Source organism: Heterodontus francisci, unplaced genomic scaffold (genome assembly GCF_036365525.1).
Source record: "Heterodontus francisci isolate sHetFra1 unplaced genomic scaffold, sHetFra1.hap1 HAP1_SCAFFOLD_64, whole genome shotgun sequence".
In the NCBI taxonomy this organism is placed as follows: Eukaryota; Metazoa; Chordata; class Chondrichthyes; order Heterodontiformes; family Heterodontidae; genus Heterodontus; species Heterodontus francisci.
In genome coordinates this window covers 8,522,290-8,594,378 of record NW_027140221.1, presented here as the reverse complement: position 1 = coordinate 8,594,378, position 72,089 = coordinate 8,522,290, and positions in this window count along the sequence as shown.

Sequence of the window (72,089 nt, the reverse complement as noted above, 5' to 3'; positions counted from 1 at the left end):
GACACCCAGTAACAAAAACATACACTGACACCCAGTAACAAAGGCATACAATGACACCAAGTCACAAAGACATTCACTGATCCCCAGTAACACAGACACACACTTACACCAAGTAACAGAGACATACACTGACACCAAGTAACAAAGGCATACATTTGCACCAAGTGACAAAGACACACACTGACACCAAGTAACAAAGACATCAACTGACACAAATTAACAAAGACATACACTGAAACCCAGTAACAAAGACACACACTTACACCAAGTAACAAAGAAATACACTGACACCAAGTAACAAAGACATCCACTGATACCCAGTAACACAGACACACACTTACACGAAGTAACAAAGACATACACTGATACCCGGTAACACAGACACACACTTACACCAGGTATCACAGACCTACACAGACACCAACTAACAAAGACATACACTGATCCCCAGTAACACAGACAAACACTTACACAAGTAACAAAGACATACAACGACACCAAGTAACACATGCATACACTTACACCAAGCTACACAGACATACACTGACGCCAAGTTACAAAGACATGCACTTAACCCAAGGAAGAAAGACACACACTTACACCAAGTAACAAAGACATACACTGACACCAAGTAACAAAGACAGACACTGATACCCAGTAACAAAGACATGCATTGACACCCAGTAACAAAGACACACACTGACACCAAGTAACAAAGGCATACACTTACACCAAGTAACAAAGACATACACTGACACCCAGTAACAAAGACATGCACTGACACCCAGTAACAAAGACACACACTGACACCAAGTAACAAAGACGTACACTGACACCCAGTAACAAAGACATGCACTGACACCCAGTAACAAAGACACACACTTACACCAAGTAACAAAGACTTACACTGACACCCATTAACAAAGACATACACTGATACCAAGTGACGCAGACACACACTTGCACCAAGTAACAAAGACATGCACTGACACCAAGTAACAAAGACACACACTTACACGAAGTAACAATGACAGACACTGATACCCAGTAACACGGACACACACTGACACCAAGTATACAAAGACATGCACAGACACCAAGTAACAAAGACATCCACTGATACACAGTAACACAGACACACACTTACACCAAGTAACAAAGACATACAATGATACCCAGCCGCACAGACACACACTTACTCCAAGTATCACAGACATACACAGACACCAAGTAACAATGACATACACTGATTCCCAGTAACGCAGACACACACTTACACCATGTAACAAAGACATACACTGACACCAAGTAACAAAGACATACACTTACACCCAGTAACACAGACACACACTTACACCAAGTAACAAAGACATACACTGACACCATGTAACAAAGACATTCACTGATACCCAGTAACACAGGCACACACTTACAACAAGTAACAAAGACATACACTGACACCAAGTAACACAGACATACATTGACACCAAGTAACAAAGGCATATACTTACACCAAATGCACAGAAATACACTGACAGCATGTAACAAAGACATACACTGATACCCAGTAACACAGACATACACTTGCACCAAGTAACAAAGACATGCACTGACACCAAGTAACAAAGACACACACTTACACGAAGTAACAATGACAGACACTGATACCCAGTAACACAGACACACACTGACACCAAGTATACAAAGACATGCACAGACACCAAGTAACAAAGACATCCACTGATACACAGTAACACAGACACACACTTACACCAAGTAACAAAGACATACAATGATACCCAGCCGCACAGACACACACTTACTCCAAGTATCACAGACATACACAGACACCAAGTAACAATGACATACACTGACACCAAGTAACAAAGACATTCACTGATACCCAGTAACAAAGACATACACTGACACCCAGTAACAAAGACACACACTTACACCAAGTAACAAAGACATACACTGACACCAAGTAACAAAGACATTCACTGATACCCAGTAACACAGGCACACACTTACAACAAGTAACTAAGACATACACTGACACCAAGTAACACAGACATACATTGACACCAAGTAACAGAGGCATATACGTACACCAAATACACAGACATACACTGACAGCACGTAACAAAGACATACACTGATACCCAGTAACACAGACATACACTTGCACCAAGTAACAAAGACATGCACTGACACCAAGTAACAAAGACACACACTTACACTAAGTAACAATGACAGACACTGATACCCAGTAACACAGACACACACTGACACCAAGTATACAAAGACATGCACAGACACCAAGTAACAAAGACATCCACTGATACACAGTAACACAGACACACACTTACACCAAGTAACAAAGACATACAATGATACCCAGCCGCACAGACACACACTTACTCCAAGTATCACAGACATACACAGACACCAAGTAACAATGACATACACTGATTCCCAGTAACACAGACACACACTTACACCATGTAACAAAGACATACACTGACACCAAGTAACAAAGACATACACTTACACCAAGTAACACAGACATACACTGATACCCAGTAACACAGATACACACTTACACCAAGTAACAATAACAGACGCTGATACCCAGTAACACAGACACACACTTACAACAAGTAACAAAGACATACACTGACACCCAGTAACAAAGACATACACTGACACCCAGTAACAAAGATACACAATGACACCAAGTAACAAAGGCACACACTGACACCAAGTAACAAAGACATTCACTGATACCCAGTAACACAGGCACACACTTACAACAAGTAACAAAGACATACACTGACACCCAGTAACAAAGACATACACTGACACCCAGTTACAAAGATACACAATGACACCAAGTAACAAAGGCACACACTGACACCAAGTAACAAAGACATACACTGATACCCAGTAACACAGACACACACTTACACCAAGTAACAAAGACATACACTGACACCAAGTAACAAAGACATTCACTGATACCCAGTAACACAGGCACACACTTACAACAAGTAACAAAGACATACACTGACACCAAGTAACACAGACATACATTGACACCAAGTAACTAAGGCATATACTTACACCAAATACACAGACATACACTGACAGCACGTAACAAAGACATACACTGATACCCAGTAACACAGACATACACTTGCACCAAGTAACAAAGACATGCACTGACACCAAGTAACAAAGACACACACTTACACGAAGTAACAATGACAGACACTGATACCCAGTAACACAGACACACACTGACACCAAGTATACAAAGACATGCACAGACACCAAGTAACAAAGACATCCACTGATACACAGTAACACAGACACACACTTACACCAAGTAACAAAGACATACAATGATACCCAGCCGCACAGACACACACTTACTCCAAGTATCACAGACATACACAGACACCAAGTAACAATGACATACACTGACACCAAGTAACAAAGACATTCACTGATACCCAGTAACACAGGCACACACTTACAACAAGTAACAAAGACATACACTGACACCCAGTAACAAAGATACACAATGACACCAAGTAACAAAGGCACACACTGACACCAAGTAACAAAGACATACACTGATACCCAGTAACACAGACACACACTTACACCAAGTAACAAAGACATACACTGACACCAAGTAACAAAGACATTCACTGATACCCAGTAACACAGGCACACACTTACAACAAGTAACAAAGACATACACTGACACCAAGTAACAAAGACATTCACTGATACCCAGTAACACAGGCACACACTTACACCAAGTAACAAAGACATACACTGACACCAAGTAACAAAGACATTCACTGATACCCAGTAACACAGGCACACACTTACAACAAGTAACAAAGACATACACTGACACCCAGTAACAAAGACATACACTGACACCCAGTAACAAAGATACACAATGACACCAAGTAACAAAGGCACACACTGACACCAAGTAACAAAGACATACACTGATACCCAGTAACACAGACACACACTTGCACCAAGTAACAAAGACATACACTGACACCAAGTAACAAAGACATTCACTGATACCCAGTAACACAGGCACACACTTACAACAAGTAACAAAGACATACACTGACACCAAGTAACACAGACATACATTGACACCAAGTAACAAAGGCATATACTTACACCAAATACACAGACATACACTGACAGCACGTAACAAAGACATACACTGATACCCAGTAACACAGACATACACTTGCACCAAGTAACAAAGACATGCACTGACACCAAGTAACAAAGACACACACTTACACGAAGTAACAATGACAGACACTGATACCCAGTAACACAGACACACACTGACACCAAGTATACAAAGACATGCACAGACACCAAGTAACAAAGACATCCACTGATACACAGTAACACAGACACACACTTACACCAAGTAACAAAGACATACAATGATACCCAGCCGCACAGACACACACTTACTCCAAGTATCACAGACATACACAGACACCAAGTAACAATGACATACACTGATTCCCAGTAACACAGACACACACTTACACCATGTAACAAAGACATACAATGACACCAAGTAACAAAGACATACACTTACACCAAGTAACACAGACATACACTGATACCCAGTAACACAGATACACACTTACAACAAGTAACAATAACAGACGCTGATACCCAGTAACACAGACACACACTTACACCAAGTCACAAAGACATACACTGACACCCAGTAACAATGACATACACTGATACCCAGTAACACAGACACACACATACACCAAGTAACAAAGACATACACTGACACCCAGTAACAAAGACATACACTGACACCCAGTAACACAGACACACACGGACACCAAGTAACAAAGACATACACTGACACCCAGTAACAAAAACATACACTGACACCCAGTAACAAAGACATACACTGACACCAAGTAACAAAGACATTCACTGATCCCCAGTAACACAGACACACACTTACACCAAGTATCACAGACATACACAGACACCAAGTAACAAAGACATACACCGATACCCAGTAACACAGACACACACTTACACCAAGTAACAAAGACATACACTGATACCCAGTAGCACAGACACACACTTACACCAAGTATCACAGACATACACAGACACCAATTAACAAAGACATACACTGATACCCAGTAACACTGACACACACTTACACCAAGTAACAAAGACATACACTGCCACCAAGTAACAAAGACATACACTTACAGCAACTAACAAAGACACACTCTTACACCAAGTAACATAGACATACACTGACACCAAGTAACAAAGACATACACTGATACCCAGGAACACAGACACACACTTACACCAAGTAACAAAGACAGACAATGACACCAAGTAACAAAGACATACACTTATACCCAGTAACACAGACACACACTTACACCAAGTAACAGAGACATACACTGACACCAAGTAACAAAGGCATACACTTACACCAAGTAACAAAGACATGCACTGACACCAAGTAACAAAGACATACACTTACACCAAGTAACACAGACAAACACTGACACCAAGTAACAAAGACGCACACTTACACCAAGTAACAAAGACATACACTGATACCAAGTAACAAAGACATACACTGACACCCAGTAACAAAGACAAACACTGACACCCAGAAACAAAGAAACACACTGACACCAAGTAACAAAGAGAGACACTGACACCAAGTAACAAAGACATACACTTACACCAAGTAACACAGACATACATTGACACCAAGTAACAAAGACACACACTTGCACCAAGTAACACAGACATACACTGACACCAAGTAACAAAGACATACACTGATACCCAGTAACACAGACACACACTTACACCAAGTAACAAAGACATACACTGGCACCAAGTAACAAAGACATTCACTGATACCCAGTAACACAGACACACACTTACACCAAGTAACAAAGACATACACTGACACCAAGTAACAAAGACATACACTGACACCAAGTAACAAAGGCATACACTGATACCCAGTAACAAAGACATACACTGACACCCAGTAACACAGACACACACGGGCACCAACTAACAAAGACATACACTGACACCCAGTAACAAAAACATACACTGACACCCAGTAACAAAGGCATACACTGAAACCAAGTCACAAAGACATTCACTGACACCAAGTAACAAAGACACACAATGACACCAAGTAACAAAGACATACACAGACACCAAGTAACGAAGACATACACTGATACCCAGTAACGCAGACACACACTTACACCAAGTAACAAAGACAGACACTGACACCCAGTAACACAGACACACACTTACACCAAGTATCACAGACATACACAGACACCAAGTAACAAAGACATACACTGATACCCAGTAACACTGACACACACTTACACCAAGTAACAAAGACATACACTGACACCAAGTAACAGAGACATACACTTACAGCAAGTAACACGGACATACACTGACACCAAGTAACAAAGACATACACTTACACCAACTAACAAAGACACACTCTTACACCAAGTAACACAGACATACACTGACACCAAGTAACAAAGACATACACTGACACCAAGTATCAAATACATACACTGGCACCAAGTAACAAAGACACAAACTTACACCAAGTAACACAGACATGCACTGTCACCAAGTATCAAAGACATACACTGACACCAAGTAACAAAGAAATACACTTACACCAAGTAACAAAGACATACACTGATACCCAGTAACACAGACACACACTTACACCAAGTAACACAGACATGCACTGTCACCAAGTATCAAAGACATACACTGACACCAAGTAACAAAGAGATACACTTACACCAAGTAACAAAGACATACACTGATACCCAGTAACACAGACACACACTTACACCAAGTAACAAAGACAGACACTGACACCCAGAAACAAAGACATACACTTACACCAAGTAAAAAAGACATACACTGACACCAAGTAACAAAGACAGACACGGATACCCAGTAACACAGACACACACTTGCACCAAGTAACAAAGACATACACTGACACCAATAAACAAAGACATACACTGATACCCAGTAACAAAGACACATACTTACACCAAGTAACAAAGACATACACTGACACCAAGTAACAAAGACACACACTTACACCAAGTAAAAAAGACATACACTGACACCAAGTAACAAAGACATACACTGATACCCAGTAACACAGACACACACTTACACCAAGTAACAAAGACATACACTGATACCCAGTAACACAGACATACACTTACACCATGTATCAAACACATACACTGACACCAAGTAGCAAAGACATACACTTACACCAAGTAACAGAGACATACACTGCCACCAAGTAACAAAGACATCCACTTACACCAAGTAACAATGACATGCACTGACACCAAGTAACAAATACATACACTTACACCTAGTAACACAGACATACACTGACACCAAGTAACAAAGACATACACTTACACCAAGTAACTAAGACATACACTGACACCAAGTAACAAAGACATACACTGATACCCAGTAACACAGACACACACTTACACCAAGTAACAAAGACATACACTGACACCAAGTAACAAAGACATACACTGATACCCAGTAACACAGACACACACTTACACCAAGTAACAGAGACATACACTGACACCAAGTAACAAAGGCATACACTTAAACCAAGTAACAAAGACATGGACTGATGCCAAGTAACAAAGACGTACACTTACACCAAGTAACAAAGACATACACTGATACCCAGTAACACAGACACATACTTAAACCAGGTAACAAACACATACACTGATACCCAGTTACACAGACACACACTTACACCAAGTAACACAGACACACACAGACACCAAGTAACAAAGACATACACTGATACCCAGTAACACAGACACACACTTACACCAAGTAACAAAGACATACACTGACACCAATTAACAAAGACATACACTTACACCAAGTAAAAAAGACATACACTGACACCAAGTAACAAAGACATACACTGATACCCAGTAACACAGACACACACTTACACCAAGTAACAAAGAAAGACACTGATACCCAGTAACACAGTCATACACATACACCAAGTAACAAAGACATACACTTACACCAAGTCACAAAGACATACACTTACACCAAGTCACAAAGACATAAACTTACACCAAGTCACAAAGACATAAACTTACACCAAGTCACAAAGACATAAACTTACACCAAGTATCGAAGACATACACTGAAACCAAGTAACGAAGACATACACTGATACCCAGTAACACAGACACACACTTACACCAAGTAACACAGACATACACTGACACCAAGTAACAAAGGCATACACTTACACCAAGTAACACTGACACACACTTACACCAAGTAACAAAGACATACACTGATACCCAGTTACACAGACGCACAATTACACCAAGTAACACAGACACACACAGACACCAAGTAACAAAGACATACACTGATACCCAGTAACACAGACACATACTTACACCAAGTAACAAAGACATACACTGACACCAAGGAACAAAGACATACACTTACACCAAGTAAAAAAGACATACACTGACACCAAGTAACAAAGACATACACTGATACCCAGTAACACAGACACACACTTACACCAAGTAACAAAGACATACACTGATACCCAGTAACACAGACATACACTTACACCATGTATCAAACACATACACTGACACCAAGTCGCAAAGACATACACTTACACCAAGTAACAAAGACATACACTGCCACCAAGTAACAAAGACATACACTTACACCAAGTAACAAAGACATGCACTGACACCAAGTAACAAAGACATACACTGATACCCAGTAACACAGTCACACACTTACACCAAGTAACAAAGACATACACTGACACCAAGTAACAAAGACATACACTGATACCCAGTAACACAGACACACACTTACACCAAGTTACAGAGACATACACTGACACCAAGTAACAAAGACATGCACTGATGCCAAGTAACAAAGACGTACAATTGCACCAAGTAGCAAAGACAGACACTGACACCAAGTAATAAAGACATACACTTACACCAAGTAAAAAAGACATACACTGACACCAAGTAACAAAGACATACACTGATACCCAGTAACACACACACACACTTAAACCAAGTAACAAACACATACACTGATACCCATTTACACAGACACACACTTACACCAAGAAACACAGACACACACAGACACCAAGTAACAAAGACATACACTTATGCCAAGTAACACAGACACACACTTACACCAAGTAACAAAGACATACACTGACACCAATTAACAAAGACATACACTTCCACCAAGTAAAAAAGACACACACTGACACCAAGTAAAAAAGACATACACTGATACCCAGTAAAACAGACACACACTTACACCAAGTAACAAAGAAAGACACCGATACCCAGTAACACAGACATACACTTACACCAAGTCACAAAGACATACACTGACACCAAGTAACTAAGACATACACTTTCACCAAGTCACAAAGGCATACACTTACACAAAGTAACAAAGACATGCACTGACACCAAGTAACAAAGACATACACTGACACCAAGTAACAAAGACATACACCAACACCAAGTAAAAAAGACATACACTGACACCAAGTGACAAAGACATACACTGATACCCAGTAACACAGACACACACTAACACCAAGTCACAAAGACATACACTGACACCCAGTAACAAAGACAAACACTGACACCAAGTAAAAAAGAAACACACTGACACCAAGTATACAAAGACATACAAAGACACCAAGTAACAAAGACATACAATGATACCCAGTAACACAGACACACACTTACACCAAGTAACAAAGACACACACTGATACCCAGCCAAACAGACACACACTTACACCAAGTATCACAGACATACACAGAAACCACGTAACAAAGACATACACTGATACCCAGTAACACAGACACACACTTACACCAAGTAACACAGACATATACTGACACCAAGTAACAAAGGCATACACTTACACCAAGTAACAAAGACATGCACTGACACCAAGTAACAAAGACGTACACTTACACCAAGTATCAAAGACATACACTGACACCAAGTAACAAAGACATACACTAACACCAAGTAACACAGACATACATTGACACCAAGTAACAAAGGCATATACTTACACCAAATACACAGACATACACTGACAGCACGTAACAAAGACATACACTGATACCCAGTAACACAGACATACACTGACACCCAGTATCACAGACACACACTAACACCAAGTCATAAAGACACACACTGACACCCAGTAACAAAGACAAACACTGACACCAAGTAAAAAAAAACACACTGACACCAAGTAACAAAGACATACAAAGACACCAAGTAACAAAGACATGCAATGATACCCAGTAACATAGACACACACTTACACCAAGTAACAAAGACATACACTGATACCCAGCCAAACAGACACACACTTACACCAAGTATCACAGACATACACAGAAACCACGTAACAAAGATATACACTGATACCCAGTAACACAGACACGCACTTGCACCATGTAACAAAGACATACACTGACACCAAGTAACAAAGACATACACTGACACCATGTAACCAGGACATACACTTACACCAAGTAACACAGACATACACTGACACCAAGTAACAAAGACACACACTTACACCAAGTAACACAGACATACACTGACACCAAGTAACAAAGACATACACTGTTGCCCAGTAACACAGACACACACGTGCACCAAGTAACAATGACAGACACTGAAACCCAGTAACACAGACACACACTTACACCAAGTAACAAAGACATACACTGACACCAAGTAACAAAGACATTCACTGATACCCAGTAACACAGGCACACACTTACAACAAGTAACAAAGACATACACTGACACCCAGTAACAAAGACATACACTGACACCCAGTAACAAAGATACACAATGACACCAAGTAACAAAGGCACACACTGACACCAAGTAACAAAGACATACACTGATACCCAGTAACACAGACACACACTTACACCAAGTAACAAAGACATACACTGACACCAAGTCACAAAGACATTCACTGATACCCAGTAACACAGGCACACACTTACAACAAGTAACAAAGACATACACTGACACCAAGTAACAAAGACATGCACTGATACCCAGTAACACAGACACACACTTACACCAAGTAACAAAGACATACACTGATACTCAGTTACACAGACACACACTTACACCAAGTAACAAAGGCATACACTGACACCCAGTAACAAAGACATACACTGACACCCAGTAACACAGACACACACGGACACCAAGTAACAAAGACATACACTGACACCCAGTAACAAAAACATACACTGACACCAGGTAACAAAGACATACACTGACACCAAGTAACAAAGACATTCACTGATCCCCAGTAACACAGACACACTCTTTCACCAAGTAACAAAGGCATACACTGATACCAAGTAACAAAGACATACACTGCTACCCAGTCACATAGACACACACTTACACCAAGTAACAGAGACATACACTGACACCAAGTAACAAAGACATATACTTACACCAAGTAACAAAGACATGCACTGACACCAAGCAACTAAGACGTACACTTACACCAAGTAACAAAGACATACACTGATACCCAGTAACACAGACACACACTTACACCAAGTAACAGAGACATACACTGACACCAAGTAACAAAGGCATATACTTACACCAAGTAACAAAGAAATGCACTGACACCCAGGAACACAGACACACACTTACACCAAGTAACAAAGACAGACACTGATACCCAGTTACACAGACACACACTTACACCAAGTAACACAGACACACACAGACACCAAGTAACAAAGACATACACTGATACCCAGTAACACAGACAGACACTTACACCAAGTAACAAAGATCTACACTGATACCCAGCCACATTGACACACACTTACACAAAGTATCACAGACATACACAGACACCAACTAACAAAGACATACACTGATACCCAGTAACACAGACACACAAATACTCCATGTAACAAAGACATACACTGACACCAAGTAACAAAGACATGCACTTACACCAAGTAACACAGACATACACTGACACCAAGTAACAAAGACACACACTTACACCAAGTAACACAGACAGACACTGACACCAAGTAACAAAGACATACACTGATGCCCAGTAACACAGACACACACTTACACCAAGTAACAATGACAGACACTGATACACAGTAACACAGACACACACTTACACCAAGTCACAAAGACATACACTGACACCCAGTAACAAAGACATACACTGACACCCAGTAACAAAGACACACAATGACACCAAGTAACAAAGGCACACACTGACACCAAGTAACAAAGACATACACTGATTCCCAGTAACACAGACACACACTTACACCAAGTAACAAAGACATACACTGACACCAAGTAACAAAGACATTCACTGATACCCAGTAACACAGACACACACTTACACCAAGTAACAAAGACTTACACTGACACCAAGTAACAAAGACATGCACTGATACTCAGTAACACAGACACACACTTACACCAATTAACAAAGACATACACTGATACTCAGTTACACAGACACACACTTACACCAAGTAACAAAGGCATACACTGACACCCAGTAACAAAAACATAAACTGACACCAAGTAACAAAGACATTCACTGATCCCCAGTAACACAGACACACACTTACACCGAGTAACAAAGACATACACTGACACCAAGTAACAAAGACATACACTGATACCCAGTAACACAGACACACACTTGCACCACGTATCAAAGACAGACAATGAAACCAACTATCAAAGACAGAAACTGATAACCAGTAACACAGACACACACTTACACCAAGTAACAGAGACATACACTGACACCAAGTAACAAAGGCATACACTTACACCAAGTAACAAAGATATGCACTGACACCAAGTAACAAAGACGTACACTTACACCAAGTAACAAAGACATACACTGATACCCAGTAACACAGACACACACTGACACCAAGTAACAAAGACATCCACTGACACCAAGTAACAAAGACATACACATACACCAAGTAAAAAAGACATACACTGACACCAAGTAACAAAGACATACACTGATACCCAGTAACACAGACACACACATACACCAGGTAACAAAGACATACACTGATACCCAGTTACACAGACACACACTTACACCAAGTAACACAGACACACACAGACACCAAGTAACAAAGACATACACTGATACCTAGTAACACAGACACACACTGACACCAAGTAACAAAGTCATACACCGACACCAATTAACAAAGACATACACTGATACCCAGTAACACAGACACACACTTACACCAGGTAACAAAAGACAAATACAGACACCAAGTAACAAAGACATACACTTATACCAAGTAAAAAAGACATACACTGATACCCAGTAACACAGACATACACTGATACCCAGTAACACAGACACACACTTACACCAAGTAACAAAGACATACACAGAAACACAGTTACACAGACACACACTTACACCAAGTAACACAGACACACACAGACACCAAGTAACAAAGACATACACTGATACCCAGTAACACAGACAGACACTTACACCAAGTAACAAACACATACACTGATACCCAGCCACACAGACACACACTTACACCAAGTATCACAGACATCCACAGACACCAAGTAACAAAGACAGACACTGATACCCAGTAACACAGACACACACTTACACCATGTAACAAAGACATACACTGACACCAAGTAACAAAGACATACACTTACACCAAGTAAAAAAGACACACACTTACACCAAGTAACAATGACAGACACTGATACCCAGTAACACAGACACACACTTACACCAGGTAACAATGACAGACACTGATACCCAGTAACACAGACACACACTTACACCAAGTAACAAAGACATACACTGACACCAAGTAACAAAGACATTCACTGATACCCAGTAACACAGGCACACACTTACAACAAGTAACAAAGACATACACTGACACCCAGTAACAAAGATACACAATGACACCAAGTAACAAAGGCACACACTGACACCAAGTAACAAAGACATACACTGATACCAAGTAACAAAGACATACACTGACACCAAGTAACAAAGACATTCACTGATACCCAGTAACACAGGCACACACTTACAACAAGTAACAAAGACATACACTGACACCAAGTAACAAAAACATAAACTGACACCAAGTAACAAAGACATTCACTGATCCCCAGTAACACAGACACACACTTACACCGAGTAACAAAGACATACACTGACACCAAGTAACAAAGACATACACTGATACCCAGTAACACAGACACACACTTACACCACGTATCAAAGACAGACAATGAAACCAACTATCAAAGACATAAACCGATAACCAGTAACACAGACACACAATTACACCAAGTAACAGAGACATACACTGACACCAAGTAACAAAGGCATACACTTACACCAAGTAACAAAGACATGCACTGACACCAAGTAACAAAGACGTACACTTACACCAAGTAACAAAGACATACACTGATACCCAGTAACACAGACACACACTGACACCAAGTAACAAAGACATCCACTGACACCAAGTAACAAAGACATACACATACACCAAGTAAAAAAGACATACACTGACACCAAGTAACAAAGACATACACTGATACCCAGTAACACAGACACACACATACACCAAGTAACAAAGACATACATTGATACCCTGTTACACAGACACACACATACACCAAGTAACACAGACACACACAGACACCAAGTAACAAAGACAAACACTGATACCCAGTAACACAGACACACACTGACACCAAGTAACAAAGTCATACACTGACACCAATTAACAAAGACATACACTGATACCCAGTAACACAGACACACACATACACCAAGTAACAAAGACATACATTGATACCCAGTTACACAGACACACACATACACCAAGTAACACAGACACACACAGACACCAATTAACAAAGACATATACAGACACCAAGTAACAAAGACATACACTTATACCAAGTAAAAAAGACATACACTGACACCAAGTAACAAAGACATACACTGATACCCAGTAACACAGACACACACTTACACCAAGTAACAAAGACATACACTGATACCCAGTAACACAGACAGAAACTTACACCAAGTAACAAAGACATACACTGATACCCAGCCACACAGACACACACTTACACCAAGTATCACAGACATCCACAGACACCAAGTAACAAAGACAGACACTGATACCCAGTAACACAGACGCACACTTACACCAAGTAACAAAGACATACACTTACACCAAGTAAAAAAGACACACACTTACACCAAGTAACAATGACAGACACTGATATCCAGTAACACAGACACACACTTACACCAGGTATCAATGACAGACACTGATACCCAGTAACACAGACACACACTGACACCAAGTAACAAAGTCATACACTGACACCAATTAACAAAGACATACACTGATACCCAGTAACACAGACACACACTTACACCAGGTAACAAAGACATATACAGACACCAAGTAACAAAGACATACACTTATACCAAGTAAAAAAGACATACACTGACACCAAGTAACAAAGACATACACTGATACCCAGTAACACAGACACACACTTACACCAAGTAACAAAGACATACACTGAAACACAGTTACACAGACACACACTTACACCAAGTAACACAGACACACACAGACACCAAGTAACAAAGACATACACTGATACCCAGTAACACAGACAGACACTTACACCAAGTAACAAAGACATACACTGATACCCAGCCACACAGACACACACTTACACCAAGTATCACAGACATCCACAGACACCAAGTAACAAAGACAGACACTGATACCCAGTAACACAGACGCACACTTACACCAATTAACAAAGACATACACTGATACTCAGTTACACAGACACACACTTACACCAAGTAACAAAGGCATACACTGACACCCAGTAACAAAAACATAAACTGACACCAAGTAACAAAGACATTCACTGATCCCCAGTAACACAGACACACACTTACACCGAGTAACAAAGACATACACTGACACCAAGTAACAAAGACATACACTGATACCCAGTAACACAGACACACACTTGCACCACGTATCAAAGACAGACAATGAAACCAACTATCAAAGACAGAAACTGATAACCAGTAACACAGACACACACTTACACCAAGTAACAGAGACATACACTGACACCAAGTAACAAAGGCATACACTTACACCAAGTAACAAAGATATGCACTGACACCAAGTAACAAAGACGTACACTTACACCAAGTAACAAAGACATACACTGATACCCAGTAACACAGACACACACTGACACCAAGTAACAAAGACATCCACTGACACCAAGTAACAAAGACATACACATACACCAAGTAAAAAAGACATACACTGACACCAAGTAACAAAGACATACACTGATACCCAGTAACACAGACACACACATACACCAGGTAACAAAGACATACACTGATACCCAGTTACACAGACACACACTTACACCAAGTAACACAGACACACACAGACACCAAGTAACAAAGACATACACTGATACCCAGTAACACAGACACACACTGACACCAAGTAACAAAGTCATACACCGACACCAATTAACAAAGACATACACTGATCCCCAGTAACACAGACACACACTTACACCAGGTAACAAAAGACAAATACAGACACCAAGTAACAAAGACATACACTTATACCAAGTAAAAAAGACATACACTGATACCCAGTAACACAGACATACACTGATACCCAGTAACACAGACACACACTTACACCAAGTAACAAAGACATACACTGAAACACAGTTACACAGACACACACTTACACCAAGTAACACAGACACACACAGACACCAAGTAACAAAGACATACACTGATACCCAGTAACACAGACAGACACTTACACCAAGTAACAAACACATACACTGATACCCAGCCACACAGACACACACTTACACCAAGTATCACAGACATCCACAGACACCAAGTAACAAAGACAGACACTGATACCCAGTAACACAGACACACACTTACACCATGTAACAAAGACATACACTGACACCAAGTAACAAAGACATACACTTACACCAAGTAAAAAAGACACACACTTACACCAAGTAACAATGACAGACACTGATACCCAGTAACACAGACACACACTTACACCAGGTAACAATGACAGACACTGATACCCAGTAACACAGACACACACTTACACCAAGTAACAAAGACATACACTGACACCAAGTAACAAAGACATTCACTGATACCCAGTAACACAGGCACACACTTACAACAAGTAACAAAGACATACACTGACACCCAGTAACAAAGATACACAATGACACCAAGTAACAAAGGCACACACTGACACCAAGTAACAAAGACATACACTGATACCAAGTAACAAAGACATACACTGACACCAAGTAACAAAGACATTCACTGATACCCAGTAACACAGGCACACACTTACAACAAGTAACAAAGACATACACTGACACCAAGTAACAAAAACATAAACTGACACCAAGTAACAAAGACATACACTGACACCAAGTAACAAAGACATACACTGATACCCAGTAACACAGACACACACTTACACCACGTATCAAAGACAGACAATGAAACCAACTATCAAAGACATAAACTGATAACCAGTAACACAGACACACACTTACACCAAGTAACAGAGACATACACTGACACCAAGTAACAAAGGCATACACTTACACCAAGTAACAAAGACATGCACTGACACCAAGTAACAAAGACGTACACTTACACCAAGTAACAAAGACATACACTGATACCCAGTAACACAGACACACACTGACACCAAGTAACAAAGACATCCACTGACACCAAGTAACAAAGACATACACATACACCAAGTAAAAAAGACATACACTGACACCAAGTAACAAAGACATACACTGATACCCAGTAACACAGACACACACATACACCAAGTAACAAAGACATACATTGATACCCTGTTACACAGACACACACATACACCAAGTAACACAGACACACACAGACACCAAGTAACAAAGACAAACACTGATACCCAGTAACACAGACACACACTGACACCAAGTAACAAAGTCATACACTGACACCAATTAACAAAGACATACACTGATACCCAGTAACACAGACACACACATACACCAAGTAACAAATACATACATTGATACCCAGTTACACAGACACACACATACACCAAGTAACACAGACACACACAGACACCAATTAACAAAGACATATACAGACACCAAGTAACAAAGACATACACTTATACCAAGTATAAAAGACATACACTGACACCAAGTAACAAAGACATACACTGATACCCAGTAACACAGACACACACTTACACCAAGTAACAAAGACATACACTGAAACACAGTTACACAGACACACACTTACACCAAGTAACACAGACACACACAGACACCAAGTAACAAAGACATACACTGATACCCAGTAACACAGACAGAAACTTACACCAAGTAACAAAGACATACACTGATACCCAGCCACACAGACACACACTTACACCAAGTATCACAGACATCCACAGACACCAAGTAACAAAGACAGACACTGATACCCAGTAACACAGACGCACACTTACACCAAGTAACAAAGACATACACTTACACCAAGTAAAAAAGACACACACTTACACCAAGTAACAATGACAGACACTGATATCCAGTAACACAGACACACACTTACACCAGGTATCAATGACAGACACTGATACCCAGTAACACAGACACACACTGACACCAAGTAACAAAGTCATACACTGACACCAATTAACAAAGACATACACTGATACCCAGTAACACAGACACACACTTACACCAGGTAACAAAGACATATACAGACACCAAGTAACAAAGACATACACTTATACCAAGTAAAAAAGACATACACTGACACCAAGTAACTAAGACATACACTGATACCCAGTAACACAGACACACACTTACACCAAGTAACAAAGACATACACTGAAACACAGTTACACAGACACACACTTACACCAAGTAACACAGACACACACAGACACCAAGTAACAAAGACATACACTGATACCCAGTAACACAGACAGACACTTACACCAAGTAACAAAGACATACACTGATACCCAGCCACACAGACACACACTTACACCAAGTATCACAGACATCCACAGACACCAAGCAACAAAGACAGACACTGATACCCAGTAACACAGACGCACACTTAGACCAAGTAACAAAGACATACACTTACACCAAGTAACAAAGACACACACTTACACCAAGTAACAATGACAGACACTGATATCCAGTAACACAGACACACACTTACACCAGGTAACAATGACAGACACTGATACCCAGTAACATAGACGCACACTTACACCAAGTAACAAAGACATACACTGACACCAAGTAACAAAGACATTCACTGATACCCAGTAACACAGGCACACACTTACAACAAGTAACAAAGACATACACTGACACCCAGTAACAAAGATACACAATGACACCAAGTAACAAAGGCACACACTGACACCAAGTAACAAAGACATTCACTGATACCCAGTAACACAGGCACACACTTTCATCAAGTTACAAAGACATACACTGACACCAAGTAACAAAGACATGCACTGATACCCAGTAACACAGACACACACTTACACCAAGGAACAAAGGCATACACTGACACCCAGTAACAAAGACATACACTGACACCCAGTAACACAGACACACACGGACACCAAGTAACAAAGACATACACTGACACCCAGTAACAAAAACATACACTGACACCAGGTAACAAAGGCATACACTGACACCAAGTAACAAAGACATTCACTGATCCCCAGTAACACAGACACACACTTACACCAAGTAACAAAGACATACACTGCTACCCAGTCACATAGACACACACTTACACCAAGTATCAAAGACAGACAATGACACCAACAAACAAAGACATACACTGATACCCAGTAACACAGACACACACTTACACCAAGTAACAGAGACATACACTGACACCAAGTAACAAAGGCATATATTTACATCAAGTAACAAAGACATGCACTGACACCAAGCAACAAAGACGTACACTTACACCAAGTAACAAAGACATACACTTATACCCAGCAACACAGACACACACTGACACCAAGTAACAAAGACATACACTGACACCAATTAACAAAGACATACACTGATACCCAGTAACACAGACAAACACTTACACCAAGTAACAAAGACATACACTGACACCAATTAACAAAGACATACACTTACACCAGGTAAAAAAGACATAAACTGACACCAAGTAACAAAGACATACACTGATACCCAGGAACACAGACACACACTTACACCAAGTGACAAAGACAGACACTGATACCCAGTTACACAGACATACACTGATACCCAGTATCACAGACACACACTAACACCAAGTCATAAAGACACACACTGACACCCAGTAACAAAGACAAACACTGACACCAAGTAAAAAAAATCACACTGACACCAAGTAACAAAGACATACAAAGACACCAAGTAACAAAGACATGCAATGATACCCAGTAACATAGACACACACTTTCACCAAGTAACAAAGACATACACTGATACCCAGCCAAACAGACACACACTTACACCAAGTATCACAGACATACACAGAAACCACGTAACAAAGACATACGCTGATACCCAGTAACACAGACACACACTTACACCAAGTAACAAAGACATACACTGACACCAAGTAACAAAGACATACACTGATACCCAGTAACACAGACACACACTTACATCAAGTAACACAGACATACACTGACACCAAGTAACAAAGACATACACTTACACCAAGTAACAAAGACATACACTGACACCAAGTAACAAAGACATACACTGATACCCAGTAACACAGACACACACTTACACCAAGTAACACAGACATATACTGACACCAAGTAACAAATGCATACACTTACACCAAGTAACAAAGACATGCACTGACACCAAGTAACAAAGACGTACACTTACACCAAGTATCAAAGACATACACTGACACCAAGTAACAAAGACATACACTAACACCAAGTAACACAGACATACATTGACACCAAGTAACAAAGGCATATACTTACACCAAATACACAGACATACACTGACAGCACGAAACAAAGACATACACTGATACCCAGTAACACAGACATACACTGATACCCAGTATCACAGACACACACTAACACCAAGTCATAAAGACACACACTGACACCCAGTAACAAAGACAAACACTGACACCAAGTAAAAAAAAACACACTGACACCAAGTAACAAAGACATACAAAGACACCAAGTAACAAAGACATGCAATGATACCCAGTAACATAGACACACACTTACACCAAGTAACAAAGACATACACTGATACCCAGCCAAACAGACACACACTTACACCAAGTATCACAGACATACACAGAAACCACGTAACAAAGACATACACTGATACCCAGTAACACAGACACGCAGTTGCACCATGTAACAAAGACATACACTGACACCAAGTAACAAAGACATACACTGACACCATGTAACCAGGACATACACTTACACCAAGTAACACAGACATACACTGACACCAAGTAACAAAGACACACACTTACACCAAGTAACACAGACATACACTGACACCAAGTAACAAAGACATAGACTGTTGCCCAGTAACACAGACACACACGTGCACCAAGTAACAATGACAGACACTGAAACCCAGTAACACAGACACACACTTACACCAAGTAACAAAGACATACACTGACACCAAGTAACAAAGACATTCACTGATACCCAGTAACACAGGCACACACTTACAACAAGTCACAAAGACATACACTGACACCCAGTAACAAAGACATACACTGACACCCAGTAACAAAGATACACAATGACACCAAGTAACAAAGGCACACACTGACACCAAGTAACAAAGACATACACTGATGCCCAGTAACACAGACACACACTTACACCAAGTAACAAAGACATACACTGACACCAAGTAACAAAGACATTCACTGATGCCCAGTAACACAGGCACACACTTACAACAAGTAACAAAGACATACACTGACACCAAGTAACAAAGACATGCACTGATACCCAGTAACACAGACACACACTTACACCAAGTAACAAAGACATACACTGATACTCAGTTACACAGACACACACTTACACCAAGTAACAAAGGCATACACTGACACGCAGTAACAAAGACATACACTGACACCCAGTAACACAGACACACACGGACACCAAGTAACAAAGACATACACTGACACCCAGTAACAAAAACATACACTGACACCAGGTAACAAAGACATACACTGACACCAAGTAACAAAGACATTCACTGATCCCCAGTAACACAGACACACACTTTCACCAAGTAACAAAGGCATACACTGACACCAAGTAACAAAGACATACACTGCTACCCAGTCACATAGACACACACTTACACCAAGTAACAGAGACATACACTGACACCAAGTAACAAAGACATATACTTACACCAAGTAACAAAGACATGCACTGACACCAAGCAACAAAGACGTACACTTACACCAAGTAACAAAGACATACACTGATACCCAGTAACACAGACACACACTTACACCAAGTAACAGAGACATACACTGACACCAAGTAACAAAGGCATATACTTACACCAAGTAACAAAGACATGCACTGACACCAAGCAACAAAGACGTACACTTACACCAAGTAACAAAGACATACATTGATACCCAGGAACACAGACACACACTTACACCAAGTAACGAAGACAGACACTGATACCCAGTTACACAGACACTCACTTACACCAAGTAACACAGACACACAGACACCAAGTAACAAAGACATACACTGATACCCAGTAACACAGACAGACACTTACAACAAGTAACAAAGACCTACACTGATACCCAGCCACATTGACACACACTTACACAAAGTATCACAGACATACACAGACACCAACTAACAAAGACATACACTGATACCCAGTAACACAGACACACAAATACTCCATGTAACAAAGACATACACTGACACCAAGTAACAAAGACATGCACTTACACCAAGTAACACAGACATACACTGACACCAAGTAACAAAGACACACACTTACACCAAGTAACACAGACAGACACTGACACCAAGTAACAAAGACATACACTGATGCCCAGTAACACAGACACACACTTACACCAAGTAACAATGACAGACACTGATACACAGTAAAACAGACACACACTTACACAAAGTCACAAAGACATCCACTGACACCCAGTAACAAAGACATACACTGACACCCAGTAACAAAGACACACAATGACACCAAGTAACAAAGGCACACACTGACACCAAGTAACAAAGACATACACTGATTCCCAGTAACACAGACACACACTTACACCAAGTAACAAAGACATACACTGATACCCAGTAACAAAGACACACACTTACACCAATTAACAAAGACATACACTGATACTCAGTTACACAGACACACACTTACACCAAGTAACAAAGGCATACGCTGACACCCAGTAACAAAAACATAAACTGACACCAAGTAACAAAGACATTCACTGATCCCCAGTAACACAGACACACACTTACACCGAGGAACAAAGACATACACTGACACCAAGTAACAAAGACATTCACTGATCCCCAGTAACACAGACACACACTTACACCGAGTAACAAAGACATACACTGACACCAAGTAACAAAGACATAAACTGATAACCAGTAACACAGACACACACTTACACCAAGTAACAAAGACATGCACTGACACCAAGTAACAAAGACGTACACTTACACCAAGTAACAAAGACTTACACTGATACCCAGTAACACCGACACACACTGACACCAAGTAACAAAGACATCCACTGACACCAAGTAACAAAGACATACACATACACCAAGTAAAAAAGACATACACTGATACCCAGTTACACAGACACACACTTACACCAAGTAACACAGACACACACAGACACCAAGTAACAAAGACATACACTGATACCCATAACACAGACACACACTGACACCAAGTAACAAAGTCATACACCGACACCAATTAACAAAGACATACACTGATACCCAGTAACACAGACACACACTTACACCAGGTAACAAAATACATATACAGACACCAAGTAACAAAGACATACACTTATACCAAGTAAAAAAGACATACACTGACACCAAGTAACAAAGACATACACTGATACCCAGTAACACAGACACACACTTACACCAAGTAACAAAGACATACACTGAAACACAGTTACACAGACACACACTTACACCAAGTAACACAGTCACACACAGACACCAAGTAACAAAGACATACACTGATACCCAGTAACACAGACAGACACTTACACCAAGTAACAAAGACATACACTGATACCCAGCCACACAGACACACACTTACACCAAGTATCACAGACATCCACAGACACCAAGTAACAAAGACAGACACTGATACCCAGTAACACAGACACACACTTACACCATGTAACAAAGACATACACTGACACCAAGTAACAAAGACATACACTTACACCAAGTAAAAAAGACACACACTTACACCAAGTAACAATGACAGACACTGATACCCAGTAACACAGACACACACTTACACCAGGTAACAATGACAGACACTGATACCCAGTAACAAAGACATACACTGACACCAAGTAACAAAGACATACACTGATACCCAGTAACACAGACACACACTTATACCACGTATCAAAGACAGACAATGAAACCAACTATCAAAGACATAAACTGATAACCAGTAACACAGACACACACTTACACCAAGTAACAGAGACATACACTGACACCAAGTAACAAAGGCATACACTTACACCAAGTAACAAAGACATGCACTGACACCAAGTAACAAAGACGTACACTTACACCAAGTAACAAAGACATACACTGATACCCAGTAACACAGACACACACTGACACCAAGTAACAAAGACATCCACTGACACCAAGTAACAAAGACATACACATACACCAAGTAAAAAAGACATACACTGACACCAAGTAACAAAGACATACACTGATACCCAGTAACACAGACACACACATACACCAAGTAACAAAGACATACACTGATACCCAGTTACACAGACACACACATACACCAAGTAACACAGACATACACTTACACCAAGTAACAATGACAGACACTGATATCCAGTAACACAGACACACACTTACACCAGGTAACAATGACAGACACTGATACCCAGTAACACAGACACACACTGACACCAAGTAACAAAGTCATACACTTACACCAATTAACAAAGACATACACTGATACCCAGTAACACAGACACACACTTACACCAGGTAACAAAGACATATACAGACACCAAGTAACAAAGACATACACTTATACCAAGTAAAAAAGACATACACTGACAAGAAGTAACAAAGACATACACTGATACCCAGTAACACAGACACACACTTACACCAAGTAACAAAGACATACACTGAAACACAGTTACACAGACACACACTTACACCAAGTAACACAGACACACACAGACACCAAGTAACAAAGACATACACTGATACCCAGTAACACAGACAGACACTTACACCAAGTAACAAAGACATACAATGATACCCAGCCACACAGACACACACTTACACCAAGTATCACAGACATCCACAGACACCAAGTAACAAAGACAGACACTGATACCCAGTAACACAGACGCACACTTACACCAAGTAACAAAGACATACACTTACACCAAGTAAAAAAGACACACACTTACACCAAGTAACAATGAAAGACACTGATATCCAGTAACACAGACACACACTTACACCAGGTAACAATGACAGACACTGATACCCAGTAACACAGAAGCACACTTACACCAAGTAACAAAGACATACACTGACACCAAGTAACAAAGACATTCACTGATACCCAGTAACACAGGCACACACTTACACCAAGTCACAAAGACATACACTGACACCAAGTAACAAAGACATTCACTGATACCCAGTAACACAGGCACACACTTTCAACAAGTAACAAAGACATACACTGACACCAAGTAACAAAGACATGCACTGATACCCAGTAACACAGACACACACTTAAACCAAGTAACAAAGACATACACTGATACTCAGTTACACAGGCACACACTTACACCAAGGAACAAAGGCATACACTGACACCCAGTAACAAAGACATACACTGACACCCAGTAACACAGACACACACGGACACCAAGTAACAAAGACATACACTGACACCCAGTAACAAAAACATACACTGACACCAGGTAACAAAGGCATACACTGACACCAAGTAACAAAGACATTCACTGATCCCCAGTAACACAGACACACACTTACACCAAGTAACAAAGACATCCACTGCTACCCAGTCACATCGACACACACTTACACCAAGTATCAAAGACAGACAATGACACCAACAAACAAAGACATACACTGATACCCAGTAACACAGACACACACTTACACCAAGTAACAGAGACATACACTGACACCAAGTAACAAAGGCATATATTTACATCAAGTAACAAAGACATGCACTGACACCAAGCAACAAAGACGTACACTTACACTAAGTAACAAAGACATACACTTATACCCAGCAACACAGACACACACTGACACCAAGTAACAAAGACATACACTGACACCAATTAACAAAGACATACACTGATACCCAGTAACACAGACCAACACTTACACCAAGTAACAAAGACATACACTGACACCAATTAACAAAGACATACACTTACACCAGGTAAAAAAGACATAAACTGACACCAAGTAACAAAGACATACACTGATACCCAGGAACACAGACACACACTTACACCAAGTAACAAAGACAGACACTGATACCCAGTTACACAGACACACACTTACACCAAGTAACACAGACACACACAGACACCAAGTAACAAAGACATACACTGATACCCAGTAACACAGACAGACACTTACACCAAGTAACAAAGACTTACACTGATACCCAGCCACATTGACACACACTTACACCAAGTATCATAGACATACACAGACACCAAGTAACAAAGACATACACTGATACCCAGTAACACAGACACACAAATACACCATGTAACAAAGACATACACTGACAACAAGTAACAAAGACATGCACTTACACCAAGTAACACAGACATACACTGACGCCAAGTAACAAAGACACACACTTACACCAAGTAACACAGACATACACTGACACCAAGTAACAAAGACATACACTGATGCCCAGTAACACAGACACACACTTACACCAAGTAACAATGACAGACACTGATACCCAGTAACACAGACACACACTTAGACCAAGTCACAAAGACATACACTGTCACCCAGTAACAAAGACATACACTGACACCCAGTAACAAAGACACACAATGACACCCAGTAACAAAGGCACACACTGACACCAAGTAACAAAGACATACACTGATACCCAGTAACACAGACACACACTTACACCAAGTAACAAAGACTTACACTGACACCAAGTAACAAAGACATGCACTGATACTCAGTAACACAGACACACACTTACACCAATTAACAAAGACATACACTGATACTCAGTTACACAGACACACACTTACACCAAGTAACAAAGGCATAGACTGACACCCAGTAACAAAGACATACACTGACACCCAGTAACACAGACACACACGGACACCAAGTAACAAAGACACACACTGACACCCAGTAACAAAAACATAAACTGACACCAAGTAACAAAGACATTCACTGATCCCCAGTAACACATACACACACGTACACCAAGTAACAAAGACATACACTGACACCAAGTAACAAAGACATACACTGATACCCAGTAACACAGACACACACTTACACCACGTATCAAAGACAGACAATGAAACCAACTATCAAAGACATAAGCTTATAACCAGTAACACAGACACACACTTACACCAAGTAAAAGAGACATACACTGACACCAAGTAACAAAGACATGAACTGACACCAAGTAACAAAGACGTACACTTGCACCAAGTGACAAAGACAATCACTGATACCCAGTAACACAGACACACACTGACACCAATTAACAAAGACATCCACTGACACCAAGTAACAAAGACATACACTTACACCAAGTAAAAAAGACATACACTGACACCAAGTAACAGAGACATACACTGATACCCAGTTACACAGACACACACTGACACCAAGTAACAAAGACATACACCGACACCAATTAACAAAGACATACACTGATACCCAGTAACACAGACACACACTTACACCAGGTAACAAAGACATATACTGACACCAAGTAACAAAGACATACAATTATACCAAGTAAAAAAGACATACACTGACACCAAGTAACAAAGACATACACTGATACCCAGTAACACAGACACACACAGACACCAAGTAACAAAGACATACACTGATACCCAGTAACACAGACACACACTTACACCAAGTAACACAGACACACACAGACACCAAGTAACAAAGACATACACTGATACCCAGTAACACAGACAGACACTTACACCAAGTAACAAAGACATACACTGATACCCAGCCACACAGCCACACACTTACACCAATTATCACAGACATCCACAGACACCAAGTAACAAAGACAGACACTGATACGCAGTAACACAGACACACACTTACACCAGTTAACAAAGACATATACTGACACCAAGTAACAAAGACATACACTTATACCAAGTAAAAAAGACATACACTGACACCAAGTAACAAAGACATACACTGATACCAAGTAACAAAGACATACACTGATACCCAGTAACACAGACACACACTTACACCAAGTAACAAAGACAGACACTTACACCAAGTAACAAAGAAATACACTGACACGAAGTAACAAAGACATACACTTACACCAAGTAACAAAGACATACACTGACACCAATTAACAAAGACATACAATTACACCAAGTAACAAAGACATACACTGACACCAAGTAACAAAGACATACACTTACACCAAGTAACAGAGACAGACACAGACACCAAGTGACAAAGACATACACTGATACCCAGCAACACAGACACACACTGACACCAAGTAACACAGACACACACTTACACCAAGTAACAAAGACAGACACTAATACCTAGTAACACAGGCACACACTTACAACAAGTAACAAAGACATACACTGACACCAAGTAACAAAGACATTCACTGATACCCAGTAACACAGACACACACTTACACCAAGTAACAAAGACATACACTGATACTCAGTTACACAGACACACACGGACACCAAGTAACAAAGACATACACTGACACCCAGTAACAAAAACATACACTGACACCAGGTATCAAAGACATACACTGACACCAAGTAACAAAGACATTCACTGATCCCCAGTAACACAGACACACACTTACACCAAGTAACAAAGGCATACACTGACACCAAGTAACAAAGACATACACTGCTACCCAGTCACATAGACACACACTTACACCAAGTATCAAAGACAGACAATGACACCAACAAACAAAGACATACACTGATACCCAGTAACACAGACACACACTTGCACCAAGTAACAGAGACATACACTGACACCAAGTAACAAAGGCATTTACTTACAGCAAGTAACAAAGACATGCACTGACACCAAGTAACAAAGACGGACACTTACACCAAGTAACAAAGACATACACTGATACCCAGCAACACAGACACACACTGACAACATGTAACAAAGACATACACTGACACCAATTAACAAAGACATACACTGATACCCAGTAACACAGACAAACACTTACACCAAGTAACAAAGACAGACACTGATACCCAGTTACACAGACATACACTGATACCCAGTATCACAGACACACACTAACACCAAGTAACAAAGACATACAGTGATACCCAGTAACACAGACAGACACTTACACCAAGTAACAAAGACTTACACTGATACCCAGCCACATTGACACACACTTACACCAAGTATCACAGACATACACAGACACCAAGTAACAAAGCCATACACTGATACCCAGTAACACAGACACACAAATACACCATGTAACAAAGACATACACTGACACCAAGTAACAAAGACATGCACTTACACCAAGTGACACAGACATACACTGACACCAAGTAACAAAGACACACACTTACACCAAGTAACACAGACATACACTGACACCAAGTAACAAAGACATACACTGACACCCAGTAACAAAGACATACACTGACACCCAGTAACAAAAACATACACTGACACCAGGTAACAAAGACATACACTGACACCAAGTAACAAAGACATTCACTGATCCCCAGTAACACAGACACACACTTACACCAAGTAACAAAGGCATACACTGCCACCAAGTAACAAAGACATACACTGCTACCCAGTCACATAGACACACACTTACACCAAGTATCAAAGACAGACAATGACACCAACAAACAAAGACATACACTGATACCCAGTAACACAGACACACACTTACACCAAGTAACAGAGACATACACTGACACCAAGTAACAAAGGCATTTACTGACACCAAGTAACAAAGACATGCGCTGACACCAAGAAACAAAGACATACACTGATACCCAGCAACACAGACACACACTGACACCATGTAACAAAGACATACACTGACACCAATTAACAAAGACATACACTGATACCCAGCAACACAGACACACACTGACACCATGTAACAAAGACATACACTGACACCAATTAACAAAGACATACACTGATACCCAGTAACTCAGACAGACACTTACACCAAGTAACAAAGACATACACTGACACCAATTAACAAAGACATACACTTACACCAAGTAAAAAAGACATACACTGACACCAAGTAACAAAGACATACACTGATACCCAGGAACACAGACACACACTTACACCAAGTAACAAAGACAGACACTGATACCCAGTTACACAGACACACACAGACACCAAGTAACAAAGACATACAGTGATACCCAGTAACACAGACAGACACTTACACCAAGTAACAAAGACTTACACTGATACCCAGCCACATTGACACACACTTACACCAAGTATCACAGACATACACAGACACCAAGTAACAAAGCCATACACTGATACCCAGTAACACAGACACATAAATACACCATGTAACAAAGACATACACTGACACCAAGTAACAAAGACATGCACTTACACCAAGTAACACAGACATACACTGACACCAAGTAACAAAGACACACACTTACACCAAGTAACACAGACATACACTGACACCAAGTAACAAAGACATACACTGATGCCCAGTAACACAGACACACACTTACACCAAGTAACAATGACAGACACTGATACCCAGTAACACAGACACACACTTACACCAAGTCACAAAGACATACACTGACACCCAGTAACAAAGACATACACTGACACCCAGTAACAAAGACACACAATGACACCAAGTAACAAAGGCACACACTGACACCAAGTAACAAAGACATACACTGATACCCAGTAACACAGACACACACTTACACCAAGTAACAAAGACATACACTGACACCAAGTAACAAAGACATTCACTGATACCCAGTAACACAGACACACACTTACAGCAAGTAACAAAGACTTACACTGACACCAAGTAACAAAGACATGCACTGATACTCAGTAACACAGACACACACTTACACCAATTAACAAAGACATACACTGATACTCAGTTACACAGACACACACTTACACCAAGTAACAAAGGCATACACTGACACCCAGTAACAAAGGCATACACTGACACCCAGTAACACAGACACACACGGACACCAAGTAACAAAGACATACACTGACACCCAGTAACAAAAACATAAACTGACACCAAGTAACAAAGACATTCACTGATCCCCAGTAACACAGAAACACACTTACACCAAGTAACAAAGACATACACTGACACCAAGTAACAAAGAGATACACTGATACCCAGTAACACAGACACACACTTACACCACGTATCAAAGACAGACAATGAAACCAACTATCAAAGACATAAACTGATAACCAGTAACACAGACAAACACTTACACCAAGTAACAGAGACATACACTGACACCAAGTAACAAAGGCATACACTTACACCAAGTAAAAAAGACATACACTGACACCAAGTAACAAAGACATACACTGATACCCGGTAACACAGACACACACATACACCAAGTAACAAAGACATCCACTGACACCAAGTAACAAAGACATACACTTACACCAAGTAAAAAAGACATACACTGACACCAAGTAACAAAGACATACACTGATACCCGGTAACACAGACACACACATACACCAACTAACAAAGACATACACTGATACTCAGTTACACAGACATACACTTACACCAAGTAACACAGACACACACAGACAACAAGTAACAAAGACATACACTGATACCCAGTAACACAGACACACACTGACACCAAGTAACAAAGAAATACACGGACACCAATTAACAAAGACATACACTAATACCCAGTAACACAGACACACACTTACACCAGGTAACAAAGACATATACTGACACCAAGTAACAAAGACATACACTTATACCAAGTAAAAAAGACATACACTGACACCAAGTAACAAAGACATACACTGATACCCAGTAACATAGACACACACTTACACCAAGTAACAAAGACACACACTGAAACCCAGTTACAAAGACACACACTTACACCAAGTAACACAGACACACACAGACACCAAGTAACAAAGACATACACTGATACCCAGTAACACAGACAGACACTTACACCAAGTAACAAAGACATACACTGATACCCAGCCACACAGACACACACTTACACCAAGTATCACAGACATCCACAGACACCAAGTAACAAAGACAGACACTGATACCCAGTAACACAGACACACACTTACACCATGTAACAAAGACATACACTGACACCAAGTAACAAAGACATACACTTACACCAAGTAAAAAAGACACACACTTACACCAAGTAACAATGACAGACACTGATACCCAGTAACACAGAGACACACTTACACCAGCTAACAAAGACATACACTGACACCAAGTAACAAAGACATACACTTATACCAAGTAAAAAAGACATACACTGACACCAAGTAACAAAGACATGCACTGATACCAAGTAACAAAGACATGCACTGATACCCAGTAACACAGACACACACTTACACCAAGTAACAAAGACAGACACTGACACCAATTAACAAAGACATACACTTACAACAATTAACACAGACATACACTGACACCAAGTAACAAAGACATACACTTACACCAAGAAACAAAGACATACAGTGACACCAAGTAACAAAGACATACACTGATACCCAGTAACACAGACACACACTTACACCAAGTAACAAAGAAAGACAATGACACCAAGTAACAAAGACATACACTGATACCCAGTGACACAGACACACACTTACACCATGTAACAAAGACATACACTGACACCAAGTAACAAAGACATACACTTACACCAAGTAACAGACAGACACAGACACCAAGTGACAAAGACATGCACTGATACCCAGTAACACAGACACACACTTACACCAAGTAACACAGACACACACTTACACCAAGTAACAAAGACAGACACTAATACCCAGTAACACAGACATACACTTAGACCAAGTATCAAAGACATACACTGACACCAAGTCGCAAAGACATCCACTTACACCAAGTAACAAAGAAATAAACTGATACTAAGTAACAAAGACATACACTTACACCAAGTAACAAAGACATACACTGACACCAAGGAACAAAGACATACACTTACACCAAGTAACACAGACATACACTGACACCAAGTAACAAAGACAAACACTTACACCAAGTAACAAAGACATACAGTGACACCAAGTAACAAAGACATACACTGATACCCAGTAACACAGACACACACTTACACCAAGTAACACAGACATACACTGACACCAAGTAACAAAGACATACACTGATACCCAGTAACACAGATACACACTTACACCAAGTAACAAAGAAAGACAATGACACCAAGTAACAAAGACATACACTGATACCCAGTAACACAGACATACACTTACACCATGTAACAAAGACATACATTGACACCAAGTAACAAAGACATTCAATTACACCAAGTAACACAGACAGACACAGACACCAAGTGACAATGACATACACTGATACCCAGTAACACAGACACACACTTACACCATTTAACAAAGACATACACTGACACCAAGTAACAAAGACATACACTTACACCAAGTAACACAGACATACACTGACACCAAGTAACAAAGACACACACTTACACCAGGTCACAAAGACATATACTGACACCAAGTAACAAAGACATACACTTATACCAAGTAACAAAGACATACACTGACACCAAGTAACAAAGACATAAACTGATACCAAGTAACAAAGACATACACTGATACCCAGTAACACTGACACACACTTGCACCAAGTAACAAAGACAGACACTTACACCAAGTAACAAAGAAATACACTGACACGAAGTAACAAAGACATACACTGATACCCAGTAACACTGACACACACTTACACCAAGTAACAAAGACACACACTTACACCAAGTAACAAAGACAGACACTGATACCCAGTAGCACAGACATACACTTACACCAAGTATCAAAGACACACACTTACACCAAGTAACAATGACAGACACTGATACCCAGTAACACAGACACACACTTACACCAGCTAACAAAGACATATACTGACACCAAGTAACAAAGACATACACTTATACCAAGTACAAAAGACATACACTGACACCAATTAACAAAGACATGCACTGATACCAAGTAACAAAGACATGCACTGATACCCAGTAACACAGACACACACTTACACAAAGTAACACAGACACACACTTACACCAAGTAACAAAGACAGACACTCATACCCAGTAACACAGACATACACTTACACCAAGTATCAAAGACATACACTGACACCAAGTAGCAAAGACATAAACTTACACCAAGTAACAAAGAAATAAACTGATACTAAGTAACAAAGACATACACTTACACCAAGTAACAAAGACATACACTTATACCAAGTACAAAAGACATACACTGACACCAATTAACAAAGACAGACACTGACACCAATTAACAAAGACATACACTTACAACAATTAACACAGACATACACTGACACCAATTAACAAAGACAGACACTGACACCAATTAACAAAGACATACACTTACAACAATTAACACAGACATACACTGACACCAAGTAACAAAGACATACACTTACACCAAGAAACAAAGACATACAGTGACACCAAGTAACAAAGACATACACTGATACCCAGTAACACAGACACACACTTACACCAAGTAACAAAGAAAGACAATGACACCAAGTAACAAAGACATACACTGATACCCAGTAACACAGACACACACTTACACCATGTAACAAAGACATACACTGACACCAAGTGACAAAGACATGCACTGATACCCAGTAACACAGACACACACTTACACCAAGTAACACAGACACACACTTACACCAAGTAACAAAGACAGACACTAATACCCAGTAACACAGACATACACTTACACCAAGTATCAAAGAGATACACTGACACCAAGTAGCAAAGACATAAACTTACACCAAGTAACAAAGAAATAAACTGATACTAAGTAACAAAGACATACACTTACACCAAGTAACAAAGACATACACTGACACCAAGGAACAAAGACATACACTGACACCAAGGAACACAGACATACACTGACACCAAGTAACAAAGACAAACACTTACACCAAGTAACAAAGACATACAGTGACACCAAGTAACAAAGACATACACTGATACCCAGTAACACAGACACACACTTACACCAAGTAACACAGACATACACTGACACCAAGTAACAAAGACATACACTGATACCCAGTAACACAGATACACACTTACACCAAGTAACAAAGAAAGAAAATGACACCAAGTAACAAAGACATACACTGATACCCAGTAACACAGACATACACTTACACCATGTAACAAAGACATACATTGACACCAAGTAACAAAGACATACACTTACACCAAGTAACACAGACAGACACCAAGTGACAATGACATACACTGATACCCAGTAACACAGACACACACTTACACCATGTAACAAAGACATACACTGACACCAAGTAACAAAGACATACACTTACACCAAGTAACACAGACATACACTGACACCAAGTAACACAGACACACACTTACACCAGGTCACAAAGACATATACTGACACAAAGTAACAAAGACATACACTTATACCAAGTAACAAAGACATACACTGACACCAAGTAACAAAGACATACACTTACACCAGGTAACACAGACATACACTGACACCAAGTAACACAGACACACACTTACACCAGGTCACAAAGACATATACTGACACAAAGTAACAAAGACATACACTTATACCAAGTAACAAAGACATACACTGACACCAAGTAACAAAGACATAAACTGATACCAAGTAACAAAGACATACACTGATACCCAGTAACACTGACACACACTTACACCAGTAACAAAGACAGACACTTACACCAAGTAACAAAGAAATACACTGACACGAAGTTACAAAGACATACACTGACACCAATTAACAAAGACATACACTTGCACCAAGTAACACAGACATACACTGACACCAAGTAACAAAGACATACACTTACACCAAGTAACAAAGACATACAGTGACACCAAGTAACAATGACATACACTGATACCCAGTAACACAGACACACACTTACACCAAGTAACAAAGAAAGACAATGACACCAAGTAACAAAGACATACACTGATACCCAGTAACACAGACACACACTTACACCATGTAACAAAGACATACACTGACACCAAGTAACAAAGACATACACTTACACCAAGTAACACAGACAGACACAGACACCAAGTGACAAAGACATACACTGATACCCAGTAACACAGACACACACTTACACCAAGTAACACAGACACACACTTACACCAAGTAACAAAGACAGACACTAATACCCAGTAACACAGACATACACTGACACCATGTAACAAAGACATACACTGACACCAAGTAACAAAGACATACACTTACACCAAGTAACACAGACAGACACAGACACCAAGTGACAAAGACATACACTGATACCCAGTAACACAGACACACACTTACAACAAGTAACAAAGACATACAGTGACACCAAGTAACAAAGACATACACTGATACACAGTAACACAGACACACACTGACACCAAGTAACAAAGACATACACTTACACCAAGTAACAAAGACATACACTTACACCAAGTAACAAAGACATTCACTGTTACCCAGTAACACAGACACACACTTACACCAAGTAACAAAGACATACACTGACACCAAGTAACAAAGACATGCACTGATACCCAGTAACACAGACACACACTTACACCAATTAACAAAGACATACACTGATACTCAGTTCCACAGACACACACTTACACCAAGTAACAAAGGCAGACACTGACACCCAGTAACAAAGACATACACTGACACCCAGAAACACAGACACACACGGACACCATGTAACAAAGACATACACTGATACCCAGTCACAAAAACATACACTTACACCAGGTAACAAAGACATACACTGACACCAATTAACAAAGACATACACAGACACCAATTAACAAAGACATACACTGATACCCAGTAACACAGACACACACTTACACCAAGTAACAAAGACATACACTGACACCAAGTAACAAAGACATACACTTACACCAAGTAAAAAAGACATACACCGACACCATAACAAAGACGTACACTGATACCCAGTAACACAGACACACACTTACACCAAGTAACAAAGACAGACACTAATACCCAGTAACACAGACACACACTTACACCAAGTAACAAAGACATACACTGATACCAGTAACACAGATACACACTTACACCAAGTAACAAAGAAAGACAATGACACCAAGTAACAAAGACATACACTGATACCCAGTAAGACAGACACACACTTACACCATGTAACAAAGACATACACTGACACCAAGTAACAAAGACATACACTTACACCAAGTAACACAGACAGACACAGACACCATGTAACAAAGACATACACTGACACCAAGTAACAAAGACATACACTTACACCAAGTAACAAAGACACACACTTACACCAAGTAACACAGACATACACTGACACCAAGTAACAAAGACGGACACTGATGCCCAGTAACACAGACACACACTTACACCAAGTAACAATGACAGACACTGATACCCAGTAACACAGACACACACTTACACCAAGTCACAAAGACATACACTGACACCCAGTAACAAAGACATACACTGACACCCAGTAACAAAGACACACAATGACACCAAGTAACAAAGGCACACAGTGACACCAAGTAACAAAGACATACACTGATACCCAGTAACACAGACACACACTTACACCAAGTAACAAAGACATACACTGACACCAAGTAACAAAGACATTCACTGATACCCAGTAACACAGACTCACACTTACTCCAAGTAACAAAGACATACACTGACACCAAGTAACAAAGACATGCACTGATACCCAGTAACACAGACACACACTTACACCAAGTAACAAAGACATACACTGATACTCAGTTACACAGACACACACTTACACCAAGTAACAAAGACATACACTGACACCAAGTAACAAAGGCAGACACTGACACCCAGTAACAAAGACATACACTGACACCCAGTAACACAGACACACACGGACACCAAGTAACAAAGACATACACTGACACCCAGTAACAAAAACATACACTGACACCAGGTAACAAAGACATACACTGACACCAAGTAACAAAGACATTGACTGATCCCCTGTAACACAGACACACACTTACACCAAGTAACAAAGACATACACTGACACCAAGTAACAAAGACATACACTGATACCCAGTAACACAGACACACACTTACACCAAGTATCAAAGACAGACAATGACACCAACTAACAAAGACATGCACTGATACCCAGTAACACAGACTCACACTTACAACAAGTAACAGAGACATACACTTACACCAAGTAAGAAAGGCATACACTTACACCAAGTAACAAAGACATGCACTGACACCAAGTAACAAAGACGTACACTTGCACCAAGTAACACAGACATACACTGACACCAAGTAACAAAGACTTACACTTACACCGAATACACAGACATACATTGACAGCAAGTAACAAAGACATACACTGGTACCAATTAACTGAGACACACACTTACACCAAGTAACAAAGACAGACACTGATACCCAGTAACAAAGACATACACTGACACCAAGTAACAAAGACATACACTTACACCAAGTAAAATAGACATACACTGACACCAAGTAACAAAGACAGACACTGATACCCAGTAGCACAGACATACACTTACACCAAGTATCAAAGACATACACTGACACCAAGTAGCAAAGACATACACTTACACCAAGTAACACAGACATACACTGACACCAAGTAACAAAGGCATACACTTACACCAAGTAACAAAGACATACAGTGACACCAAGTAACAAAGACAAACACTGATACCCAGGAACACAGACACACACTTACACCAAGTAACAAAGAAAGACAATCACTCCAAGTAACAAAGACATACACTGATACCCAGTAACACAGACACACACTTACACCAAGTAACACAGACACACACAGACACCAAGTAACAAAGACAAACACTGATACCCAGTAACACAGACACACACTTACACCAAGTAACAAAGACATACAATGACACCAAGTAACAAAGACATACACTGACACCAAGTAAAAAAGACATACACTGACACCAAGTAACAAAGACATACACTGATACCCAGTAACACAGACACACACTTACACCAAGTAACAAAGACAGACACTAATACCCAGTAACACAGACATACACTTACACCAAGTAACACAGACATACACTGACACCAAGTAACAAAGACATACACTGATACCCAGTAACACAGATACACACTTACACCAAGTAACAAAGAAAGACAATGACACCAAGTAACAAAGACATACACTGATACCCAGTAACACAGACACACACTTACACCATGTAACAAAGACATACACTGACACCAAGTAACAAAGACATACACTTACACCAAGTAACACAGACAGACACAGACACCATGTAACAAAGACATACACTGACACCAAGTAACAAAGACATACACTTACACCAAGTAACAAAGACACACACTTACACCAAGTAACACAGACATACACTGACACCAAGTAACAAAGACGGACACTGATGCCCAGTAACACAGACACACACTTACACCAAGTAACAATGACAGACACTGATACCCAGTAACACAGACACACACTGACACCAAATAGCAAAGACATACACTTACACCAAGTAACAAAGAAATACACTGACACTAAGTAACAAAGACATTCAATTACACCAAGTAACAAAGACATACACTGACACCAAGTAACAAAGACATTCACTGATACCCAGTAACACAGACTCACACTTACTCCAAGTAACAAAGACATACACTGACACCAAGTAACAAAGACATGCACTGATACCCAGTAACACAGACACACACTTACACCAAGTAACAAAGACATACACTGATACTCAGTTACACAGACACACACTTACACCAAGTAACAAAGACATACACTGACACCAAGTAACAAAGGCATACACTGACACCCAGTAACAAAGACATACACTGACACCCAGTAACACAGACACACACGGACACCAAGTAACAAAGACATACACTGACACCCAGTAACAAAAACATACACTGACACCAGGTAACAAAGACATACACTGACACCAAGTAACAAAGACATTGACTGATCCCCTGTAACACAGACACACACTTACACCAAGTAACAAAGACATACACTGACACCAAGTAACAAAGACATACACTGATACCCAGTAACACAGACACACACTTACACCAAGTATCAAAGACAGACAATGACACCAACTAACAAAGACATGCACTGATACCCAGTAACACAGACACACACTTACACCAAGTAACAGAGACATACACTTACACCAAGTAAGAAAGGCATACACTTACACCAAGTAACAAAGACATGCACTGACACCAAGTAACAAAGACGTACACTTGCACCAAGTAACAAAGACATACACTGATACCCAGTAACACAGACACACACTGACACCAAGTAACAAAGACATACACTGACACCAATTAACAGAGACATACACTGATACCCAGTAACACAGACACACAGTTACACCAAGTAACAAAGACATACACTGACACCAAGTAACAAAGTCATACACTTACACCAAGTAAAAAAGACATACACTGACACCAAGTAACAAAGACATGCACTGATACCAAGTTACACAGACACACACTTACACCAAGTAACACAGACACACACAGACACCAAGAAACAAAGACATACACTTACACCAAGTAAAAAAGACATACACTGACACCAATTAACAAAGACTTACACTGATACCCAGTAACACAGACACACACTTATACCAAGTAACAAGGACATACACTGATATCCAGTAACACAGACACACACTTACACAAAGTAACAGAGACATACACTGACACCAAGTAACAAAGGCATACACTTACACCAAGTAACAAAAACATGCACTGACACCAAGTAACGAGGACGTAAACTTACACCAAGTAACAAAGACATACACTGACACCAAGTAACAAAGACATACACTTACACCAAGTAACAAAGACATACACTTACACCAAGTAACAAAGACATACACTGACACCAAGTAACAAAGACACACACTTACACCGAAAACACAGACATACACTGGCAGCAAGTAACAAAGACATACACTGGTACCAAGTAACTCAGACACACACTTACACCAAGTAACAAAGACAGACACTGATATCCAGTAACAAAGACATACATTGACATCAAGTAACAAAGACATACACTTACACCAAGTAAAAAAGACATACACTGACACCAAGTAACAAAGACAGACACTGATACCCAGTAGCACAGACATACACTTACACCAAGTATCAAATACATACACTGACACCAAATAGCAAAGACATACACTTACACCAAGTAACAAAGAAATACACTGACACTAAGTAACAAAGACATTCAATTACACCAAGTAACAAAGACATACACTGACACCAACTAACAAAGACATACACTTGCACCAAGTAACACAGACATACACTGACACCAAGTAACAAAGGCATACACTTACATCAAGTAACAAAGACATACAGTGACACCAAGTAACAAAGACATACACTGATACCCAGTAACACAGACACACACTTACACCAAGTAACAAAGACAGACACTGATACCCAGTAACACAGACACACACTTACACCAAGTAACACAGACATACACTGACACCAAGTAACAAAGACATACACTGATACCCAGTAACACAGATACACACTTCCACCAAGTAACAAAGACAGACAATGACACCAAGTAACAAAGACATACACTGATATCCAGTAACACAGACACACACTTACACAAAGTAACAGAGACATACACTGACACCAAGTAACAAAGGCATACACTTACACCAAGTAACAAAGAAATACACTGACACTAAGTAACAAAGACATTCAATTACACCAAGTAACAAAGACATACACTGACACCAACTAACAAAGACATACACTTACACCAAGTAACACAGACATACACTGACACCAAGTAACAAAGGCATACACTTACACCTTGTAACAAAGACATACACTGATACCCAGTAACACAGACACACACTTACACCATGTAACAAAGACATACACTGACACCAAGTGACAAAGACATACACTTACACCAAGTAACACAGACACACACGGACACCAAGTAACAAAGACATACACTGACACCCAGTAACAAAACCATACACTGACACCAGGTAACAAAGACATCCACTGACACCAAGTAACAAAGACATTGACTGATCCCCTGTAACACAGACACACACTAACACCAAGTTACAAAGACATACACTGACACCAAGTAACAAAGACATACACTGATACCCAGTAACACAGACACACACTTACACCAAGTATCAAAGACAGACAATGACACCAACTAACAAAGACATACACTGATACCCAGTAACACAGACACACACTTACACCAAGTAACAGAGACATACACTTACACCAAGTAACAAAGGCATACACTTACACCAAGTAACAAAGACATGCACTGACACCAAGTAACAAAGACGTACACTTGCACCAAGTAACAAAGACATACACTGATACCCAGTAACACAGACACACACTGACACCAAGTAACAAAGACATACACTGACACCAATTAACAGAGACATACTCTGATACCCAGTAACACAGACACACAGTTACACCAAGTAACAAAGACATACACTGACACCAAGTAACAAAGACATACACTTACACCAAGTAAAAAAGACATACACTGACACCAAGTAACAAAGACATGCACTGATACCCAGTTACACAGACACACACTTACACCAAGTAACACAGACACACACAGCCACCAAGAAACAAAGACATACACTGATACCCAGTAACACAGACACACACTTACACCAAGTAACAAAGTCATACAATGACACCAAGTAACAAAGACATACACTTACACCAAGTAAAAAAGACATACACTGACACCAATTAACAAAGACTTACACTGATACCCAGTAACACAGACACACACTTACACCAAGTAACAATGACAAACACTGATACCCAGTATCACAGACATACACTTACACCAAGTATCAAAGACATACACTGACACCAAGGATCAAAGACATAAACTTATAGCAAGTAACAAAGACATACACTGACTCCAAGTAACACAGACGTACACTGACACCAAGTAACAAAGACATACACTTACACCAAGTAACAAAGACATACACTGACACCAAGTAACAAAGACATACACTGATACCAAGTAACACAGACACACACTTTCACAAAGTAACAGAGACATACACTGACACCAAGTAACAAAGGCATACACTTACACCAAGTAACAAAAACATGCACTGACACCAAGTAACAAAGACGGAAACTTGCACCAAGTAACAAAGACATACACTGACACCAAGTAACAAAGACATACACTTACACCAAGTAACACAGACATACACTGACAACAAGTAACAAAGACACACACTTACACCGAATACACAGACATACACTGACAGCATGTAACAAAGACATACACTGGTACCAAGTAACTCAGACACACACTTACACCAAGAAACAAAGACAGACACTGATAACCAGTAACAAAGACATACACTGACACAAAGTAACAAAGGCATACAATTACACCAAGTAAAAAAGACATACACTGACACCAAGTAACAAAGACAGACACTGATACCCAGTAGCACAGACATACACTTCCACCAAGTATCAAAGACATACACTGACACCAAGTGGCAAAGACATACACTTACACCAAGTAACAAAGAAATACACTGACACTAAGTGACAAAGACATTCAATTACACCAAGTAACAAAGACATACACTGACACCAAGTGACAAAGACATACACTTACACCAAGTAACACAGACAGACACAGACACCAAGTGACAAAGACATACACTGATACCCAGTAACACAGACACACACTTACACCAAGTAACACAGACACACACAGACACCAAGTAACAAAGACATGCACTGATACCAGTAACACAGACACACACTTACACCAAGTAACAAAGACATACAATGACACCAAGTAACAAAGACATCCACTGACACCAAGTAAAAAAGACATACACTGACACCAAGTAACAAAGACAGACACTGATACCCAGTAATACAGACACACACTTACACCAAGTAACAAAGACAGACACTAATACACAGTAACACAGACATAAACTTACACCAAGTATCAAAGACATACACTGACACCAAGTAGCAAAGACATACACTTACACCAAGTAACAAAGAAATAAAATTACACTAAGTAACAAAGACATACACTTACACCAAGTAACAAAGACATACACTGACACCAAGTAACAAAGACATACACTTACACCAAGTAACACAGACAAACACTGACACCAAGTAACAAAGACATACACTTACACCAAGTAACAAAGACATACAGTGACACCAAGTAACAAAGACATACACTGATACCCAGTAACACAGACACACAATTACACCAAGTAACACAGATATACACTGACACCAAGGAACAAAGACATACACTGATACCCAGTAACACAGATACACACTTACACCAAGTAACAAAGAAAGACAATGACACCAAGTAACAAAGACATACACTGATACCCAGTAACACAGACATACACTGACACCAAGTAACACAGACATACACTGACACCAAGTAACAAAGACGTACACTGATGCCCAGTAACACAGACACACACTTACACCAGGTAACAATGACAGACACTTATACCCAGTAACACAGACACACACTTACACCAAGTAACAAAGACATACTCTGACACCAAGTAACAAAGGCATACACTGACACCCAGTAACAAAGACATACACTGACACACAGTAACACAGACACACACGGACACCAAGTAACAAAGGCAAACACTGACACCAAGGAACAAAGACATACACTGATACCCAGTAACACAGACACACACTTACACCAAGTAACAAAGACATACACTGACACCAAGTAACAAAGACAGTCACTGATACCCAGTAACACAGACACACACTTACACCAAGTAACAAAGACATACACTGATACTCAGTTACACAGACACACACTTACACCAAGTAACAAAGACATACTCTGACACCAAGTAACAAAGGCATACACTGACACCCAGTAACAAAGACATACACTGACACACAGTAACACAAACACACACGGACACCAAGTAACAAAAACATACACTGACACCCAGTAACAAAAACATACACTGACACCAGGTAACAAAGACATACTTTGACACCAAGTAACAAAGACATTGACTGATCCCCAGTAACTCAGACACACACTTACACCAAGTAACAAAGACATACACTGACACCAAGTAATAAAGACATACACTGATACCCAGTAACACAGACACACACTTACACCAAGTATCAAAGACAGACAATGACACCAACTAACAAAGACATACACTGATCCCCAGTAACACAGACACACACTTACACCAAGTAACAGAGACATACACTTACACCAAGTAACAAAGGCATACACTTACACCAAGTAACAAAGACATGCACTGACACCAAGTAACAAAGACGTACACTTGCACCATGTAACAAAGACATACACTGATACCCAGTAACACAGACACACACTGACACCAAGTAACAAAGACATACACTGACACCAATTAACAGAGACATACACTGATACCCAGTAACACAGACACACACTTACACCAAGTAACAAAGAAAGACAATGACACCAAGTAACAAAGACATACACTGATACCCAGTAACACAGACACACACTTACACCATGTAACAAAGACATACACTGACACCAAGTAACAAAGACATACACTGATACCCAGTAACACAGACACACACTTACACCATGTAACAAAGACATACACTGACACCAAGTGACAAAGACATACACTTACACCAAGTAACACAGACACACACGGACACCAAGTAACAAAGACATCCACTGACACCAAGTAACAAAGACATTGACTGATCCACTGTAACACAGACACACACTAACACCAAGTAACAAAGACATACACTGACACCAAGTAACAAAGACATACACTGATACCCAGTAACACAGACACACACTAACACCAAGTAACAAAGACATACACTGACACCAAGTGACAAAGACATACACTGATACCCAGTAACACAGACACACACTTACACCAAGTAACAGAGACATACACTTACACCAAGTAACAAAGGCATACACTTACACCAAGTAACAAAGACATGCACTGACACCAAGTAACAAAGACGTACACTTGCACCAAGTAACAAAGACATACACTGATACCCAGTAAAACAGACACACACTGACACCAAGTAACAAAGACATACACTGACACCAATTAACAGAGACATACACTGATACCCAGTAACACAGACACACAGTTACACCAAGTAACAAAGACATACACTGACACCAAGTAACAGAGACATACACTGACACCAAGTAACAAAGACATACACTTACACCAAGTAAAAAAGACATACACTGACACCAAGAAACAAAGACATACACTGATACCCAGTAACACAGACACACACTTACACCAAGTAACAAAGTCATACAATGACACCAAGTAACAAAGACATACACTTACACCAAGTAAAAAAGACATACACTGACACCAATTAACAAAGACTTACACTGATACCCAGTAACACAGACACACACTTACACCAAGTAACAAAGACAGACACTGATACCCAGTATCACAGACATACACTTACACCAAGTATCAAAGACATACACTGACACCAAGGAGCAAAGACATAAACTTACAGCAAGTAACAAAGACATACACTGACTCCAAGTAACACAGACGTACACTGACACCAAGTAACAAAGACATACACTTACACCAAGTAACAAAGACATACACTGACACCAAGTAACAAAGACATACACTGATACCCAGTAACACAGACACACACTTACACCAAGTAACACAGACATACACTGACACCAAGTAACAAAGACATACACTGATACCCAGTAATACAGATACACACTTCCACCAAGTAACAAAGACAGACAATGACACCAAGTAACAAAGACATACACTGATATCCAGTAACACAGACACACACTTACACAAAGTAACAGAGACATACACTGACACCAAGTAACAAAGGCATACACTTACACCAAGTAACAAAAACATGCACTGACACCAAGTAACAAAGACATACACTTACACCAAGTAACACAGACATACACTGACAACAAGTAACAAAGACACACACTTACACCGAATACACAGACATACACTGACAGCAAGTAACAAAGACATACACTGGTACCAAGTAACTCAGACACACACTTACACCAAGTAACAAAGACAGACACTGATACCCAGTAACAAAGACATACACTGACACCAAGTAACAAAGACATACAATTACACCAAGTAAAAAAGACATACACTGACACCAAGTAACAAAGACAGACACTGATACCCAGCAGCACAGACATACACTTCCACCAAGTATCAAAGACATACACTGACACCAAGTGGCAAAGACATACACTTACACCAAGTAACAAAGAAATACACTGACACTAAGTGACAAAGACATTCAATTACACCAAGTAACAAAGACATACACTGACACCAACTAACAAAGACATACACTTACACCAGGTAACACAGACATACACTGACACCAAGTAACAAAGGCACACACTTACACCAAGTGACAAAGACATACACTTACACCAAGTAACACAGACAGACACAGACACCAAGTGACAAAGACATACACTGATACCCAGTAACACAGACACACACTTACACCAAGTAACACAGACACACACAGACACCAAGTAACAAAGACATGCACTGATACCAGTAACACAGACACACACTTACACCAAGTAACAAAGACATACAATGACACCAAGTAACAAAGACATCCACTGATCCCCAGTAATACAGACACACACTTACACCAAGTAACTAACACAGACATACACTTACACCAAGTATCAAAGACATACACTGACACCAAGTAGCAAAGGCATACACTTACACCAAGTAACAAAGAAATAAACTGACACTAAGTAACAAAGACATACACTTACACCAAGTAACAAAGACATACACTGACACCAAGTAACAAAGACATACACTTACACCAAGTAACACAGACAAACACTGACACCAAGTAACAAAGACATACACTTACACCAAGTAACAAAGACATACAGTGACACCAAGTAACAAAGACATACACTGATACCCAGTAACACAGACACACACTTACACCAAGTAACAAAGTCATACAATGACACCAAGTAACAAAGACATACACTTACACCAAGTAAAAAAGACATACACTGACACCAATTAACAAAGACTTACACTGATACCCAGTAACACAGACACACACTTACACCAAGTAACAAAGACAGACACTGATACCCAGTATCACAGACATACACTTACACCAAGTATCAAAGACATACACTGACACCAAGGAGCAAAGACATAAACTTACAACAAGTAACAAAGACATACACTGACTCCAAGTAACACAGACGTACACTGACACCAAGTAACAAAGACATACACTTACACCAAGTAACAAAGACATACACTGACACCAAGTAACAAAGACATACACTGATACCCAGTAACACAGACACACACTTACACCAAGTAACACAGACATACACTGACACCAAGTAACAAAGACATACACTGATACCCAGTAATACAGATACACACTTTCACCAAGTAACAGAGACATACACTGACACCAAGTAACAAAGGCATACACTTACACCAAGTAACAAAAACATGCACTGACACCAAGTAACAAAGACGTAAACTTGCACCAAGTAACAAAGACATACACTGACACCAAGTAACAAAGACATACACTTACACCAAGTAACACAGACATACACTGACAACAAGTAACAAAGACACACACTTACACCGAATACACAGACATACACTGACAGCAAGTAACAAAGACATACACTGGTACCAAGTAACTCAGACACACACTTACACCAAGGAACAAAGACAGACACTGATACCCAGTAACAAAGACATACACTGACACCAAGTAACAAAGACATACAATTACACCAAGTAAAAAAGACATACACTGACACCAAGTAACAAAGACAGACACTGATACCCAGTAGCACAGACATACACTTCCACCAAGTATCAAAGACATACACTGACACCAAGTGGCAAAGACATACACTTACACCAAGTAACAAAGAAATACACTGACACTAAGTGACAAAGACATTCAATTACACCAAGTAACAAAGACATACACTGACACCAACTAACAAAGACATACACTTACACCAGGTAACACAGACATACACTGACACCAAGTAACAAAGGCACACACTTACACCAAGTGACAAAGACATACACTTACACCAAGTAACACAGACAGACACAGACACCAAGTGACAAAGACATACACTGATACCCAGTAACACAGACACACACTTACACCAAGTAACACAGACACACACAGACACCAAGTAACAAAGACATGCACTGATACCAGTAACACAGACACACACTTTCACCAAGTAACAAAGACATACAATGACACCAAGTAACAAAGACATCCACTGATACCCAGTAATACAGACACACACTTACACCAAGTAACAAAGACAGACACTAATACCCAGTAACACAGACATACACTTACACCAAGTATCAAAGACATACACTGACACCAAGTAGCAAAGACATACACTTACACCAAGTAACAAAGAAATAAACTGACACTAAGTAACAAAGACATACACTTACACCAAGTAACAAAGACATACACTGACACCAAGTAACAAAGACATACACTTACACCAAGTAACACAGACAAACACTGACACCAAGTAACAAAGACATACACTTACACCAAGTAACAAAGACATACAGTGACACCAAGTAACAAAGGCATACACTGATACCCAGCAACACAGACACACAATTACACCAAGTAACACAGACATACACTGACACCAAGGAACAAAGACATACACTGATACCCAGTAACACAGATACACACTTACACCAAGCAACAAAGAAAGACAATGACACCAAGTAACAAAGACATGCACTGATACCCAGTAACACAGACATACACTGACACCAAGTAACAAAGACACACACTTACTCCAAGTAACACAGACATACACTGACACCAAGTAACAAAGACGTACACTGATGCCCAGTAACACAGACACACACTTACACCAGGTAACAATGACAGACACTTATACCCAGTAACACAGACACACACTTACACCAAGTAACAAAGACATACTCTGACACCAAGTAACAAAGGCATACACTGACACCCAGTAACAAAGACATACACTGACACACAGTAACACAGACACACACGGACACCAAGTAACAAAGGCAAACACTGACACCAAGGAACAAAGACATACACTGATACTGAGTAACACAGACACACACTTACACCAAGTAACAAAGACATACACTGACACCAAGTAACAAAGACATTCACTGATACTCAGTTACACAGACACACACTTACACCAAGTAACAAAGACATACTCTGACTCCAAGTAACAAAGGCATACAATGACACCCAGTAACAAAGACATAACCTGACACACAGTAACACAAACACACACGGACACCAAGTAACAAAAACATACACTGACACCCAGTAACAAAAACATACACTGACACCAGGTAACAAAGACATACTTTGACACCAAGTAACAAAGACATTGACTGATCCCCAGTAACTCAGACACACACTTACACCAAGTAACAAGGACATACACTGACACCAAGTAATAAAGACATACACTGATACCCAGTAACACAGACACACACTTACACCAAGTATCAAAGACAGACAATGACACCAACTAACAAAGACATACACTGATCCCCAGTAACACAGACACACACTTACACCAAGTAACAGAGACATACACTTACACCAAGTAACAAAGGCATACACTTCCACCAAGTAACAAAGACATGCACTGACACCAAGTAACAAAGACGTACACTTGCACCATGTAACAATGACATACACTGATACCCAGTAACACAGACACACACTGACACCAAGTAACAAAGACATACACTGACACCAATTAACAGAGACATACACTGATACCCAGTAACACAGACACACACTTACACCAAGTAACAAAGAAAGACAATGACACCAAGTAACAAAGACATACACTGATACCCAGTAACACAGACACACTCTTACACCATGTAACAAAGACATACACTGACACCAAGTAACAAAGACATACACTGACACCAAGTAACACAGACACACACAGACACCAAGTAACAAAGACATACACTGATACCCAGTAACACAGACACACACTTACACCAAGTAACCAAGAGATACAATGACACCAAGTAACAAAGACATACACTGAAACCAAGTAACAAAGACATACACTGAAACCAAGTAACAAAGACATACACTGATACCCAGTAACACAGACACACACTTTCACCAAGTAACAAAGACAGACACTAATACCCAGTAACACAGACATACACTTACACCACGTATCAAAGACATACACTGACACCAAGTAGCAAAGACATACACTTACACCAAGTAACAAAGAAATAAACTGACACTAAGTAACAAAGACAGACACATACACCAAGTAACAAAAACATACACTGACACCAAGTAACAAAGACATACACTTACACCAAGTAACAAAGACATACAGTGACACCAAGTAACAAAGACATACACTGATACCCAGTAACACAGACACACACTTACACCAAGTAACGCAGACATACACTGACACCAAGTAACAAAGGCATACACTGACACCCAGTAACAAAGACATAACCTGACACACAGTAACACAAACACACACGGACACCAAGTAACAAAAACATACACTGACACCCAGTAACACAGATACACACTTACACCAAGTAACAAAGAAAGACAATGACACCAAGTAACAAAGACATACACTGATACCCAGTATCACAGACACACACTTGCACCATGGAACAAAGACATACACTGACACCAAGTAACAAAGACATACACTTACACCAAGTAACAAAGACATACACTTACACCAAGTAACACAGACAGACACAGACACCAAGTGACAAAGACATACACTGATACCCAGTAACACAGACACACACTGACACCAAGTAACAAAGACATACACTGACACCAATTAACAAAGACGTGCACTGATGCCCAGTAACACAGACACACACTTACACCACGTATCAAAGACAGACAATGAAACCAACTATCAAAGACATACACTTCCACCAAGTAGCAAAGACACACACTTACACCAAGTAACACAGACATACACTGACACCAAGTAACAAAGACAGACAATTACACCAAGTAACACAGACATACACTGACACCAAGTAACAAAGACAGACAATTACACCAAGTAACAAAGACATACACTTGCACCAAGTATTTTGAAAAACACTGACACCAAGTAACAAAGACATACACTGAGACCCAGAAACACCGACACACACTTACACCAAGTAACAAAGACATACACTGACACCAAGTCACAAGGATACACACTGACACCAAGTAACAAAGACATACACTGACACCAAGTCACAAAGACATACACTGATACCCAGTAACACAGACACACACTTACACCACGTAACACAGACATACATTGACACCAAGTAACAAAGACATACACTGATACCCAGTAACACAGACACACACTTACACCAAGTAACAAAGACACACACTGACACCAAGTAACAAAGACATACACTGCCACCCAGTAACACAGGCACACATGGACACCAAGTAACAAAGACACACACTGACACCCAGTAACACAGACACACACTTACACCAAGTAACAAAGACATACACTGACACCAAGTAACAAAGACATACACTTACACCAAGTAACAAAGACATACACTGACACCAAGTAACAAAGACAAACACTGATACCCAGTAACACAGACACACATTAACACCAAGTAACAAAGACATACAGATACCCAGTAATACAGACACACACTTACACCAAGTAACAAAGACATACAATGACACCAAGAAACAAAGACATACACTGATACCCAGTAACACAGATGCACACTTACAACAAGTAACAAAGACATACACTGACACCAAGTAACAAAGGCATACACTTACACCAAGTAACAAAGACACACACTTGCACCAAGTAACACAGACATACACTGACACCAAGTAACAAAGACAGACAGTTACACCAAGTAACAAAGACATACACTTACACCAAGTATTTTGACATACACTGACACCAAGTAACAAAGACAGACACTGATACCCAGTAACACCGACACACACTTACACCAAGTAACAAAGACATACACTGACACCAAGTAACAAAGACATACACTTACACCAGGTAACACCGACATACACTGACAACAAGTAACAAAGACACACATTTACACCAAGTAACACAGACATACACTGACACCAAGTAACAAAGACGTACACTGATGCCCAGTAACACAGACACACACTTACACCAAGTAACAATGACAGACACTGATACCCAGTAACACAGACACACACTTACACCAAGTCACAAAGACATACACTGACACCCAGTAACAAAGACATACACTGACACCCTGTAACAAAGACACACAATGACACCAAGTAACAAAGGCACACACTGACACCAAGTAACAAAGACATACACTGATACCCAGTAACACATACACACACTTACACCAAGTAACAATGACAGACACTGATACCCAGTAACACAGACACACAGTTACACCAAGTAACAAAGACATACACTGACACCAACTAACAAAGACATACACTGACACCAAGTAACAAAGACGTACACTTGCACCAAGAAACAAAGACATACACTGATACCCAGTAACACAGACACACACTGACACCAAGTAACAAAGACATACACTGACACCAATTAACAAAGACGTGCACTGATGCCCAGTAACACAGACACACACTTACACCAAGTAACAATGTCAGACACTGATACCCAGTAACACAGACACACACTTCCACCAAGTCACAAAGACATACATTGACACCCAGTAACAAAGACATACACTGACACCAAGTAACAAAGACATGCACCGATACCCAGTAACACAGACACACACTTACACCAAGTAACAAAGACATACACTGATACTCAGTTGCACAGACACACACTTACACCAAGTAACAAAGACATACACTGACACCAAGTGACAAAGGCATACACTGACACCCAGTAACAAAGACATACACTGACACCCAGTAACACAGACAGACACGGACACCAAGTAACAAAGACATACACTGACACCCAGTAACAAAAACATACACTGACACCAGGTAACAAAGACATACACTGACACCAAGTAACAAAGACATTGACTGATCCCCTGTAACACAGACACACACTTATACCAAGTAACAAAGACATACACTGACACCAACTAACAAAGACATACACTGATACCCAGTAACACAGAAATACACTTACACCAAGTAACAGAGACATACACTTACACCAAGTAACAAAGGCATACACTTACACCAAGTAACAAAGACATGCACTGACACCAAGTAACAAAGACATACACTGATACCCAGTAACACAGACGCACACTGACACCAAGTAACAAAGACAAACACTGACACAAATTAACAGAGACATACACTGATACCCAGTAACACAGACACACAGTTGCACCAAGAAACAAAGACATACACTGACACCAAGTAACAAAGACATACACTTACACCAAGTAAAAAAGACATACACTGACACCAAGTAACAAAGACATGCACTGATACCCAGTTACACAGACACACACTTACACCAAGTAACAAAGACAGACACAGACACCAAGTGACAAAGACATACACTGATACCCAGTAACACAGAAACACACTTACACCATGCAACAAAGACATACACTGACACCAAGTAACAAAGACATACACTTACACCAGGTAACACCGACATACACTGACAACAAGTAACAAAGACACACATTTACACCAAGTATCACAGACATACACTGACACCAAGTAACAAAGACGTACACTGATGCCCAGTAACACAGACACACACTTACACCAAGTAGCAATGACAGACACTGATACCCAGTAACACAGACACACACTTACACCCAGTCACAAAGACATACACTGACACCCAGTAACAAAGACATACACTGACACCCAGTAACAAAGACACACAATGACACCTAGTAACAAAGGCACACACTGACACCAAGTAACAAAGACATACACTGATACCCAGTAACACAGACACACCCTTACACCAAGTAACAAAGACATCCACTGACACCAAGTAACAAAGACATGCACTGACACCAAGTAACAAAGACGTACACTTGCACCAAGTAACAAAGACATACACTGATACCCAGTAACAAAGACATACACTGACACCCAGTAACACAGACACACACGGACACCAAGTAATAAAGACATACACTGACAACCAGTAACAAAAACATACACTGACACCAGGTAACAAAGACATACACTGACACCAAGTAACAAAGACATTCACTCATACCCAGTAACACAGACACACACTTACTCCAAGTAACAAAGACATACACTGACACCAAGTAACAAAGACATGCACCGATACACAGTAACACAGACACACACTTACACCAAGTAACAAAGACATACACTGATACTCAGTTGCACAGACACACACTTACACCAAGTAACAAAGACATACACTGACACCAAGTGACAAAGGCATACACTGACACCCAGTAACAAAGACATACACTGACACCCAATAACACAGACAGACACGGACACCAAGTAACAAAGACATACACTGACACCCAGTAACAAAAACATACACTGACACCAGGTAACAAAGACATACACTGACACCAAGTATCAAAGACATTGACTGATCCCCAGTAACACAGACACACACTTATACCAAGTAACAAAGACATACACTGACACCAAGTAACAACGACATACACTGATACCCAGTAACACAGACACACACTTACACCAAGTATCAAAGACAGACAATGTCACCAACTAACAAAGACATACACTGATACCCAGTAACACAGACATACACTTACACCAAGTAACAGAGACATACACTTACACCAAGTAACAACGACATACACTGATACCCAGTAACACAGACACACACTTACACCAAGTATCAAAGACAGACAATGTCACCAACTAACAAAGACATACACTGATACCCAGTAACACAGACATACACTTACACCAAGTAACAGAGACATACACTTACACCAAGTAACAAAGGCATACACTTACACCAAGTAACAAAGACATGCACTGACACCAAGTAACAAAGACGTTCACTTGCACCAATTAACAAAGACATACTCTGATACCCAGTAACACAGACGCACACTGACACCAAGTAACAAAGACATACACTGACACCAATTAACAGAGACATACACTGATACCCAGTAACACAGACACACAGTTGCACCAAGTAACAAAGACATACACTGACACCAAGTTAGAAAGACATACACTTACACCAAGTAAAAAAGACATACACTGACACCAAGTAACAAAGACATGCACTGATACCCAGTTACACAGACACACACTTACACCAAGTAACACAGACATACAGAGACACCATGTAACAAAGACATACACTGATACCCAGTAACACAGACACACACTTACACCAAGTAACAAAGTCATACAATGACACCAAGTAACAAAGACATACAATTACACCAAGTAAAAAAGACATACACTGACACCAATTAACAAAGACATACACTGATATCCAGTAACACAGACACACACTAACACCATGTAACAAAGACAGACACAGACACCAAGTGACAAAGACATACACTGATACCCAGTAACACAGACACACAGTTACACCATGTAACAAAGACATACACTGACACCAAGTAACAAAGACATACACTTACACCAGGTAACACCGACATACACTGACAACAAGTAACAAAGACACACATTTACACCAAGTAACACAGACATACACTGACACCAAGTAACAAAGACGTACACTGATGCCCAGTAACACAGACACACACTTACACCAAGTAACAATGACAGACACTGATACCCAGTAACACAGACACACACTTACACCAAGTCACAAAGACATACACTGACACCCAGTAACAAAGACATACACTGACACCCAGTAACAAAGACACACAATGACACCAAGTAACAAAGGCACACACTGACACCAAGTAACAAAGACATACACTGATACCCAGTAACACAGACACACACTTACACCAAGTAACAAAGACATACACTGACACCAAGTAACAAAGGCATACACTGACACCCAGTAACAAAGACATACACTGACACCCAGTAACACAGACACACACGGACACCAAGTAATAAAGACATACACTGACACCCAGTAACAAAAACATACTCTGACACCAGGTAACAAAGACATACACTTCCACCAAGTAGCAAAGACACACACTTACACCAAGTAACACAGACATACACTGACACCAAGTAACAAAGACAGACAATTACACCAAGTAACAAAGACAGACAATTACACCAAGTAACAAAGACATACACTTGCACCAAGTATTTTGAAAAACACTGACACCAAGTAACAAAGACATACACTGAGACCCAGAAACACCGACACACACTTACACCAAGTAACAAAGACATACACTGACACCAAGTCACAAGGATACACACTGACACCCAGTAACAAAGACATACACTGACACCAAGTCACAAAGACATACACTGATACCCAGTAAGACAGACACACACTTACACCACGTAACACAGACATACATTGACACCAAGTAACAAAGACATACACTGATACCCAGTAACACAGACACACACTTACACCAAGTAACAAAGACAGACACTGACACCCAGTAACACAGGCACACATGGACACCAAGTAACAAAGACACACACTGACACCCAGTAACACAGACACACACTTACACCAAGTAACAAAGACATACACTGACACCAAGTAACAAAGACATACACTTACACCAAGTAACAAAGACATACATTGACACTAAGTAACAAAGACATACACTGATACCCAGTAACACAGACACGCACGGACACCAAGTAACAAAGACACACACTTACACCCAGTAACACAGACACACACGGACACCAAGTAATAAAGACATACACTGACACCCAGTAACAAAAACATACACTGACACCAAGTAACAAAGACATACACTTACACCAAGTAACAAAGGCATACACTTACACCAAGTAACACAGACGTACACTGACACCAAGTAACAAAGACAAACACTGACACAAATTAACATAGACATACACTGATACCCAGTAACACAGACACACAGTTGCACCAAGTAACAAAGACATACACTGACACCAAGTAACAAAGACATACACTTACACCAAGTAAAAAAGACATACACTGACACCAAGTAACAAAGACATGCACTGATACCCAGTTACACAGACACACACTTACACCAAGTAACACAGACATACACAGACACCAAGTAACAAAGACATACACTGATACCCAGTAACACAGACACACACTTACACCAAGCAACAAAGTCATACAATGACACCAAGTAACAAAGACATACACTTATACCAAGTAAAAAAGACATACACTGACACCAATTAACAAAGACATACACTGATACCCAGTAACACAGACACACACTAACACCAAGTAACAAAGACAGACACAGACACCAAGTGACAAAGACATACACTGATACCCAGTAACACAGAAACACACTTACACCATGTAACAAAGACATACACTGACACCAAGTAACAAAGACATACACTTACACCAGGTAACACCGACATACACTGACAACAAGTAACAAAGACACACATTTACACCAAGTAACACAGACATACACTGACACCAAGTAACAAAGACGTACACTGATGCCCAGTAACACAGACACACACTTACACCAAGTAGCAATGACAGACACTGATACCCAGTAACACAGACACACACTTACACCAAGTAACAAAGACATCCACTGACACCAAGTAACAAAGGCATACACTGACACCCAGTAACAAAGACATACACTGACACCCAGTAACACAGACACACACGGACACCAAGTAATAAAGACATACACTGACACCCAGTAACAAAAACATACACTGACACCAGGTAACAAAGACATACACTGACACCAAGTAACAAAGACATTCACTCATACCCAGTAACACAGACACACACTTACTCCAAGTAACAAAGACATACACTGACACCAAGTAACAAAGACATGCACCGATACACAGTAACACAGACACACACTTACACCAAGTAACAAAGACATACACTGATACTCAGTTGCACAGACACACACTTACACCAAGTAACAAAGACATACACTGACACCAAGTGACAAAGGCATACACTGACACCCAGTAACAAAGACATACACTGACACCCAATAACACAGACAGACACGGACACCAAGTAACAAAGACATACACTGACACCCAGTAACAAAAACATACACTGACACCAGGTAACAAAGACATACACTGACACCAAGTATCAAAGACATTGACTGATCCCCAGTAACACAGACACACACTTATACCAAGTAACAAAGACATACACTGACACCAAGTAACAACGACATACACTGATACCCAGTAACACAGACACACACTTACACCAAGTATCAAAGACAGACAATGTCACCAACTAACAAAGACATACACTGATACCCAGTAACACAGACATACACTTACACCAAGTAACAGAGACATACACTTACACCAAGTAACAAAGGCATACACTTACACCAAGTAACAAAGACATGCACTGACACCAAGTAACAAAGACGTTCACTTGCACCAAGTAACAAAGACATACACTGATACCCAGTAACACAGACGCACACTGACACCAAGTAACAAAGACATACACTGACACCAATTAACAGAGACATACACTGATACCCAGTAACACAGACACACAGTTGCACCAAGTAACAAAGACATACACTGACACCAAGTTAGAAAGACATACACTTACACCAAGTAAAAAAGACATACACTGACACCAAGTAACAAAGACATGCACTGATACCCAGTTACACAGACACACACTTACACCAAGTAACACAGACATACAGAGACACCATGTAACAAAGACATACACTGATACCCAGTAACACAGACACACACTTACACCAAGTAACAAAGTCATACAATGACACCAAGTAACAAAGACATACAATCACACCAAGTAAAAAAGAGATACACTGACACCAATTAACAAAGACATACACTGATATCCAGTAACACAGACACACACTAACACCATGTAACAAAGACAGACACAGACACCAAGTGACAAAGACATACACTTACACCAGGTAACACCGACATACACTGACAACAAGTAACAAAGACACACATTTACACCAAGTAACACAGACATACACTGACACCAAGTAACCAAGACGTACACTGATGCCCAGTAACACAGACACACACTTACACCAAGTATCAATGACAGACACTGATACCCAGTAACACAGACACACACTTACACCAAGTCACAAAGACATACACTGACACCCAGTAACAAAGACATACACTGACACCCAGTAACAAAGACACAGAATGACACCAAGTAACAAAGGCACACACTGACACCAAGTAACAAAGACATACACTGATACCCAGTAACACAGACACACACTTACACCAAGTAACAAAGACATACACTGACACCAAGTAACAAAGGCATACACTGACACCCAGTAACAAAGACATACACTGACACCCAGTAACACAGACACACACGGACACCAAGTAATAAAGACATACACTGACACCCAGTAACAAAAACATACTCTGACACCAGGTAACAAAGACATACACTTCCACCAAGTAGCAAAGACACACACTTACACCAAGTAACACAGACATACACTGACACCAAGTAACAAAGACAGACAATTACACCAAGTAACAAAGACATACACTTGCACCAAGTATTTTGAAAAACACTGACACCAAGTAACAAAGACATACACTGAGACCCAGAAACACCGACACACACTTACACCAAGTAACAAAGACATACACTGACACCAAGTCACAAGGATACACACTGACACCCAGTAACAAAGACATACACTGACACCAAGTCACAAAGACATACACTGATACCCAGTAAGACAGACACACACTTACACCACGTAACACAGACATGCATTGACACCAAGTAACAAAGACATACACTGATACCCAGTAACACAGACACACACTTACACCAAGTAACAAAGACAGACACCGACACCCAGTAACACAGACACACACTTACACCAAGTAACAAAGACACACACTGACACCAAGTAACAAAGACATACACTGACACCCAGTAACACAGGCACACATGGACACCAAGTAACAAAGACACACACTGACACCCAGTAACACAGACACACACTTACACCAAGTAACAAAGACATACACTGACACCAAGTAACAAAGACATACACTTACACCAAGTAACAAAGACATACATTGACACTAAGTAACAAAGACATACACTGATACCCAGTAACACAGACACGCACTTACACCCAGTAACACAGACACACACGGACACCAAGTAATAAAGACATACACTGACACCCAGTAACAAAAACATACACTGACACCAAGTAACAAAGACATACACTTACACCAAGTAACAAAGGCATACACTTACACCAAGTAACAAAGACATGCACTGACACCAAGTAACAAAGACGTACACTTGCACCAAGTAACAAAGACATACACTGATACCCAGTAACACAGACGTACACTGACACCAAGTAACAAAGACAAACACTGACACAAATTAACAGAGACATACACTGATACCCAGTAACACAGACACACAGTTGCACCAAGTAACAAAGACATACACTGACACCAAGTAACAAAGACATACACTTACACCAAGTACAAAAGACATACACTGACACCAAGTAACAAAGACATGCACTGATACCCAGTTACACAGACACACACTTACACCAAGTAACACAGACATACACAGACACCAAGTAACAAAGACATACACTGATACCCAGTAACACAGACATACACTTACACCAAGCAACAAAGTCATACAATGACACCAAGTAACAAAGACATACACTTATACCAAGTAAAAAAGACATACACTGACACCAATTAACAAAGACATACACTGATACCCAGTAACACAGACACACACTAACACCAAGTAACAAAGACAGACACAGACACCAAGTGACAAAGACATACACTGATACCCAATAACACAGAAACACACTTACACCATGTAACAAAGACATACACTGACACCAAGTAACAAAGACATACACTTACACCAGGTAACACCGACATACACTGACAACAAGTAACAAAGACACACATTTACACCAAGTAACACAGACATACACTGACACCAAGTAACAAAGACGTACACTGATGCCCAGTAACACAGACACACACTTACACCAAGTAGCAATGACAGACACTGATACCCAGTAACACAGACACACACTTACACCAAGTAACAAAGACATCCACTGACACCAAGTAACAAAGGCATACACTGACACCCAGTAACAAAGACATACACTGACACCCAGTAACACAGACACACACGGACACCAAGTAATAAAGACATACACTGACACCCAGTAACAAAAACATACACTGACACCAGGTAACAAAGACATACACTGACACCAAGTAACAAAGACATTCACTCATACCCAGTAACACAGACACACACTTACTCCAAGTAACAAAGACATACACTGACACCAAGTAACAAAGACATGCACCGATACACAGTAACACAGACACACACTTACACCAAGTATCAAAGACAGACAATGTCACCAACTAACAAAGACATACACTGATACCCAGTAACACAGACATACACTTACACCAAGTAACAGAGACATACACTTACACCAAGTAACAAAGGCATACACTTACAACAAGTAACAAAGACATGCACTGACACCAAGTAACAAAGACGTTCACTTGCACCAAGTAACAAAGACATACACTGATACCCAGTAACACAGACGCACACTGACACCAAGTAACAAAGACATACACTGACACCAATTAACAGAGACATACACTGATACCCAGTAACACAGACACACAGTTGCACCAAGTAACAAAGACATACACTGACACCAAGTTAGAAAGACATACACTTACAACAAGTAAAAAAGACATACACTGACACCAAGTAACAAAGACATGCACTGATACCCAGTTACACAGACACACACTTACACCAAGTAACACAGACATACACAGACACCAAGTAACAAAGACATACACTGATACCCAGTAACACAGACACACACTTACACCAAGTAACAAAGTCATACAATGACACCAAGTAACAAAGACATACAATTACACCAAGTAAAAAAGACATACACAGACACAAAGTGACAAAGACATACACTGATACCCAGTAACACAGACACACAGTTACACCATGTAACAAAGACATACACTGACACCAAGTAACAAAGACATACACTTACACCAGGTAACACCGACATACACTGACAACAAGTAACAAAGACACACGTTTACACCAAGTAACACAGACATACACTGACACCAAGTAACAAAGACGTACACTGATGCCCAGTAACACAGACACACACTTACACCAAGTAACAATGACAGACACTGATACCCAGTAACACAGACACACACTTACACCAAGTAGCAAAGGCACACACTGACACCAAGTAACAAAGACAATCACTGATACCCAGTAACACAGACACACACTTACACCAAGTAACAAAGACATACACTGACACCAAGTAACAAAGACATACACTGACACCCAGTAACAAAGACATACACTGACACCCAGTAACACAGACACACACTGACACCAAGGAATAAAGACATACACTGACACCCAGTAACAAGAACATACTCTGACACCAGGTAACAAAGACATACACTTCCACCAAGTAGCAAAGACACACACTTACACCAAGTAACACAGACATACACTGACACCAAGTAACAAAGACAGACAATTACACCAAGTAACACAGACATACACTGACACCAAGTAACAAAGACAGACAATTACACCAAGTAACAAAGACATACACTTGCACCAAGTATTTTGAAAAACACTGACACCAAGTAACAAAGACATACACTGAGACCCAGAAACACCGACACACACTTACACCAAGTAACAAAGACATACACTGACACCAAGTCACAAGGATACACACTGACACCAAGTAACAAAGACATACACTGACACCAAGTCACAAAGACATACACTGACACCAAGTCACAAAGACATACACTGATACCCAGTAACACAGACACACACTTACACCACGTAACACAGACATACATTGACACCAAGTAACAAAGACATACACTGATACCCAGTAACACAGACACACACTTACACCAAGTAACAAAGACACACACTGACACCAAGTAACAAAGACATACACTGACACCCAGTAACACAGGCACACATGGACACCAAGTAACAAAGACACACACTGACACCCAGTAACACAGACACACACTTACACCAAGTAACAAAGACATACACTGACACCAAGTAACAAAGACATACACTTACACCAAGTAACAAAGACATACACTGACATCAAGTAACAAAGACATACACTGATACCCAGTAACACAGACACACATTAACACCAAGTAACAAAGACATACAGATACCCAGTAATACAGACACACACTTACACCAAGTAACACAGACATACACTGACACCATTTAATAAAGGCATGCACTGATACCCAGTAACACAGATATAGACTGACACCAAGTAACAAAGACATACAATGACACCAAGAAACAAAGACATACACTGATACCCAGTAACACAGACGCACACTTACAACAAGTAACAAAGACATACACTGACACAAAGTAACAAAGGCATACACTTACACCAAGTAACAAAGACACACACTTACACCAAGTAACACAGACATACACTGACACCATGTAACAAAGACAGACAGTTACACCAAGGAACAAAGACATACACTTACACCAAGTATTTTGACATACACTGACACCAAGTAACAAAGACAGACACTGATACCCAGTAACACCGACACACACTTACACCAAGTAACACAGACATACACTGACACCAAGTAACAAAGACAGACAATTACACCAAGGAACAAAGACATACACTTACACCAAGTAACAAAGACATACACTGACACCAAGTAACAAAGGCATACACTTACACCAAGTAACAAAGACACACACTTACACCAAGTCACAAAGACATGCACTGATACCCAGTAACACAGACACACACTTACACCAAGTAACACAGACAGACATTGACACCAAGTAACAAAGACATACACTGATACCCAGTAACACAGACACACACTTACACCAAGTAACAAAGACAGACACTGATACCCACTAACACAGAAACACACTTCCACCAAGTAACAAAGACATACACTGTCACCCAGTAACAAAGACATACACTGACACCCAGTAACACAGGCACACACGTACACCAAGTAACAAAGACACACACTGACACCCAGTAACACAGACACACACTTACACCAAGTAACAAAGTCACACACGGACATCAAGTAACAAAGACATACACTTACACCAAGTTTCAAAGACATACGCTAACACCAAGTAACAAAGACATACACTGATACCCAGTAACACAGACACACACTTGCACCAAGTAACACAGACATACACTGACAGCAAGTAACAAAGACATGCACTGATACCCAGGAACACAGACACTCACTTACACCAAGTAACACAGACACACACTTACACCAAGCAACAAAGACATACACTTAGAACAAGTAACACAGACATACACTCACACCAAGTAACAAAGACAGACAATTACACCAAGTAACAAAGACACACACTTACACCAAGTAACACAGATATACACTGACACCAAGTAACAAAGACATGCACTGACACCCAGTAACACAAACACACACGGACACCAAATAACAAAGACACACACTTGCACCAAATAACACAGACACACACTGACACCCAGTAACACAGACACACAATTACTCCAAGTAACACAGACAGACACTGACACCAAGTAACAAATTCATACACTGATACCCAGCAACACAGACACACACTGACACCAAGTAACACAGACATACACTGACACCAAGTAACAAAGACATACACTGATACCCAGGAACGCAGACACACACTTACACCAACTAACACAGACACACACTTACACCAAGTAACACAGACATACACTGACACCAAGTAACAAAGACATACAAATACACCAAGTAACAAAGACACACACTTACACCAAGTAACACAGATATACAATGGCACCAAGTAACAAAGACATGCACTGACACCCAGCAACACAGACACACACGGACACCAAGTAACAAAGACACACACTTACACCAAGTAACACAGACACACACTGACACCCAGTAACAAAGACATACACTTACACCAAGTAACACAGACATACACTGACACCAAGTAACAAAGACATACTCTGACACCATGTAACAAAGACATACAATGATACCCAGGAACACAGACACACACTTACACCAAGTAACAAAGACACACACTTACACCAAGTAACACAGACATACACTGACACCAAGTAACAAAGACAGACAGTTACACCAAGGAACAAAGACATACACTTACACCAAGTATTTTGACAGACACTTATACCAAGTAACAAAGGCATACACTTACACCAAGTAACAAAGACATGCACTGACACCAAGTAACAAAGACGTTCACTTGCACCAAGTAACAAAGACATACACTGATACCCAGTAACACAGACGCAAACTGAACCAAGTAACAAAGACATACACTGACACCAAGTAACAAAGACATACAATTACACCAAGTAACAAAAACACACACTTACACCAAGTAACAAAGACATAGACTGACACCAAGTAACAAAGACATACACTGTTACCCAGTAACACAGACACACACTTACATCAAGTAACAAAGACATGCACTGATACCAAGTAACACAGACACACACTTACACCAAGTCACACAGACATACACTGACACCAAGTAACAAAGACATACACTGATACCCAGTAGCACAGACACACACTGGGCGTCACATTGGCACAGTGTTTAGCAGCCTCACAGCTCCAGGGGCCCGGGCTCGATTCTGGGTCCTGCCTGTGCGGAGTTTGCAAGTTCTCCCTGTGTCTGCGTGAGTTTCCTCCGGGTGCTCCGGTTTCTTCCCACATGCCAAAGACTTGCAGGTTGTAAGGTTAATTGGCCATTATAAATTGACACTAGTATAGGTAGGTGTTTGGGAAATATATCGGGACAGGTGGGGATGTGATAGGAATTCGGGATTAGTGTAGGATTAGTATAAATGAGTGGTTGATGGTCGGCACAGACTCTGTTGGCCGAAGGGCCTGTTTCAGGACTGACACCCAGTAACACAAAGAAACACACACTGACAGCCAGAAACATAGAGAAACACTGAAACACAGTAACAAAGACACACACTGACACACAGACACACACTGTCACCCAGTAACAAAGACATACACTGACACCGAGTCACAAAGACATACACTGATAACCAGAAACACAGACACACACTTACAAGAAGTAACAACGACATACACTGACACCAAGTAACAAAGACATACACTGACACCAAGTCACAAAGGCATACACTTACACCAAGTAACACAGACATACACTGACACCAAGTAACAAAGACAGACAATTACACCAAGTAACAAAGACATACACTTGCACCAAGTATTTTGAAAAACACTGACAGCAAGTAACAAAGACATACACTGATACCCAGTAACATCGAGAAACACTGACACACAGTAACAAAGACATACACAGACACACACTGACACCAAGTAACAAAGACTAACACAGACACACACTGTCACCAAGTAACAAAGACATACACTGACACCCAGTAAGAAAGACATACACTGACACCATGTCACAAAGACATACACTGATACCCAGTAACACAGACACACACTTCCACAAAGTAACAAAGACAAACACTGACACCAAGTAAAAAAGACATCTACTGACACCCAGTAACAAAGACAGACACGGACACCAAGTAACACAGACATACACTGACACCCAGTAACAAAAACATACACTGACACCAGGTAACAAAGACATACACTGACACCAAGTATCAAAGACATTGACTGATCCCCAGTAACACAGACACACACTTATACCAAGTAACAAAGCCATACACTGACACCAAGTAACAACGACATACACTGATACCCAGTAACACAGACACACACTTACACCAAGTAACAAAGACAGACACTGATACCCACTAACACAGAAACACACTTCCACCAAGTAACAAAGACATACACTGTCACCCAGTAACAAAGACATACACTGACACCCAGTAACACAGGCACACACGTACACCAAGTAACAAAGACACACACTGACACCCAGTAACACAGACACACACTTACACCAAGTAACAAAGTCACACACGGACATCAAGTAACAAAGACATACACTTACACCAAGTTTCAAAGACAGACGCTAACACCAAGTAACAAAGACATACACTGATACCCAGTAACACAGACACACACTTGCACCAAGTAACACAGACATACACTGACAGCAAGTAACAAAGACATGCACTGATACCCAGGAACACAGACACTCACTTACACCAAGTAACACAGACACACACTTACACCAAGCAACAAAGACATACACTTAGAACAAGTAACACAGACATACACTCACACCAAGTAACAAAGACAGACAATTACACCAAGTAACAAAGACACACACTTACACCAAGTAACACAGATATACACTGACACCAAGTAACAAAGACATGCACTGACACCCAGTAACACAAACACACACGGACACCAAATAACAAAGACACACACTTGCACCAAGTAACACAGACACACACTGACACCCAGTAACACAGACACACAATTACTCCAAGTAACACAGACAGACACTGACACCAAGTAACAAATTCATACACTGATACCCAGCAACACAGACACACACTGACACCAAGTAACACAGACATACACTGACACCAAGTAACAAAGACATACACTGATACCCAGGAACGCAGACACACACTTACACCAACTAACACAGACACACACTTACACCAAGTAACACAGACATACACTGACACCAAGTAACAAAGACATACAAATACACCAAGTAACAAAGACACACACTTACACCAAGTAACACAGATATACAATGGCACCAAGTAACAAAGACATGCACTGACACCCAGCAACACAGACACACACGGACACCAAGTAACAAAGACACACACTTACACCAAGTAACACAGACACACACTGACACCCAGTAACAAAGACATACACTTACACCAAGTAACACAGACATACACTGACACCAAGTAACAAAGACATACTCTGACACCATGTAACAAAGACATACAATGATACCCAGGAACACAGACACACACTTACACCAAGTAACAAAGACACACACTTACACCAAGTAACACAGACATACACTGACACCAAGTAACAAAGACAGACAGTTACACCAAGGAACAAAGACATACACTTACACCAAGTATTTTGACAGACACTTATACCAAGTAACAAAGGCATACACTTACACCAAGTAACAAAGACATGCACTGACACCAAGTAACAAAGACGTTCACTTGCACCAAGTAACAAAGACATACACTGATACCCAGTAACACAGACGCAAACTGAACCAAGTAACAAAGACATACACTGACACCAAGTAACAAAGACATACAATTACACCAAGTAACAAAAACACACACTTACACCAAGTAACAAAGACATAGACTGACACCAAGTAACAAAGACATACACTGTTACCCAGTAACACAGACACACACTTACATCAAGTAACAAAGACATGCACTGATACCAAGTAACACAGACACACACTTACACCAAGTCACACAGACATACACTGACACCAAGTAACAAAGACATACACTGATACCCAGTAGCACAGACACACACTGGGCGTCACATTGGCACAGTGTTTAGCAGCCTCACAGCTCCAGGGGCCCGGGCTCGATTCTGGGTCCTGCCTGTGCGGAGTTTGCAAGTTCTCCCTGTGTCTGCGTGAGTTTCCTCCGGGTGCTCCGGTTTCTTCCCACATGCCAAAGACTTGCAGGTTGTAAGGTTAATTGGCCATTATAAATTGACACTAGTATAGGTAGGTGTTTGGGAAATATATCGGGACAGGTGGGGATGTGATAGGAATTCGGGATTAGTGTAGGATTAGTATAAATGAGTGGTTGATGGTCGGCACAGACTCTGTTGGCCGAAGGGCCTGTTTCAGGACTGACACCCAGTAACACAAAGAAACACACACT